Source organism: Benincasa hispida, chromosome 8 (genome assembly GCF_009727055.1).
Source record: "Benincasa hispida cultivar B227 chromosome 8, ASM972705v1, whole genome shotgun sequence".
NCBI lineage: Eukaryota > Viridiplantae > Streptophyta > Magnoliopsida > Cucurbitales > Cucurbitaceae > Benincasa > Benincasa hispida.
In genome coordinates this window covers 32,678,512-32,750,600 of record NC_052356.1, presented here as the reverse complement: position 1 = coordinate 32,750,600, position 72,089 = coordinate 32,678,512, and positions in this window count along the sequence as shown.

The window sequence follows — 72,089 nt, the reverse complement described above, 5'->3', positions numbered from 1 at the left end:
TGGTACTGTAGTACGTTTGAGAAGGTACCAAGCCAACGGGATACTGAAATACGTTGGAGAAGGTATCCTAGTAGCTCGATACTGATGTACAAGGAGAAGGTATCTAAGCAGTAGTACCTAATGTGGCCATAGATGAATAAAGTCAGAGATTGTGCAAAAGGGTTCTCTCTGGACTAGTAGTTGGTGTTGGGATTATTTTTCCAGTTATACTGTACTCTAATTTGAAAAATGATTTTACTGTTTTATGTTTAAAACAACTTTATATAATTTACGCTTGGAAAATATTTATGCTGCGAAAGTTTATATTTCAGATAAAACTATTTTTTGAAATTATGCATGAGAATTTACTATGTTTTCTCGGTCACTCACTGGACGTAAGCTCACCCCGTTTCCAAATGTTTTTGTTTTTCTCCCCCACAGGTAGCGGTCAAATCCTCTGAAGACAGCTCAGTATCTGCTCTGCCACTAAAGGACCAAAAGATGTAACCGTTTGCTAGGTGGTTATTGTTAATATTGTACACATGTTACTATTGTTCATATAGGGACTAGGGTTTGTGGGTTTTGGGACTTGTAAATCTAATGTTGTAAATACTCTAAATATATTAAGTTTCTAAGTTAATAAATTGTGGGCCTAAAGACGTCCCGTTGCATATGAATTATAATTGGTATCAGAGTTATTCTGCAAGAGTTATTAGGCAATAAGTGTCAGCCCAAAGATTGGTAACTGTTGCAGTCACGCCTTTCTCTAGGTTAAGAAGGTGGTCTGGGGCGGGGTGTGACAGATGATCAATGCCCGCAAGTAGCTATACGATCGTCTATCCAGCGCCGTATGCTCAAGCTTATCTCGCTCTCTCCACTCTCGCTCATATGAACTCAACGCATGAGCAACTTGGGAAATATCTCTTGTCAATGCCTTGACCAATCATGTGTCCAACCATACAAATGCATGGTTGCCTTTCTCTTCAGCCTCATCTTATATGTTAATGTTTCCTAACATCCAAAGCATGGTTCCTTTTGGCTTCACACTTAGCCAAATTTTTTACTAGTTAAGGCTTAAATCCAAACTTTTTAAGGGAAACTTATTCAAACACTTAGAATTGATTTCATACTTATTTAAATTCTCTTAATTATTAGCTTAAGTAGGGAAATCAAAATTCAGGTTTCATATATATGGTCATTCATATGTTATTTCCTATTGTGTTCTTTATATGCAATTAAAGGCACAATACACGTGGAGAAACCAAAAAACTTTAAAATAATAGTCACACATTCTCTTTGAAGAATTAAACAAAAAAAAATTCCCATGTAGAGGAAAAGGTTCTTGGCCCCAATGTCCGAGTCTTCCCTTTGTCTCAGCAAAGTGCACCCTATTGCTTCTTTGCAAACCTCCATGGCCTGGGTTTAGACGTAAAAGTTCTTCAGAAATGTATAATTTCATTTGATTTTTATTTGGACATTTTTGGGTTTTGTGATTATGCACTTTAGGGTTTAATAGATGTGGGGGGAACTTGAACTAGTTGAATATTTTAATTAGAATTTAGTTCAAGTTTGTATATTTAGTAGTGTTTGCTTCTTTAGTACAAATAATTGAGTGAGGCAACATTACTCTTTCTTTTTCTTTGTAAAGAAAAAGTATAACTTATTAACTATGGCAGGATATATTGTGGAAGAAGTCAGGTTAATATGTCAACTTTTGTTATGTGTTTGACTTCTTCTCGAACACTTTCCTTACTTGAGATGTTTATTGATTGATGCTATAAGTACTGAACTATGTTGGTTTGACTATTTGTTGTTATTTTGGGGGAAAATAATAACTACGTTTATGATATGCAACAAATATTACGTTGAAAAGCATGGTGATGATTGTTTAAAATCTCATACATGCTTGGTGCTAAAGTTGTACCACAGACTTTATGCTACAGTAAAAAAAAAAAAAGGAAAACAAAATGGAATTAAGGCAAAGATGTTGCCAAGGGTAACATATTTGTGAATTGTAAGGTAAAGAAGGAACGTAGTAGAGAGAATTATTGATGTTATCAAGTTAATATGAGAACAATTGCATAAAGAAAATTAATCACGGAAGGACAGTTAGCAATATGATTATTGCTAATGCTATCAATTTATACAAAAGAATAAAAAACTACATTGATCACGATGTTCCACATATTTTGACATGGTCATGGAGGTAATGTTGTTTTATCGAGGTTGTTCTCTACCTTTAACTGCTCAAAATCAACCTAAATCTTTCATCGACAGATAATTACTCTTTCTTTGTTTAGCTTTTCCTTCTTTAGTTTCTTAGATTCAAGGCATTTGAAAATGTCAATATTGACTTTATCTTTTTTTGATATATTTTCATGTTTGTAGGAAACTCCCTAAAGGTTTAGCTGAGAAAGTTGTATTTGTTTTCTCTAATTTTAAGCATGAAAGTATGTCTTTATGGTTTGTGGATATTATTATTGGGAATGTCCTAAAACTCACACAAATCCACTGAAGTTATAGTCAGAGTGGAAGATTTTGGGAATGTCCTAAAACTCGTAGTTCGTAATCATGGAAACATATTCTATTTATTAATAAAAGTATCATTGAAATTGCATTATGTTATAAAATCCAATAAATGAATCCATGACTATAATATGAATACTTTAACTTTATGTAGAGACATAAAAGAGAATCATGTTATAGTATATAGCTAAAAGAGTCTATAAGTATATGGATGAGATTGGGTACCTCATCCTGGGGACACTATAATATGTGACATACTTTGTATACTAATAAAAACGATGTGATCCCGAAATCATTCAATGTGAGACATGCAAGTGGGGGTATCCTATGCAAAAGATGTTTGCATAAGACCGGACCACAAAATAGTCACTTTTTTTAATAACGACCATTTACTGTTAAAACTGACTGTTCTAATTCGATGACCTAGGGTAACTCAATCTAAATCCTAAGCTAACTATGAACTATTATTTATTTGGGATTATCTTTTAATCTGCATAGATGAGAATAGTTCAATAGTACTGCTCAACAAGTCCCCTATTTTGGGGATAAGACAGGATAGATAGCTAGGGACATAGTCCTGCAATATGGAATTCACTCCTACCTATTTTAGGGTTAGCAGATAGGTTGTTCTCTTAAGTACTAATTCTTGGTCTTGAACAAAAGGGTCCCGCCCTCTCATGGACAAGAGGGACATGGTTTATTAGTTGGATTATAAACTAATTGTTCAATAGACGATCAGTGGAAGCTTAAGGAGCAAGATATATTTACAAGGGTAAAACGATAATTTTGACCTAGCTGTAAATAGGAGCGACCTGTGAAGAATCAACTTAATGATTATGGTTAAATCAAGTGGACAGAAATATATCTACAGTGAGAAGAGTGCAACTATCGAGCTATAGTGGTGTGTCTCAGTAATTAACGAATATTGGTTAATTCAGATTAAAGAGTTTAACTAATTAATCTCAAATCGTTGGAGCTCATGATCTATAGGTCTATAAGGTCCCTCTACTAGCTCGTAAAAGATTAAACCTTGGATAGAATATTGAGCGAACTTGAATCATTCAAATTTGAAATTAGTGTTTGAAATTTGAAATGTTCAAATTTCAATTTAGGATTTAGATAATTATATTCGATATACTTAATGTTTAATTTTGTTGAAAATTAAAAATAATTGGAGAGTTCAAAATATTTAAATAATGGTTTAAATGTTAACTACATGAATAAGGATTCATGTATGAATTATGTGTTTTATTAATTTAATATTTGATATTAAATTATTATTTATTTAATTAAATTATTTAAATCAATCATTTTTTAATTTATAAATTTCAATTTTAGAATTTAAATTTACTTTTATTTAAATTTGATTTTATTACAAAATTAAATTAAATTAAATGATAGAAATTAAGAATGTATAAATTGGGTTTATCCCAAATTTCAAATGGTTTAGTGGATTAATCCATAAAATTACACCTAGCCCCAAAATGGAATTTGAAGTGCCAAATTACCGAGAGACTTAGTGCTTACATGAAGGAACTGAATAAAAACTTCAATTTTCTAAAACTCTGATACCAAATACAAATTATATGCAACGGGACGGCTGTAGGCCCACAATTTATTAACTTAGAAACTTAATATGTTTAGAGTATTTACAACATTAGATTTACAAGTCCCAAAACCCACAAACCCTAGTCCCTATATGAACAATAGTAACATGTGTACAATATTAACAGTAACCACCTAGCAAACGGTTGCAAGTCTTTTNTATTTAGCATCTGTAGTAGTTTCCCAAGATAAGAAACTAAAACCTGAGGATGTACCTGTAGTACAAGAATTCTTAGATGTATTTCCTGAAGATTTACTAGGTTTACCGCCTGATAGGGAAGTGGAATTTACTATTGAGTTAATTCCTGGTACTACACCTATATCCCAAGCACCATATAGGATGGCCCCAACGGAGTTGAAAGATTTAAAAGTTCAATTACAGGAACTTGTGGATAAGGGGTACATTCGACCCAATGTATCACCTTGGGGAGCGCCATTCTTGTTTGTTAGGAAGAAAGAGAGTACTCTTAGATTATGCATAGACTATAGACAGTTGAATAAAGTGACCATTAAGAATAAGTATCCATTGCCTCGTATAGATGATCTCTTCGATCAGTTAAAGGGAGCAACGGTGTTCTCTAAGATAGATTTGAGGTCAGGCTATTACCAGTTGAAGGTGAAAGACACAAATGTTCCTAAAATTGCATTCAGAATTAGATATGGACATTTTGAGTTCCTAGTAATGCCATTTGGACTGATAAACGCTCCTGCGGTATTTATGGACTTGATGAATAGGATATTCCATTCTTATCTGCATCAGTTTGTGATAGTATTCATAGATGGCATACTAGTGTATTCTAGTAGTGCAGAAAAACATAAAGAACATCTAAGGATGGTATTACAAACTTTAAGAGAAAAGAAGTATATGCCAAATTTAGTAAGTGTGATTTTTGGTTAAATCAAGTCATATTTCTTGGGCATATAGTTTCAGCTGACGGAGTTAGTGTTGATTCCCAAAAGATAGAAGCAATAGTTAATTGGGAACGACCCCTGAATGTAACCGAAGTACGTAGTTTTCTGGGTTTAGCAGGTTATTATAGAAGATTCATGGAGGGTTTCTTTAAGATAGCCCTTCCATTAACAAACCTGACCAGAAAAGATACGAAGTTTGAATGGTCGCCAGAATGCGAGCATAGTTTTCAAGTGCTGAAACAAAGGTTAGTATCAGCACCAGTATTAACTCTACCTACACCAGAAGATGGCTTGAATTGATTAAATATTATGACTGTACAATTGACTATCACCCAGTTAAAGCAAATGTGGTAGCTGATGCTTTAAGTCGAAAAACTAGATCAGCTGGAGCTAGTATTAATTCAGTGAAGGGTAGATTGATCCAGAGTTGTATAATGCTAGGGCAACATTATCAATCGGTTGAAAAGGAGGATTATTAGCCTTATTTCAAGTGCGTCCTACTCTTGTAGAAAATATTCTACGTGAGAAATTAAAGGATTCTGATCTGAAGAAGTTAGCTGAAGAAGTGGATAAAGGATTGAGGACGGACTATCAACTAAGAGCAGACAAAAGACTACTAAAGGAGGGTAGGATTTGCGTACTTAAGGTCTTAGATTTTAGACAAGCTATACTAGAGGAAGCACATAGTTCGGCATATGCTATGCACCCAGGCAGTACGAAGATGTACAGAACATTAAAGAAATCATACTGATAGCTGGGTATGAAAAAAGCAATAGCGGAGTATGTTGACAAGTGTTTAATATGTCAACAAGTTAAACCAGAGAGACAGAAACCAGCAGGATTACTTAATCCACTCCCAGTACCAGAATGGAAGTGGGAACATATTACGATGGATTTCTTGTATGGATTACCTAAGACACCAGCAAGCTATGATGGTATATGGGTAATTGTGGAAAGATTGACAAAAACAGCTAAGTTTTTACCTATTAAAGCCACTTATACTCAGGACCAACTAGCTAAGCTATATGTTGATCGAGTCGTAAGTCAGTTTGGAGCTCCAGTTTCAATTGTATCAGATCGAGACTCCAGATTTACATCAAAGTTTTGGCCTAGTTTGCAGAAAGCTATGGGGACCAAGTTATATTTCAGTACTGCTTTTCATCCACAGACGGATGGTCAGTCTAAGCGGACAATCCAGACATTGGAAGACATGATGAGGGCATGCGTGTTGCAATTCAAAGGCAGTTGGGATACGCATCTGTCGTTAATTGAATTTGCGTATAACAACAGCTACCATTCGAGTATCGGAATGGCACCATATGAAGCCCTATACNATCGAGCTACTAGGATACCTTCTCCAATGTACTTCAGTATCCCGTTGGCTTGGTACCTTCTCAAACGTACTTCAGTACCAATAGATACCTTCTCCTTGTACTTCAGTATCTAGTTGGGTGGATGCCTTCTCCTTGTACTTCGGCATCGCATTTTACTAAAACTATTTATAAACAACTTTTCTATTTAAAGCATGTACAGTATAACACATATACAACATGGCTTTAAAGATGGTAACGCATGCTGGATAAAATCAATACATATACATATGTAAATAGTTTTTCAACAATATGCATGCGTTCAAATCACAATTCAAACTTGCTTGGAAACCACTTTAGAAAACTAGTAGGCATGAGAATTATTTTCGCAAACATGCTTTCTGTAAATGTTGTAATAAAAAATGTTTAACAACGTTTTAGTTCGAAAACATTTTAGCCACTCACCTCGAACTCTTAGGAACTTTTCACTCTAGTAGCTCCTCGGGTCCCTTTTTCATCCCTAGAATCCAGATTCAACTTACAACTTAGATTACTCATAGTTCTAGACCTTATTTGGAAATACTTCCTTCTACAAACTTATTCTAAAATGTCTTAGGAATCTTACCCTAAACTTTCCGCTCATAATTTCTCGTGGGTTGGCCGGAATCTCAAAATCTTCAAGACTGGCTCAAACTGATCTGACAGTCTGACCCTTCTGCATTCTTCTCAACCTCCAGCCCAGTTCCTTTGAGATTTTTCCTCCAGCTGCCCTACTCTGAAACTTAGACTTCTAGAGCTTTCAGATGGCTTTGGAATCACTCCAAACGCACGAGTAGATTGGAAGATCTTCTCGTCCAAAGTTGACACACTCCTTTAAACCCTCACTACCCTCTACTTTCTCTACGAAATTTATGATTTTTGTGCGATTTGAAAATGAAATCCCAACTCCCTATTTATAGGTGTTCAAATTGCTCGTGGGATTGACAACACCTACTTGGCTGCATGACCAAATGTTTAATCCTCCCTTTATCAACGTAAGCTTACTTCACCTTAGTTCAATGTGTTCTTCCCAAATACATCCAACACAATTTCTTAGGGTTTAAGAATTTCTTTTAATCGGACACCTAGATTTTAATTGAGGTTTGCCCTTACGTCTTCAAGCTTTGTTTGTATTCAAATTAAGGATTTTACATGCATAATCCACCCCAACGCGTCGAAAAACATCGCCCAGAAGCTTGCTCGGCCGTTTAATGCATAGGCGAGGCGTGGGCGTAACGTTCGAATCGAACAAAGCAAGGCTAACACATAGGTGCTCTCGCTCTTTCTACTCTCGGCAGTGTTGCTCTCTCCCACTTTCTTGCAAGTCTCGCTCTCTTCACTCTCGCTCTCTCCAGCAATCTCGCTGGTCTTGCTCTCTCCAATCTCGCTCTCTTCAGCTTTAACTTTTCTCTCTACTCTCGCTCTCTCCAGCTTTCTCGCTGGTCTCGCTCTCTCCCATCTTCTATCCAATCTCGCTCTCTCCCATTTCCTCTCCAATCTCGTCGGTCTCGGTCTCAATGATCTCGCTCTCAACGATCTCGATGATTCTCACTCTCAACGATCTCGTTCTTAGCTACTGCGAATTGTTTGTCTCCGTGCAACTTCTACACGTTTGCTCACCACTTTGTGATACTTTTACACGGATTTTCCAAATTTTTCCAAAGTAATTTCTCATATTTTTTGCATTTCACATAAATTCCATATTTTTCTCAGTCTTTCAGCCATAACGCACTTCATCTAATTTCTCCATACTTAGCCGAATTTTTCCCCAAATTTTCCAAACTTAATTTCCATATTATTCCATACTAGCTCAACCTACTTATTATTTTCCCCCAACTTTCCCAACTCAATTCCATATTTTTCTTTTCAAATTCCCATTCTTTCTTCACTATTTCATACTAACTTTCTCATCAACCTACTCAACTTATTTATACAAATTTAAATACGGACACACAATTAAGTGAAAAATTAAGACAATTTAAATAAGAAAACACACTTAAGTGTAAATTGGGATTCGGGGTTCACATGAATAAGGTGACCATTAAGAATAAGTACCCCCTTCCTAGAATCGATGACCTATTTGACCAGCTACAAGGTGCTACCGTATTCTCCAAGATTGAACTACGGTCAAGTTATCATCAGCTAAGGATCAGGGACAGTGATATTCCGAAAACTACTTTCCGATCCAGGTATGGGCATTACGAGTTCATTGTAATGTCTTTTGGTCTGATCAATGCTCTGGCGGTATTCATGGACTTGATGAACTTGGTGTTCAAGGACTTTTTAAACGCCTTTATAATAATTTTTATTGATAACATTTTGGTATACTCGAAGACAGAGGCAGAGCATGAGGAACATCTTAGGAAGGTCCTAGGAACACTGTGGGAAAACAAGCTGTATGCAAAGTTTTCTAAATGCGAGTTTTGGCTATGGAAGGTGTCCTTCCTTGGGCACATGGTGTCGAAGGACGGGGTTTCAGTGGATCCAGCTAAGATTGAAGCCGTTACCAATTGGCCCCGCCCTATGATGGTCAGTGAGGTGCGTAGATTCTTGGGTTTGGCCGGTTACTATCGTAGGTTTGTAGAGAATTTTTCCAGTACGGCCATGCCGTTAACCCAACTGACCAGGAAGGGAGCTTCGTTTGTTTGGAGCAAAGCATGTGAGGACAGTTTTCAGGACCTCAAACAGAGGTTGGTTTTAGCTCTGGTCCTCACCGTACCAGACGACTCCGGGAACTTCGTGATTTACAGTGATGCTTCCAAGAAGGGTTTGGGTTGTGTGCTCATGCAACATGGTAGGGTGGTCGCCTATGCCTCCCGCCAGTTGAAGAACCATGAGCGCAACTATCCTACCTACGACTTGGAATTGGTAGCGGTAGTATTTGCCCTTAAGATCTAGAGGCATTACTTGTATGGGGAAAAGATCCAAGTGTTCACCGACCACAAGAGTCTGAAATACTTTTTCACTCAGAAGGAATTAAACACGAGGCAGCGCATATGGCTTGAGTTAATAAAGGATTATGACTGTGAGATCCTCTACCACCCAGGTAAGGCGAATGTGGTAGCCAATGCCCTCAGTCGAAAGGTAGTTCATTCGGCCGCTTTGATCACTAAGCAGGATCAACTGTGTAGAGACCTGGAACGAGTAGAGATCACGGTGGCAGTGGAAGTCACCTCGCAGCTAGCCCAATTGACAATGCAACCAACCTTAAAGCAACGGATTATTGATGCTCAGCAGGGTGATCCTGACTTGCTTCAAAAGTGTTGTCAGGTAGGGTCAGGTCAAACAAGTGAATTTTCTATGTCAGTAGACAAGGGTCTTATGTATCAGGGATGGTTATGCGTCCCAGCAATTGATGGCTTGAAAGGGGAACTGTTGGCTGAAGCTCATAACTCTCCATTCTCGATGCACCTAGGTAGTATCAAAATGTACCAAGATGTGAAGTAGTATTACTGATGGCCCAATATGAAAAAGGAGATAGTTGAATATGTCAGTAGATGTTTAGTCTGTCAGTAGGTGAAGGCCCTGAGACAGAAGGTAGCACGCTTGGTATAACCTTTTGATGTGCCAGAGTGGAAATGGGAAAGTGTGGCTATGGATTTTATTATGGGGTTGCCCAGGACAGCGAAGGGTTTCTTGGTGATTTGGGTTGTGATAGATAGAATCACCAAGATGGCACATTTTATTCCAGGAAAGCCCACATACACGGTGAATAAGTGGGCTCAGTTGTACATGAAGAAGATAGTAAGGTTGCATGGTGTGCCAGTGTCAATTGTGTTCAACAGGGACCCTCGTTTCACCTCCAGTTTTTGGAAGAGCCTCAAGGCGGCTTTAGGGTCGTGGTTGAACTTCAGTACAACGTTTCACCCCTAAACTGATGGGTAAACAGAACGTTTAAATCAGACACTGGAGGACATGTTGCGCTCTTGTGCATTGGAATTCTCAGGGAGTTGGGACTCCCACTTGCATTTGGTGGAGTTTGCTTACAATAATAGCTATCAGGCTACCATTGGTATGTCGCCGTTTGAAGCTCTTTATGGCAGAGGTTGCAGGTCTCCCATTTGCTGGAGTGAGGTTGGGGAGAGAAAACTGGTGGGGGCTGAGTTAGTGGAGTTGATGAATGAAGCCATGCAGAAAATCAGGGCCAGAATGCTAACAGCACAAAGTAGACAGAAAAGTTATGCGAATGTCAAGCAGAAAGATTTAGAGTTCAAAGCAGGTGACAAGGTGTTCCTAAAAGTGGCGCCGTTGAAGGAAGTCCTGAGGTTCGGGAAAAAGGGTAAGCTAAGTCCACATTTCATAGGGCCATTCGAGATTTTGGAGCGGGTCGATTCTGTGGCTTACCGTTTGGCCTTGCCACCATCCCTCTCTATGGTCTATAATGTATTTCATGTCTCCATGTTGAGGAAGTATTTGACGAACCCATCGTATATGGTGGACTTTAAGTCTTTGCAACTGAATGAGAACTTGAGTTACAAGGAAAAGCTCGTGCAAGTTGTGGCCAGGGAGGTGAAATTTTTGCGCAAAAAGGAAGTGTCACTACTGAAGGTCTTGTGGCAGAACCATCAGTTTGAGGAAGCTACTTGGGAGCGAGAGGACGAGATGAGGGCACTACACCCAAAGCTCTTCCAGGATTAGAACTTTTGAGGACGAAAGTTTATTAAAAGGGGGAGGGGGGGGGGAAGAGTGTAACGTCCCAAAGATATTCAGTTTGAAAAAAAAATGAAAAAAAAGGGGAAATATTGGTTATTTTTAGAAGAAGTGTAGGGTTTTAAGTGGTCTAGGGGTGCGTGCTGAAGGATAAATTTTTTTTTCCTTTCTCCTTCTCCTTCTTCTTCTTCTTCCTCCAGCACCCGCCCCCCCTTTATTTCCCTTCAGTCACCGTGCACCAGCCCTCACCATTCGGCTCCTCTTCCGTTCGCCGTCGCTCGACCCATCGTAGGCCATCAGGCCGTTCTGTGCAAGGCTCGACCACGCTGCACGGATCTCTGTTTGCATCGTTTGCTCGTTCTGCGTGGGGCTCAGTCGCGCGTCCCAGCCTCAATCTGTTCCACGCCAGCCATCGTCGGTCGGCCCTCCGTGCGCCGTCGTCCGTGGGTTCCAGCCGCGTCGGAGTTTTATTTTGTTTCCAGTGCCGTTCTCGTCCGCCGTTCGTCTTCAGCAGTATTAGCGGTCAGTTCGTGACAGTCCGACCGAGCGTTCTGTAGGGGGTGAGTTGTTTTCTTTGTCTTGTTGGCAGCTCACTACCTTTTTGGGGTTCTTAGGCCTAATTTGTTATTGGTTTCAGGAAAACGTGTGTCAGTGAAGGGACTTCTCAAACGGAGTAAGATCTTGTTTTGGACAGTGAGTTATCCTGAGGTAAGGGGTTTACTGCTGATTGCCCTAGGATGTTGTTAGGCCTGCTGTAAATATTTTATTTCATATATGAAACTGTGATGAAATCTGCTATGAGTGTTGTGCTGAATTCGATAAGTTGGTTTTGAATTATTCCGGCTGTGATGAATTTGGATGCAAGGATTAAAGGTTACTGTGATAAGGTTGAAGCATGGATATAATGTGTTAAGGTCTGACGCTGGGTACTGATGTATGAGCTATATAATGTGTTAAGGCCTGACGTTGAGTTGATGTATGAGTTATGAGTGGACTGAAACAGTTGATGGAAATATAGGGAACGGTGTTAAAGTTTAATGTTGAGTCATGGCCTTGATTGCATGTTTATGTTTAAATACATACTGATGTTTGTAAGCTTATGTCCGTATGAGATTTTAGTGACTGTTAGTATACCATTGAGCCATGCACATCGCATGTGTGAGCCTTCGGCCCACACCCTATGTTTATGTATGGTATCCTTTTTGGGATCACCCCTTGTAATTATGCTGTGACCTTTGAGTCACTACTTATGAAAGTGTGCCTTCGGTATCGCCCCTTATGCCTATGCCTATGCCTATGTTTATGATGTCGTTGTGCATTTTTGGTCCAATGGATGGACTAATAGTTCACTGAGTGGAGCCAGTAGTAGGCCACTTACTGAGTATATTTTTATACTCACCCTTTTCTCTCCCTATTTTTCAGGTAAGAGTAATGATAGACTGGCGCATGACAAGAGAGATCCGTAACCTGGTCATTAGGACGTTTCACTGCTTCTACATATAGCACTATGTTCTGAATTCTGGTTTAGGACTTAGGCGTCTTTCGCTATTATGCAAAAATATATCAATTTTATTATTTGACTACCTAATTTCAAACATTTGTTTTACTAGAAATTAGGGGTGCCCCAACTGGTAAATTATTTTATTTTATCTTGCTTTAGTTATTTATTTTTATTTACTTAGAAGTAATAGCTTAGATTAAAGTACGATTAAAGGGAGGGAATCAAAGTCAATCACAATTTTTTATTGAATGAAAAGAGCCAATGAAAGATCTCGACTTTTCCACTATCACCCCCAAAAAACCAAACTCTGCCTTACGTAAAGTTGCCAGAGTACGCTTCAATCAAATCAAAAAGCTTATTGATTGATTCAGGGCGCCACCCTCCTTCTTAGAACCCATTGAGGGGGGCCTCGGCCCAGGATTTTCCCATCCTTGCTCATTTGAGCATTATTAAATAAAATTTTTGGCTCTTTAATTTGATGATTTAAAAGACATTGTACTATGCATGCATGAAGTAGCGTCCTAGAATACTATAGGAAACTAGGGTCGTTACATGTATTTTCCATTCAATTAAGCATGCCTTTATATAGGCTTACAAATATAACCATAGGAATACCAATGGTTTAAAGCTATAAATGTCATCAAATGCTCATAACTCACATAACTCCTACAACTCAAAAATCACTATTGGTTACAAAAAACTAAAAGTCACAAAACCCAAAAGTCACACTAAATGCCACAAGTAAAGTTAAATGACAAACTTTTCAACACTACATACTAATTAAACTTGTCAAAGGCCATGCAACTATACAAATGATTAAATCTCCAAGAGTCCACAACACATTTAAGGATACATTTACAAGGAGGAAAAAAGAAGCAAAATATAACCGTAGCAATAACCACAAGAATTCAAGTAGTTTGAAAGTGATACCTACCCCACTCCCTACTCTCCCCCCAATAACTTTATTACAATCACGACCTTTTAAATCAAACAAGTCACAATAAGAAATAAAGGTCAACTGAACATTAATGTAACGAACGAGAAGGGAATGTCAAATTTACACCAACAAAGCAATTATTTCACTAAGCCGCGAAGCAACACAAATTTAGCAAACTATGAGACAATTACACCATATTGAGACATTGGAAGGCATATTATCATAACAAAAACCAAAGCAAAAATCAAATACAGAACACTCTACAGTTAAATAGTCAATCCAATGAAGATTTTGCATCTAACTCATATACAAACTTAACTCTTAGCAAAAAGGCTGGACTCTACTCTGGCTTGGAAATGACCCACAAACAACTGCTCACTTACATATATGGAACAAAACAGTAAACAATCAAAAGATGAGAAAGAAAGGAAGAGAAAAGATGAGTCTAGAATTAAATGAAACAAGGAATTAAAAGAAAAGAAAGATTATCCTCCTCCATATTCTTAGACCATGAACTAATGCACTCTGAGAATCGGGACCCCATGAAGAAAATTAAAGATTAGAAAGTTATTTGCTCTAGTAAGCTTCATTCTGACAACCAAAACCAAAAACTTATTATGTATCTAAAAATTTAAATTGATTTAACATTACCTCTGAAAATTGGAACCAACGTCGCAACCCACCTTTGAAAATTGAAGACGCAAACCTCCTTTAAAAATCGAAACCTACTTGAATCTTACAAATTTAAGTAAATAAACTAAAATCAATAACTTTTATGGTTGGTTAGTTTTCATACATGACATACAATTTAGTTTCACAAAATTAATTACAATGGCGTAATTGATAGAGTAAAAATGCATAAAACGGAAACTAACCAAATTATTAAGCCCTCTAATTACACTTAATTTGAGTCAAAAGCATGCTTGAAACAAGTTTTAACAGACGGAAGGTTTTAATGTGTATACCTTTGTAGATTTCCATTTGCTCCTTGCTTAATTCATGAAATTGGAGCTTCAAAACTTTACTAGACCATTAAGAGGATCTTCTCGACCATTCTCAGCCTTGGTTTGAGTGGTGGAAACTCATAATTGAGATGGATTAAGGTGGAATTGGAGAGGTTTGAGAGCAACTCAAGAAATTGCAGAATTTTCCCAAAGTTCTGAATGCATTATCCCGCAAGAGTTTTTAGGCAGTAAATGTCAGCCTAAGGGTTAATAACTGCTGCAGTCATGCCCTTCTCTAGGCTAAGAGGGTGATCTGAGGCGGGGTGTGACAATTCAACTCCCTGTAATCTATGCATAAGCGTAATGACCCATCCTTTTTCTTCACAAATAATACTGGTGCACCCCAAGGGGAAACACTGGGTCGTATAAATCCTTTATCAAGCAGTTCCTATAATTGAACTTTTAATTCTTTCAATTCTGCTGGAGCCATTCTGTATAGAGCTTTGGATATGGGAATAGTTTCTGGCTCCAGTTCAATTGTAAAATCAATCTCCCTTGGTGGAGGCAGTACTAGGAGTTCTTCCGGGAATACATCAGGATAATCTCTCACAATTGGTTCAGAGGTTAGAGCAACCTCGGTTTCCCTTGTGTCAACTATGCTAGCCAATATTCTGTAGACACCTTGGTTAAACAACCTCTTGGCCTTAACTGCTGAAATCACCTTAGGCAACACTACTGTCCCGACCCCTTTGAACTTAAAGTTGGCTTTTCTAGGAGGATTAAAATTCACCTCCTTACGAGAACAATCTATACTAGCATGGTTGGCAGCCAACCAATCCATGCCCAGAATTACATCGAAATCGCGCATGTCTAATACTATCAGAGTCACATCGAGGGTGCGGTTTGCTATTTCTAACTGACATGCTTTTATCTTTTCACTGGCTATCATAATTTCTCCCGACGGTGTAGACACTGACAAAACATAGCCTAAAGGCTCCAAAACTAATATGGCATGCTTCACAAACAATGACGAAATGAAAGAGTGGGACGAGCCCGAATCAAACAATGTTAAGGCATAGTGCCCCAAGATTGGGAGTATACCTGTCACCACTATTCCCGAGTGCTCAGCCTCCCGACGACTTGTGGCATAGATCCGACCCTGTTGCTGGTGTCGACTTGAACTACCCTGATACGAACTCGGGGGCTGACCCCCCGTACTTCCAGAACCACTATTAGGGCATTGGTCTACCGTATGCCATACCTGTTTACATCTGAAACATATCTCGATGTCTATCAGACAGCGTCCCCAATGACGCTTTCCACAAAACTTGCACACCGTCCTTTCCTTCCAAACTCCTCCTGAAGTCGTAGCTTGTCGTTGAGCATTCCCTACTGGCCTGCTTGTACTCGGGACCTTCTGCGGAGGTCCCGAAGCTTTTTGCTCAACTTTCCTCTTCTGGCCGGGGGCCAGTTCCTCCGTCAAGGACTTCAGGAACTCTATCCCTGAAGGACAACCCACGCGTGCTGCCGCTCGTAAGGCTGCAGTGTAGGTAGAAGGCTCCAGGGCTTGCACGATGCCTCGCACCCCGTCTCGGAGTCCTTGTACAAACCTCTCAACCTTCTTTGCTTCGGTAGACACTAGGTCAAGGGCAAAACAGGACAATTTATCAAACTCTTCTTCATACTCTTCCACTGTCATGGTTCCCTGCTTCAAGTTCATGAACTTAGCCTGCTGTTGTACCTCACATGAGTAGATAAGTACTTCTCATAAAACCACTCCTTGAACTGGTCCCACGTGGCTTGGCCTCCACCGGCTTTTATCATTCTCTCAGCCGAACGCCACTAGCGCTTGGCATTGTTGATGAGAACGAAAGCGACACACTGCAACTTCTACTCCTCTAGACACCTCATGTACTGGAAGATCCCCTCAACAGTGGATAACCACAATTCTGCATTTGTGGGGTCTTTTAAGGATCTGTTAAACGTCAGGGGATCGTATTTCTTAAAATCTCGCAGGTATCTAGCTTCCAATGAAGGCCTACCATGGTCCGACTCGTGGCCTTATCCTGATTTCTGAACTGGTGGTAACGGGGCCGACGAGGATGACGCCTGCTATGATTGTACATGTTGGGCGATCTGCTCGGCCACCATACCCCTTAGCTATCCCACCACGGCCTGCATGATGACGTTCCCAATAGCTGCAGCCATAGTCGTATATTCCACTGGGATTTCTGAGGATGACGGTTCTGGTGGGGGTACAGTCGAAGTTTGAGGCCGCTTCTTGGTTCTTAACCCCCCTACCAGGTTGACCCAAAGTGGTCGCGAGGTGGCGGGTCCCGCACCTCTCGGCTCTGCACCTCGGGTTCTTGCAAGTCAGGGTCTTGCTCCCCAACTACTTTCTTGCCTCGACCGCCCCTTCCTCTAGTGCGTGGTGCCATACCTGGTGACCACACGCAACACTTTAATACACACTAGCAGGGTAAACCATCCAATGACAGCACACAAGTAGGATTCCAGGTATATATAATTCCCTAAAGGTTTTAAAACGACATACCTGGCGATGACGAAAGATCCATTTGTGGCCATAAGGAACAGATTAGACTCACGACGTAAGTCAGTCTACAAAACCTAAAACTTATGCTATGATACCAACTGTAACGACCCTAGTTTCCTACAGTATTCTAGGATGCTACTTCATGCATGCATAGTACAATATCTTTTAAATCATCAAATTAAAGAGCCAAAAATTTTATTTAATAATGCTGAAACGAGCAAGGATGGGAAAACATAAGTAAATAAAAATAAATAACTAAAGCAAGATAAAATAAAATAATTTAACAGTTGAGGTACCCCTAATTTCTACTAAAACAAATGTTTGAAATTAGGTAGTCAAATAATAAAATTGATATATTTTTGCATAATAGCGAAAGACGCCTAAGTCCTAAACCAGAATTTAGAACTTAGTGCTATATGCGGAAGCAGTGAAACGTCCTAATGACTAGGTCACGGATCTCTCTTGTCATGCGCCAGTCTGTCATTACTCTTACCTGAAAAATAGGGAGAGAAAAGGGTGAGTATAAAAATATACTCAATAAGTGGCCCATTACTGGCCCCACTCAGTGAACTATTAGTCCATCCATTGGACCAAAAGTGCACAACGACATCATAAACATAGGCATAGGCATAGGCATAAGGGGCGAACCCGAAGGCACGCTTTCATAAGTAGTGACTCAAAGGTCACAACATAATTACAAGGGGTGATCCCAAAAAGAACACCGTACTTAAACATAGGGTGTGGGCCGAAGGCTCACACATGCGATGTGCATGGCTCAATGGTATACTAACAGTCACTAAATCTCATACGGACATAAGCTTACAAACATCAATACGTATTTAAACATAAACATGCAATCAAGGCCATGACTTAACATTAAACTTTAACACCGTTCCCCATATTTCCATCAACTATTTCAGTCCACTCATAACTCATACATCAACTCAATGTTAGGCCTTAACACATTATATAGCTCATACATCAGTACCCAACGTCAGACCTTACCACATTATATCCATGCTTCAACCTTATCACAGTAACCTTTAATCCTTGCATCCAAATTCATCACAGTAGGAATAATTCAAAACCAACTTATCGAATTCAACACAATACCCATAGCAGATTTCATCACAGTTTCATATATGAAATAAAATATTTCACAGTAGGCCTAACAACATCCTAGGGCAATCAATAGTAAATCCCTTACCTCAGGATAACTCACTGTTCAAAACAAGATCTTACTCCGCTTGAGAAGTCCCTTCACTGACACACATTTTCCTGAAACCAATAACAAATTAGGCCCAAGAACCCCAAAAAGGCAGTGAGCTACCAACAAGACAAAGAAAATAACTCACCCCCAACAGAACGCTCGGCCGGACTGTCGTGAATTGACTGCTAACAGTGCTGAGGACAAACGGCGGATGAGAACGGCACTGAAAACAAAAGAAAACTCTGACGCGGCTGGAACCCACGGTCGATGGCACACGGAGGGACGACCGGCGATGGTTGGCATGGATCGGATCGTGGCTGGGACGCGCGGCTGGAGCGACCACGACTGGGCCCCTCGCAGAACAGGCAAACGGCGCGAACAGAGACCCGTACGGCGTAGCTGGGACTAACGCAGAACGGCCTGATGGCTTGGGATGGGTCGAGTGGCGGCGGACGAAAGAGGAGGCGAATGGTGAGGGCTGGCACACGGTGACTGAAGAAAAGAGAAAAAAATAAAAGGAGATAGGTTTACTTCAACTACCAATGCTTACCAAGATCAACTATGACAATTGGAGCATCAAGATAAAAGCGTTACTAGGAGCACAAGACGTGTGGGAGATCATGGAGAAAGGTTTCCAAGAAGCAGAAGCTGGAAACGATCCAGCGCAAAGATATGCGTTAAAGGAGACAAAAAAGAAGGACAAGAAGGCCCTTTATATCTTGTATCAATCGGTGGACGAAGATACGTTTGAGACCATTGCCAATTCGAAGACGTCAAAAGCGGCATGGGACAAGCTCCAATCGACTCATAGAGTAGCTGATCGCGTGAAAAAGGTACGGATGCAAACCTTACATGGTGAATTTGAATCTTTATAAATGAAGGAGAAGGAGGTGATAGCAGAATATCACACAAAAGTAATGGCTGTCGTCAACCAATTGAGACGAAATGATGAAGAAATCACCGATGTTTGTGTCATAGAGAAGGTTCTACGAAGCCTAAATATAAAGTTTGAGATTATTGCCACGACGATCGAGGAGACACGGGATCTCGAGAACATGACAATTGAACAATTTATAGGCTCGTTACAAGGCTATGAGGAGAAAAAGAAAAGGAGGATGGAGCAAACAGAGACCGTTGAACAACTTCTCCAACTCAAAATCAAGGAGGAGAATAGTCATGGACGTGGAAGAGGTCATGGTGTTCGAGGCCATGGTGGAAGAGGTGAAGCCAACACCGATGTTTCTGAAAACTCGTCTGAATCCTCAATAGGAAGAGGAAGTCGAGGTCGTGGAAGATATGATGGAAGGTCCGGGAGAGATAAATCTCAGGTAAAATGTTATAATTGTAACAAATATGGACATTATGCGAATGAGTGTTACTCATCTCAAACAGAGTCGATTGATCGAAAGCATCAGGACCGATCAACCGCTAGCACATCAAAAGCCCATCAAGGGCAATCCAATTATGCAGAGGAGAATGGAACCTTATTTATGGTTTCAAAGGGAGAAGAAGAGAGTCAAGATAGTATGTGGTATCTTGACATAGGAGCCTCGAATCACATGTGTGGAAAACGTGAGATGTTTGTGGAGTTGAACGAGATGGAGAAAAGTAATATTGCCTTTGGAGACAATTCTTTGGCCGCCATCAAAGGAATAGGTAAAATTCTCATTCGGTTAAAAAATGGAGAAAATCAATATATCATAAATGTTTATTACATTCCCAATGCAAAAAATAATATATTGAGTGTAGGACAATTGTTAGAGCAAGGTTTTGAAGTTCAAATGAAAAACAATTGTTTGTATTTGAGGGATAATCATGAGAGACTTATTGCTAAATGCTCCATGCCCAACAACCGAATGTTTCCTTTGAATATATGTAATGATGTTCCAAAATGCTGGAAGACGTGTTATGAAGATCTCTCTTAGCTATGGCATCTACGGTTCGAGCACCTTAATTTTGGAAGTCTAGAAGATTTTTCGAAGAAGAATATGGTGCGAGGTTTACCACACATTCACAAGCCAAACCAAGTGTGTGAAGGGTGTTTGCTTGGCAAACATCATCAAAGTAGTTTTCCGAAGGAGTCTATGACAAGAGCAAAGAAGCCTTTAGAACTCATCCATGATGATGTGTGTGGAATGATCAAACTAGAGTCTCATGGTAAAAGTAAATATTTCCTTCTCTTTATTGATGATTTTTCTAGAAAAACATGGGTATACTTTTTGAAGGAAAAATCAGAAGTATTTGAAATCTTCAAGAGATTTAAGGCACGTGTGGAGAATGAAAGCAACCTTACAATTAAGGCCATGAGAACTGATCGAGGTGGTGAATTCACATCAAATGAGTTCAAAAAATTTTGTGATGAAAAAGGCAACCGACGTCTGTTAACAGTCCCAAGGACACCGCAACAAAATGGCGTGGTGGAGAGGAAGAATCAGACAATCTTGAACATGGCACGAAGCATGCTAAAGAAAAAGAAGATGTCGAGGGAATTTTGGGCGGAGGCCCTAGCTTGTGCGCTTTATTTGACAAATCGAGCACCAACCAAAAGTGTGCTTGACAAGACGCCTCAAGAAGCATGGAACGGAAGAAAGCCCGGGATTGATCACTTCAAGGTGTTTGGGAGTATTGCATATTCTCATGTGTCGGAAGAAAAAAGGACCAAGCTCGATGATTGAAGCGAGAAACTCATCTTCATCGGCTATGATGCAAGTTCAAAGGGTTATCATCTTTACAATCCTTTGAATAGAAAGGTAATGATTAGTCGTGATGTTGTTTTTTATGAGGAAGCCTCTTGGGATTGGAATATACAAGAGGAGGAGTATGATTTCCTTCCATATTTTGAAGAAGATGATGAAAATGAGCGGACCAGGGATGAAATGGGTGAAGGTTTACCCATTCCGGTGCCACCTCATTCTACCAATCGATCATCATCTGAAGGTTCATCCAACGATTCGGAGAACGAAATTGGCCCAAGAGGAACTCGAAGTCTACGGGGAACTTAATGAGGTAAATGAAAATCAAAATGACATAATTCTCTATTGTCTTTATGAGATTGTGAGCCTATTAGTTTCCAAGAAGCTATTGCAAGCAAGAAATGGAAGGATGCAATGGATGAAGAAATTCGAGCGATAGAGAAAAATGACACCTGGGAGTTCACCAAGCTTCCAAAAGGGCACAAACCGATCAGAGTGAAGTGGGTATACAAGATAAAGAGAAAAGTCAATGGCGATGTTGAGAGGCACAAGGCAAGACTAGTGGTGAAAGGGTATAGCCAACGACATGGCATCGACTATGATGAGGTATTTGCCCTTGTTGTTCGCCTTGAAACTATTCGTTTGATTATTACTTTGGCAGCCCATAATCATTGGAAGATACATCAAATGGATGTCAAATCGACATTCTTAAACGAAATTCTTGAGGAAGAGGTTTATGTGAACAACCATTGGGTTATAAAGTCAAGGGTGAAGAAGATAAAGTGCTTCGATTGAAGAAGTCACTTTATGGTTTAAAGCAAGCACCAAAAGCATGGAATTCGAAGATTGACAAGTACTTTCAAGAGAAGAAGTATATGAAGTGTCCTTATGAGCTTGCCCTCTACATCAAAATGCAAGGTGAAATCATACTAATCATTTGTTTATATGTTGATGATTTAGTATTTACCAGAAACAATCCTAGCATGTTTGATGAGTTCAAAAGAGAGATGGCAAGGGAGTTTGAAATGAGGGACATTGGTCTCATGAGTTACTATCTTGGGATCAAGGTCAAACAAGGTGAAGATGGGATTTTTATATCCCAAGAGGGCTATGCTAAAGAAGTGCTCAAGAAGTTCAATATGAATTATGCTAATCCAGTTGGAATACCGATGGAATGTGGAGTCAAAATCACCAAGCAAGATGGAGGAGAGAAGGTAAATTCTACATATTTCAAAAGCTTGGTTGGAAGTTTGAGATAGTTGACATGTACAAGACCGGATATTCTTTATTTGGTTGGAATTATTAGTCGATTTATGGAGGAACCGATAGAAACACATTGCAAAATGGCAAAAAGGATACTTCGCTATATCAAAGGGACGATTGGGTATGGTCTTTCCTATGTCTCTTTTAGTAATTTTGATATTGTTGGTTATTGTGATAGTGATTGGAGTAGTGATTTGGATGATTGAAAGAGCACTACGGGATATGTGTTTTTTTATTGGTGAAACGACGTTCACATGGATGTCAAAAAAGCAACCCGTAGTCACATTATCAACATGCGAGGTAGAGTACGTCGCAACAACTTCATGTGTATGTCATGCAATTTAGCTAAGAAACTTAATGAAGGAGTTGAAGTTTCAAATGGAAGGTCCAATGGAGATTTTTGTTGACAACAAATCAGCCATTGCCTTAGCCAAAAATCCGGTATTTCATGGGAGGAGCAAGCACATTGATACCCGATTTCACTACATTCGGGATTGCATTACGAAGAAAGAAGTGGAACTCAAATATATCAAGTCACAAGACCAAGCGGCGGACATTTTCACAAAGCCCCTCAAGTTGGAGACTTTTATCAAAATGAGGAGTTTACTTGGTGTAACAAATCAAGTTTGGGGGGGGGGGTTGAAAAGTTTGTCATTATTAAACTTTATTTGTGGCATTTAATGTGACTTTTAGTTTTTTGTAAACAATAGTGATTTTTGAGTTATAGGAGTTATGTGAGTTATGAGCATTTGATGACATTTATAGCTTTAAACCATTGGCATTCCTATGGTTATATTTGTAAGCCTATATAAAGGCATGCTTAGTTGAATGGAAAATATATATATCTCTCATTTTTCATATTTGTCCTCCACGTTTTTTTTTCTAACATGTAGATCAATCTATTGATTATTTTACTTCTTTATTTCTTTACTTCAATAATTTTAGTTGATATTTTTTTGCAGGTTAATGGACTATTAATACATGCAATATCTTAACTATAAACACAACGACTGGGACCTTCAGAAGCAAAGGGTTGCTCATCCATCTTCATCAGCATTAGAGCTATCTACCAGAGATGCTGATGATAATACACCATTCCCAAAAAAGGAGCTCTTGTCTACTACTTCTAGTTTTGATAAGTAGTGTAGGTACATTTGAGTTGCTATACTCTTACATAAAAAATTCACTTTCAGTTGTTCTGTTATATTCATTTCTGCTACTCCATTTTTAAAAAAGAAATCACATCATTGTGTTGATATGATGTGTTTTATTGCAAAAATTATTAACTTTTATGCATGGAACTGGTTAGTATAACTGGATATGTTGAATTGCAATCCTAGATAGATAACCAAAGCCCCAAATCGATTGACCCAAAACATTCCAATTATTCCCATGTTGTGGAAGGTTTTATTGGATCCCAAACATCGAATGGGTATGCAGATGGCAAGGGAGCTGTGAGATGGGTCGAGGATTTCAGGGGCTGTTTTTAATCTCACCACCTCGATTATTTGTTGTGCCCTTAAGAATAAAAACAAGCCCAAAACTAATTTTGGATCTTTGAAATAGATTAAATGACAAGTGTTAAGGTGAGTGGTCCTCCTTCCTCTACGTTGCTGAGATTAAAACATCACATTCAGAGGTACAAAGTTTCTCCTTTAATCACACATCATTTAATGTGAACAAGAAAAGAAAGCTTGATATTTTCTCTCTAATGGCTACTCTCTGATAAAGGAAGAAGAACCAACATGCAAGAAGGGAAAAGAAGAAGATGAACACCAAGATGTATGTGGTTCGATCCACCAGAAGGGGACTAATTTCTTGAAGAACAGTTTAAAGACGAGTACAACTCTCTATTTTCCTTACACACTTTCATATATGATTAAATCTCCTTTTATACTAGGTAGATTTAGTTACAAGTTAGAGTGTTTGTTACATATTTTACCATTGTATTCATATTTTACCATTGTTACAAATAGGTTCTTTGTGAATATGGGATGTAAATGACTTCAAAAGTAAAAAAAAAAAAAAAAAGGTTTCATTAATCTATAACTTTGTTGCAGTTAAATAACTGGCATGAAAATAACATACAATCTTATATACCTTATCCTTTTGTTGCTTGTTCTCTTTCAGGTAATCAATTCCCTCTTTAGACTAACATTTATTTATCTTGCAAACTTGCAGACCTTTTTTATTGTTATGTTTTTGTTTAGTTAAGTAGTGGTTTTCCTTCTCTTTTTTGCATATTTGAAGTGTTGGGAATAGCCTAAATTTGCAGTTCATAAATGTTGTTAACATATTTTATATTTCAATAAAAATGTTGTTGAGTTTTTATTCAATAAATTATTATTGATATTATATCCTTCTATGAAAATCCAATAAATGAATCTATGGCTATAACATGAATACTTTAACTTTATGTGGTGACATAAAAATTTATCCATGTTTTAGTATGTAGCCTAAATGAATATACAGATGAGATTGGGTACCTCATCCTATTGACACTATTGGATGCGACCCATTTTGTATATTGATATGAATGATGTGATCTAAAACTCATTCATGTAGGATATGTGAGTGGGGGCATACTATGCAATGAGTTTGCATAAGACCGGACCTCGAAATAGTCACTTTTCTTTATAACAACCGTTTACAGTTAAAACTGACTATCTCAAACTGAAAGACCTAAGGTAACTCGCTAACTATGAACTCCTATTTATTTGGATTATCCTTTGATTTGCATAGGTGAGAGTAGTCCAACAACACTGTTCAATAAGCCTCTCATTTTCGGAATAAGACTAGATAGATAGCTGGGGACATAGCCTTGCAATATGAAATTCACTCATACCCGATTTAGGGTTAGCAAATGGGTAGTTCTCTTAAGCGCTAATGTCTTGTCTTGAATAACCGGGCCCCACCCTCTCTTTGATTTATAAGTTGGACTATAAACCAATTGTTCAATGGAGGATCAGTGGGAACTTGAGGAGCAAGATGTATTTACAGGGGTAAAACGGTCATCTTTGACCCAGCCGTAAATACGAACGACCTATGAAGGATTGACTTACCGATTATAGTTAAAATGGATAGAAATATATCTATAGTGAGGAGAGTGTGACTATCAAGCTATAGTGGAATGTCTTGGTAGTTAACGAATAGTAATTAATTTCGTTTAAAGAGTTTAAACTAATTAATTACAAGTCGTTAGAGGTCATGATTTGTAGGTATATAAGGTTCATCTACTAGCTTGTAATTTGGATTAGTAAATTGAGTAATCTTGATAAGATTTGAAACTAGGGTTTAGAATTTGAAATGTTCAAAATCATTTAGGGTTTCTATTTATTGTATTCAATACAATTAAAAGTTTAATTTTATCGAAATTAAACGAAATTGGAGAAACGATTAATGTTTAAATATAATTTAAATATTAATTAAATAATTTCATTTTGATGGAATTGGTTTTATTAATTTAATATTAGATATTAAATTATTTTTAATTAAAAGGTTTAATTAGTTAGTTTTATTTACAAATTAGTTAATTGTATTAATTTTATAAAACTAATTAAATACGTTTAATTTACAAAATTGATTTTAGATATCATTTTTTTTGGAAAATATTTTTGAAAATTGATTTTCAAAGTTGAGATTTCCAAAATGTTGGAAATCTCTATTAAGTCTTCAACTACCTTATTCATTTCTCCATTTTCTCAATCAAGTAGGAGCTGCCCTTCATGCAAACCATGTATTTGCGGTGAAAGCTCTATAAATTTAAGTGCTGAAATGAATTATGATTCATGCTTATTAAGAACTTCAATAGAAACTCTGCAGAATCACCGATCTCTCTTCATATCTTATATACTTTCAGCTCAATTTAGTATTTCCATTACACAATCCTTGCAAGAGAATAGTAGAGAAGATTTTGGTGGTTGTCTACTTGAAGGTTGAAGCTCTTTCACGTGGATTTCAGCTGGATTTGGAGAGGATACTTCAAAGATATTGTGTTCAATAAACTATCTTCTGTAAAGGTTACTTTGAAGCATGTTTAAACTTAAATTAAGTATGATTAGAGTGCTTATTGATTTCGTTTTTCCTTCGCTGCATGTTAATATACTCTAACATGAAGTAGATTTGCCAACCTTTTTTTTTAGACAATAACACCCAATTATGTCTTTTTTTCCTGTTAGAATCTTTATAGAGTCAAAACGATGCTTTAGCCCTTTTTCAATTGTTTTGAGAGTCAAAGTGTTAGAAACTCTTAGGAACTTTTTACGTGGTCTTGATAGTCTAAAAGATACATACATTCCCTTTGTATGTATAAAATAAAAGATATGTGAATTTGTTGAGTTTGTGACATTTCTACTTGGTTGTTGGCAACTTCAAACCATGCATTTGCTTTTGATTATATGTGCTTTTGTATTTGTTACTATGTGCAACCATTTTTAGAGTGAATGGATATAATTCTTTGGATATTGTTTGTTATTTTTCTCCCTTAAAATGCTTGAATGTGCCTTGCAATGTCTTATTTCAACTTCGTGTTTCAGTCTCCATGTTTAGATAATGAAAAGTAAAATCTTAGCTTTGTGACTCTGTTGTAATTTACATTCTCTCTTTTGGTTTCATTTTTCCATTTTTTCTTACTAAAAGGTTTCTCACCTTTAAAATGAAATTGGTACTTTAATTTAAAATGAAATTAGTAGTTTAATTTGGTCTTAAGTCAAAGTTGAGTGTGACCATGTGTGATAATCTTTGTTTATCATCTTCTAATGTGATTTTTGTTGAAAGAGTCATTGAATATTTGGGTTGTAGGCAGTGAGAGATTTCTTGTTGGGATAGTGGAGGAGAGGAATATTTGAAGGGCAAGAAAAAGAGTAAATGTTAGTTTATAAGTGGTTATGGTACCTTGTGAAACCCGGATCTCAATTTCCCTACTTAAGCAGGTAATTAAGGGAATTAACTATGTGTAAGCTAAATTCTATGTAAAGAGAGAGGAAAATTTCTAAGTGTTAAATAGATTTTTCTTGAGTAGTTTGGAGATAAGCCTTAACTAGTAGAATTTTGGCTAAGTGTGAGGTCAAAAGAAGCCATGCGTTGGGTGTTAGGAAGCATTAACGCATGAGACGAGCCTGAGTAATAGAGGCTTAAAAGAGATTAAGCATTTAAGCCAAAGGCAACCATGCGTTTGTGAGGTAGGACGCATGTTGGTCGAAGCATTGGCAAGAGGCATTGCCAAGAGTTGCTCATGCGTTGAGGCTGCGTGAGCGAGAGTGGAGAGAGCGAGAGAAGCTTGGGCACAAGGCACTGGACAGATGATTGTATAGCTTTGGGTGGCCCTAAATGATATGAAGTGATACGCTACACGATGAAGCTAACGATGGGCGATGTCACTACACAATCAGTGCAAGCGCTAGACGATAAGCGTGGAGACTAAACGATAGCGCTATACGATAGTGTTAAGCATTGAGCGGGCGCTAGATGATAAGTTGAGTGCTAGACGATGCGCGGATGCTAAGCGATAGACTACACGATGGCACTATACGATGAGCATGAGCACTACACAATAGGTAGAATGCTAAGCGATGGGCATTGCGCAATAGACGCAAGCGTTGGGCGATGATGCTATGCGATGAGCGGATGCGTTAGATGATAAGGCGTTAGCACTGCACGATGGAGCTAAACGATAGGCACAACAGCTATACAATAGGCTATGCACGAGATCATTGAGAGCGAGATATTACTAAACGATTGAGCTACACGATGGGGCGTTAGTGCTATGTGATGGACACAAGCACTAGATGCTTATAGGGAGAGACAGTGAGAGGGTTGAATGTTAAGTGACAGTGAGAGATCCATTAGATGATGGAGCTAAGCGATGATGTACAGAAGCTACACAATGGACTAAACGATGAAGCGGTGCAGAGGCTTGTGTTACGAAAGGCTGATGAGTTCATCCAGATAAATGGCTATACCGAAAGGTGGCATAGTAAGAGTTGGACAAATAAAGTTTCATGCAAAGGAAATCTTATGCATGAGGAAGACAACTTAAGCAGGTGAGTGGCATAAGAGTAGGTGTAAACCCCGAACTTAGGTTCCTTAGATAAGCATGTTTAGCCAAAGGGATATTATTACATATTTATTAAGTAGAAATTCATGTTTTTTTTTAGGGATTATGAAGGGAAGGAAAATATATTTAATGAAGAAACTCAATCATTAGTCTGGCTGGAGGCACTAAGTGAGGAGTGATGTGGCAATCTACTCCTTGAATTCAAGAAGGGGCAGAAAGATTAAAAGGAGAAGTGAAACTTCGAAAGCATGGTTTCGGCAATTGACAAGAGAAGATCTAACGAATTCAGTGCCATTTGAAAGCTGGGAGAATCTAGTTTTCAAAGTTGTCTTGCTGAAAAAAAATTGCAAAAGGAGAAGAACAAAAGTGAAGAATTTGCAGAAAAGGCAGAACCACAGATTAATCAGGGCCCGAGGTGAAGTTTGGAAGTTCCAAGCCAAACTATAAGAAATTCTGGGCTGAAATTTTAAGGTAAGGAAGTTAACTCAAATCTAAACAAGTTTGTAGAAGGAAGTTTCTTGAAAAGAGCTCTGAATTTTGAGTTATGAATTTTTTGAAGTTATGAATTTTTTGAAGTTATGAATTTTTTGAAGTTATAATAGGGGATTAGTGCATAAGCAGACAGCTACTTGTGAATAGCAAGTAAGCAGTTCATCGTGGAGAATTATAGCGAGATTTGGGCATAAGGAACTCACTTATAAAGGAAATCTCGCTAATTTTGTAAGGAGGATCTCGCTCTAAGAGGAAATCTCGCTAGGAATTGAGGTGAGTATCGCTAAGAATTTCACAGGAAAAACTTGATCTCGCTATAGAGGATCTCGCTGGTATCGCTCTAGACGATCTCGGTAGCATCGCTCAGGGGGATCTCACTAGCATCGCTCAGGGGGATCTCGCTAATAAAGCTGTTTGTATTGATGGAAGTTCCTTTAATAAATGAATTATTTGAGGTATTTTATTAGGAATTCTAAGTAGTTTAATCGGGAATTATATCTTTTCAGGCCAAGAAGAGCTAGGGGAAGCGTATAAACCAATAAGAGCGTGACGAACTGTGAATGACTATGTAAACTTAAGATTTCTAATACTCATGCACATATGATCAAGTAAAGCACACTGACATTAATGATGTATTTATACTTCCTCAAGCAACAAATGGTTGGAGAATAACTTAATGCATGTTTCCCAGCTTGTATGTGTGTAGCACAGGCCAAGGTATGCTATGTAACCATTACAAAAGCTATGTTCTGATTTTGATATATACTTCCTAGAGGAAGGTTATGAGAGAATGGGTTCTTGTGTAAATGAGTGACAATGGAACAGCTCTTGTGTAAATACTAGGCAATGGAACTTAAGTTGATGTTACAAAATACACATTTGATACCGAAGGACGTTGAGAAGGTATCTAACCAATTAGGTACCGAAGGACATTTGAGAACGTACCTGGCCAATTTGATACCGATGGACATTTGAGAAGGTATCTGGCCAATTTGATATTGAAGGACATATGAGAAGGTATCATAGTAGCTCGATACTGAAGGACAAATTCGAGAAATTATCTGAGCGAAAGTACCTAAAATATGATGGTACTTAGTGTGGCCACGTGCACATAGGCAGTTTTGGATGAGAGACCGAAGTATGGGTCTCTTGGTCGGTATAAACATTTGGGAGCTAGAGCGTTTAGGCTCGTTCTCAACTAGGAATAACAATATTTAATGATGTCTGAGAATGGTTTACAGCTACATGTAGAGACATTTGCTTGAGTTTACTCATTGGTATATTTACATGTTTATAGTGATGCTATGCTTGTTACTTTACGTTTCTATAGTCACTCACTGAGCTTTTAGCTCACAGAATTTTTGTGTTTTCCCTTTTTAGGTAGCAGTCAGTTTCCTCAAGGTTGATCCTGCTGTTGCTTGCCACCGAAAGACTCGGCTTATCAAAAGAATTAGGTCGATGATTTGTTTATGTACACATGTTTTGTGAGAGACTAAGGCTTCTGTAGGAATGTTTGGGCTACCTGTGAATATTTTTTTGTTATCCTATAAAAGTAATGTCTTGGCTATATGCATGTATTTATGTAACCTTTGTAGAACCTTAAGAGAGGTTAGCTGTTTGCGTATATTACTAGTCAGATGAATAAGTTAGTATTTAAATTAGAAGGCTTGGGTGGTGAGTACTAGCAGTAGGGCTAGTAACTACCACGGTCATATTCTCTTCCAGAATAAAAAGGTAATCTGGGAAGGGTTTGTGACAATAGGTAAATGGCAAAGAAGTATGTGATGGAAAAACATGGTGCAAACACTTCAAGAGTAGGAGGTGTCTTGTGTTGAGACTTAGTAAAGATGAGAAGGATCATTTCTTTTAGCCTATAAATACCACCACAAGACATCTCTTCAATTTATAAGCCAAATCCTCCTCAAAGAGCATAAGGAAGAGTGTTAGAAAGTTGATTTGAAGGAGACCATGCATTGATCATGAAGGGAATGCGTCGGTCATGAAGTTCCAAGAGAAGGAGATGCTTTCGGATAGTGAAGTCTAGAAGTAGCATCAACTTGGGTCGAGAAGTTCTCCCAGAATATTTGCATGGTTGTTCACCAGCTAAGTTAAGCAACTGAGAAAAAAGAATTATCTTTGTATATTTGGAAATGGTCTAAAACCTATTTTGGTCCTGTTCTTTAGGCTTTCGTCCACATTAGTCATTGATGGTACATTAGGTACCACTATTGCTTGGTTGCCTAATAAAGTCACAATATGCAAACAATTTTTTTCCTAACTTGGTTGAAGTATTTTATTTGAATAATACTATTAATATGGTTTATTAGTTAATGTATTATATGAGATAAAAATGATGATGTTTTTGTTTTTATTTGGTGAATGAAATGGCAGCACATGCAACAGCTACACATAATGGGAAATATAATTGTATTGGATGTTTTCCAAAATAGGAAAACTAGAATATACTTTTGATGGTGGTAACTTTTAATCATATGAATGTTCTTTTTGGATTGTGTGTACTCCATTTTTATGGGATTGCATGAATTTGGAGTTCACTCATATATGTATTTCGAGAACAAAAATGTTGGTTCAATTATTATATGATAGAATTTTGAAGATTCTATGTACATTTAAGTGAAAAATAACTTTTGATCATATATGGGAAAAAAGCTACAAATGTGAACAAAAAAAAATAATAGTTAAGATATAAAAGTATAAAGTATAACACTTTTGGCAATGCTATAAAATATAAAAATTATGCAATTGAGAGTGGAATTTTATATCACTTTCCGTAACGTTGAAAAACGCTATAAGTTTTTTGACTTTCAATAACATGGACTATGATAGCGTGGAGAAAAATGTTATAAAAGGATTACAATAGTGTTTTTTTACATGCAAGAAATCCTATAAAAATGTTTCAATAGTTATTTTCTCATGCTATTAAAAAAAAGATAATATGGTTATCTTAACATTTCTTTTCGTGCTATTAAAAATGCTAAGTTTTGACTTTTTTTTTTTTTTTTCATGTTATTAAAAATGCTATGAAAGAGAAACATAGCGGCTTTGGCTTACGCTATAAAATGTTTCCATAACATGATAATTCTGTAATAAAGAATGGAATTTTTATAGCACATGTAATTGCAGGCAACAAATGCTATTAAAAGTCTTAGACTTTCCATAGCATCGCCTATGACAACATCTCCAAAAACATTATTAAAAGTCTAGGATAGCGTTTTTGGCTTGCTATTATGTGTGATATTTTTTGTAGTGTGCTACATTTTTTTAAATTTATTTTTGGCCTCATTATTATTTGTACAACTAGCCCTAACAAAAAATAAAAGTTAATTTTGAGGAAAATGAAGGAATTTGTCCCACATTAGAAGATTTTGCATTGTCAAAGAGGTATATAATAAAGGAATGTAAAAGGGACTTCCAAATTGTGGTTGAGTTGAAGGTAGAAAATTTCCTAACATGTGTTGCCGCTATCATACATCCAATCAAACGAGCTTGGTTTACCGTGCTTGGTGTAAAAAGAAATAACATTTTTATTGTATTCATCTTTTTTACTGCGCATTTAACTTTTTTACTACCTTACCTTTCTCTTTATTTTAATTTAAGGATTTACTATTATATTACCGTTATTAGAATCAATTTAACTTTTTTTTTTCATTGGTGGGAGATTGTTTGGAAGGACTTTGGGCCAATGCTCATAACAAAAAAAAATAAAAGTTAATTTTGAGAGAAAGGAAGAAGTTTATCCAACATTGGAAGACTTCGTAATGTCAAAGAAGTATATATATAAATACATGGAAGGGAGCTTCTGAATTTTGGTTATGGTTGTCGCTAGGGTTTTGCGATGTGGAGTGGCCGACCTAGTTTCTAAGAGGGCAAAAATGGAGTCACCACCAATCTTGATTTAGAGGACGTATGCTAAAATGGTTTGCAAACAATTTAGTCGCTAGGCATTTTTTTCATTGGTTGGAGTATGCTAAAATGGTTTGCAAACAAAAATAAATGGTTCAGGAGTCTTTGGGAAGGTATTAACATCCCACAATACTCCTTCAAAGAATGAACTTTATTTTGGCCATCCAAAGTAAATTCATCACCTCAAGAATGTTAGATAATCAACCTCTTCAAACACTAATTTTCATCTTAGAAAAGTTTTTTGTAAAAAAATACATTCATGAAAGAACTTTTACCAAAACCCTTGTTTATTTTTCTTATTTTAAAGAAAATATTATTTATGGAATAAATTTTTATTTAATTTATATATTTTAAAGCAAAAGTATGAAAAGAATTTTACTATTTTTTTATTGTGAGAAAAATAAATCTTGTGAAATAAGTTTTATGTTTAAGTTATTTTATTGGATTGATTTTAGAGAAATTAAAAATTTACTTTTAAAGAAAAATGCCTCTTATAAAAATATATTTTTTAAATGCATATTTTTCAATAAACAAATTTTCGTTATTAAAGAAATCAAAGAATATGTGAAAGGATAAGAAACTTTATACGAAGAAAATACTATTTACAAGAAAACATATTGAAATCAAATCTTAGTCTCTTCAGAATTTGGATTTATACCTCAAGAATCTCAAGTAACGACCTTCCGAAAGTTTAAGTTAAATTGTCGGAGAAAACTTTTTTAAAATGCTAGAACAAGGTGTTTATCAACACAAAAGGAAATGCATGGACAATTATCAATGAAAAAAAAAAACAAAAACTTCACAAAAACAACATTTAAGAACATTATTTAACAAAATTTCATGGCACAAATGTTTCAAATAAATATAATGATGATAGATACAATTGTCATAAAATAATCATGCTTGTACAAAATTGAATTTTTTATAATAACATAATGAGTGAATGGAAAAGAAATATATCAATATACATATATAAGACAATGTCATGATTTTTCCTCTTTTTCACAAACAAGGCAAACTCAACTTTTTTTTTTAAATAATAATAATAAAATTGATATGAAACTTGAATATCATGAGAAAAAAAAGTGAATTTAAAAAGAATGAAAATGAAAAAAAAATGGAAAAAATTAATGAACTTTAGAGAATATGGAAAACAAAATTTATAGAAAACCCGAACCCTTTTAAATTAGAAAAAATTAAAAAAATTAAATTAAAAGGAATAAATAATAAAATTGATGGAAGATTGTGTGATTGATTTGAAAAATTATGATGTGATTGATTTGTAAGATTTTATTAATTCAATTAAAACAATTTTGATTTAAATTTTCCATAAAGAAAGATTTGAATATTCAAAAGTTTATCCTTCATCTAAAATAAATAAATTTTTATTTTAATTAATAAAAAGGAAAAAAAATATTTCAATATTAATTACTCAAAATTTTATTATTTTATCTAAAAAACTAGAAAGTTCTAAATTATGACAATGTCACAAAAATTAACAAAAATAAGAATGATGAAATAATATTCCAGAAAAATTTAGGGGTGTACAGTGGTGAAAAAAGGAACTTTTCCACACGTACATGTCGTCGTTGTTGTTCGGTCAGATGGGTTTGGGTAACCATACACATGCATACTACCTTTCTCTTTATTTTTACTAAATGGTTGACTATTTATTACTGGTTTCAAAATTGATTTAGCAAAACACTTTTTTTCATCTGTGGGAGATTGTTGGGAATGACTTTGGGTCAATGCCAATAACAAAATATAAAACTTAATTTTGAGCAAAAGAAATTTGTTTGTCCTAAGTTGGAAGAGGCATGGAAGGAAGCTTCCAAATAGTGGTTCTAATGAAATGATGAACTTTCTCCAGACACACATAACGTTTTTCTAATTCTTGGGTGGATCATTGCCAACAATAAAAAATAAAAGTTGATTTTGAGGGAAATGAAGGATTGTCCTACATTGGAAGATTTTACAATATCAAAGGGGTATATATATAAAGACATGTAAAGAAGCTTCCAAATTGTGGTTGTGGTGAAAGTAGTTGTCCATATTATCGAACAAGTTCGGGTTACTATGCTTGGACATATAAAAAAATAAATTTTTTATTGCATTTAAATTTTTTACCACATTTCGATTTATTTTTATCAACGGATTTACCATTTATTACCAATCGATTTAGGAAAACATTTCTTTTTCATTCATGGGAGATTTTTTGGAATGACTTTGGACTAATGCCATCACAAAATATAAAGGTTAATATTGGGGGAAAGGAAGGAGCTTGTCCTACATTAGAAGATTTTTCATTGTCAAAGAAATATATATATAAAGGCACGGCTTCCGAATTGTTGTTGTGGTCAAAGTAGGAACTCTCCCCACACATGCGCATTGTCGTCATCATCGTCTAGTCAAATGAGTTTTGATAACCATGCTTGCACGTATTACCTTTCTCTTTATTTTTATTAAAAGGTTTAAGACGTTCATTACCATTTTCAAAATTGATTTAGCAAAATGTTTTTTCCTTTATGGGAGATTGTTGGGAATAACTTTAGGTCAATGCCAATAATAATAAATAAAAGTTAATTTTGAGAGTAAGGAAGGAGTTTGTCCCACATTAAAAAAATTTTGCATTGTAAAAGGGGTATATATATAATTGCATGTAAGGGAGCTTCCAAATTATGGTTGTAGTGCAAGTGGAAACTTTCCCAACATGTGTCGCTACTATCGTCTATGCAATTGGACAAGTTTAGGTAATACTGCAGTTAAATTTTTTATTACATTTCTTTTTATTTTTACTAAGAATTTACTATTTATTGTTTTTTTCAAAATTGATTTAAACATTTTTTTTTAGTTCATGGAAGATTGTTGTGAATGGTTTTGGACCAATGCCATTAACAAAAAAATAAAAATTAATTTAGGCGAAAGAAAGGAGTTTGTCCTACATTGGAAGATTTTGTATTGTAAAAGGGGTATATATATAAAGCCATGGAATGGAGCTTCCAAATTGTGGTTGTAGTGAAAGTAAGAACATTCTCTACATGTGTGCATTGATGTTGTTGTTGCGTGATTGGACGAGTTTGGGTAACCATGCTCTCGCATGTTCTATATTTCTCTTTATTTTTATTAATGGGTTAACTATTTATTACTATTTTCAAAATTTATTTACCAAAACTTTTTCTTTTTTGTGGGAGATTTTTTGAAATAACATTGGGTCAATGCCAATAAAAAAATAATAGAAGTTAATTTTGAGGCAAAACAAGGAGTTTGTTCTACATTGGAAGATTTTGCATTGTCAAAGGGGTATATATATAAAGATATGTAAGGGAGCCTCCAAATTGTGAATTTGGTAAAATTTGAAACTTTTCCAACATGCCACCGTCTCCGTCCATCAAATCGGACAAGTTTAAGTGATCGTGCTCGGACGTAAAAAGAAATAATTTTTTTTTATTGTGATTATCTTTTTTACTGCATCTAACTTTTTTACTACCTTTCTTTTTAGGTTTTTTTTTAAAGGATTTACTATTTATTACCATTTTCAAAATTTATTTAGCAAAAAAAATTTTCATTCGTGGGAGATTATTGAAAATGAGTTTGGGCTAATGCCCATAACAAAAAAGAAAAGTTAGTTTTTGGGGAAAGAAAGAAATTTGTCCCACATTGGAAGATTTTGCATTGTCAAAGGGATATGTATATGTCACTTACACTACCCCAAACATCTGACTGCATTTTCCAACTGAAATGGAATTGTACATCCAAAATACTGCCCTAAGAAGATATGATCCCAAGCGGATACTTGACATGTGTACCCCCTCTTCCGGAGTTTTGAAGAGACATATGCAGAAACCTTAAACCTTTCTTCTTCTTTTTTTTTCAATCTACTATTTTTGAGCAATTTTTTGTTTAGTTACATTATGTTATTTGACGAGTGCACGTTAGAGATTGGTTGACTTTTTGAGATTCCGAGATCATGCTATTTTTGATTTTAAGGCAACGGGTTCCACCATGACACAATAATCTGTATTTGGCTCATTAAATTCTACTTCTCTATTTGGAATGAGAATATCTCTTAATTTAGATCATTCATTGGTAATCTCAAAATAGATAATCAAAATATAATATCTCTCAAAATTTCTCCCCAAAAAACTATTCAATGAAGAATAAAGCACGATAACAACCCAATTAAATTAAGAAACAAATAAATGCATGGCTTAAATGGTCCCTAAATGCAATTGCCCTTTTTTTTCGTAAATTTTTGTACCATTACCAGCTTTTGACGTCTTGATCTCTGAAAAAACAATGCCAATACATCTACTACTGGAATGGACTTGAACCAATTTTCTTATGTACAAAATAAACATAAGAATCTCCAGTTGGTTGAGTAGTGAATATAGTCTTCTTGCCAAAAACTAATGGTTAATCAAACTCTTCGAATTGAAGTCATCAATAGTGAAAATAGGGGGATTTGCACTTGGTGGAGGACGAAGTAGATCTTGAGCTACTTCCGAACTGAGTCTTAACTCCAAAGTATCTTCACTATGGATGTGCAAACTCTTGTTTTTAGACCCAATGTTCCGAGCCCTTTTTCTTCTCCATTGTTAACATTGGTTGTGATGAGATTCAAATCTCGAGCGGAAGCATGTGAACGCCTTGCATCCCGCAAATCGATTTTTACATAAATAAAATTAGTGTACTAAAATAGAATATGTGTAGAATAAAGATGTGAAATAACATGCTTTAGAGAAAGGAAAGAACAATTATTACCTTTATAGATTCTGAAGCTCCTAGAACAATCCTCTCGATATTCCAACGAACGACTCCTCCAACGATCTTGAGCACGAATGTCTCCTCGAACAATCTTGAACACGACCACGATAATAACATTGTTCTTCTCAAGGATTTCAATAGAAGGGTAGGTGGTATCCAATGATTGGAAAAGGGTGAAGAGGAAAAACCTTTGGGAGAGTAGAGAGGATTTCTTTTTGTGGCTTAGGGAAAAATTTGCACAATCAATACTTTTTTCAAAAGGGTCATAAAGAAGAATTTATATAGAGAATGGTCAACCCCCTTCTCCAAGTTTTTTTTTTTTTTTTTTTTAAATTTTCTCTTGTATATAATTAATTAAATATCACATCTATAATCAATTACATATTAATCATATTAATATACAATTTCCTCAAATGATTTGAACAATTCAAATCGTTCCTCATTAATATATTTTAGTGAGCTAACTTGGTGGACTTGTAGATCAGAAGCTCCAATGATATGAGATTAATTGTCTAAACTCATTAACGAAGTTAATCAATATTCGTTAATTGTGGGTACACTCCATTAAAAACCCACAGCTGCACTCTTCTCACTATAGATATATTTTTATGTTAATGGATATAGACCAATGACAAGTTAGTCCTTCATGAGTGTTTGTAACTCCAACTGGGTCAAATTAACGTTTTACCCTTGGGTTACCTCTGACTCCTTAAGTACCAGTGCTCTTCTAATGAACAACTTGTTTATGGTCCAACCAATAAATAGAAACCCCCTCTCGGGACAATGAGACGGTAGGTCTCTTTATTCAAGTCCCAGAGACACCACTTAAGGGAACACTTATCTACTTACCCTAAAGACGAGAAGGAGTGAATTCCATCTTGTATTATTATGTTCTCAGCTCCCCGCTCGCTCTTGTCCTGAAAATGGTAAGCTTGTTGAGTCAGGAATTGGACACTTTCACCCATACAAATCAAAGGACAATCCCTTGTGAACAGGAGTTTATAATATAGTTAGGATTAAGACTAAGTTGCTAGCTCATCCTAGTAAAATAGAAACCTAACTAGTCATTGCATAGGATACCCCCACTAGCATGTCACCTACATGAATGTGTCAGATCATTACATTTGTATCAAATACAAAGTGGGTCATATCCATAGTGTTATCAGCATAAGTTACTCAGCCTTATCCCTATACTATAGACCCTTTATGTTTTATCTTGAACATTGATCCCTGTATGCCTCCATGTACAGTTCAAAACTCATAAGGTAACCTTGTGATAGAGTTAACATTCAACATACGGAAGTTCTTAGGGTCCTAAGAACTGTAATTACATCAATTTTAGTAGATTAGTATGCATGTTCATGATAATAACAGAAATAGAGTTTCAAGAATACAAACTTTGATGATTTCACTTAATTATTCCAAATCTCCATGAATTTCTTCTTCAATCTTCGAAGTAGACTACCACAAAATTCCTCTCTACTAATCTCAGGCCTTAGATTGAGTGGTGGAACTCAAATTGAGAGAGAATTTTGAGTTGAAGTTGGAGAGTTTATAGATGAAAAAATTGACAGAATGTTATCTCTAAAAAATTCGATGTTGCATGAACTCTTTTTCTGAAATTTGATCTCATATATATTGAATTTATTCATGCAATTAGATTTAATGAGAAATTAACATTCAATTTCCCATTAAATCGCTTGCTCAGGTGTTGAGTAAATGGATTAAATGGGATGATCCCACTGTCTACTTTCCAAATTTCATAATTTTTTAATTTTAACTAAATTAAAATAAGTTAATTGGAAATTTAATCCATTTCTATTGTATTTTTAATTTAATTTGATCAAATCACATTAAATCGAGAGAAAATTGATTTTTTTTTTCTGAAAAAAATGAAAAAAAAAATCAATTTCAATAATTAAACAATTTAATTAAGTAATTAATTTAATATCAAATATTAAATTTAAATGCCTAATTTAAACATGAATCATTATTCATGTAATTAATATTTAAATATTTTCAGCTCTCCAAAACCGTTTAATCTGTTAAATAAAAGTTTAATTATATCACATATAATAATCCAAACTCGAAATTGAATTTGAACATTTCAAATTCTATAAACACGTTATTCTAAGGTTTAATCCTTTTACGAGCTAGTGGAGGGACCTAATGGACCTACAGATCATGAGTTCCAACGATCTTAGATTAATTGGTTAAACCCTTTAAATCAAATTAATCAATATTCATCAACTACCGAGACACACCACTATAGCTTTGTAGTTGCAGTCTACTCACTGTAGATATATTTCTCTTGATTTAACCATAATCAGTAAGTCGATCCTTCATAGGTTGTTCATATTTACAGCTAGGTCAAAATTACTGTTTTATCCCAATAATACATTTTGCTTCTTAAGTCTCCATTGACCTTATAATGAACAATTGGTTTATGGTCTTACTAATAAACCGGGTCCCTCTCATCCATAGAGAGGGCGGGGCCCCTTTGTTTATGACCAGAAATCAATACTTAAGCGAACAACCTATCTGCTAACCCCAAAACAGGTAGAAGCGAATTCCGTCTTGCAGGTCTATGCCCTAACTATCTATCCAGTTTTACCCCTAAAATGGGAGGCTTATTGAGTGGCGATATTGAACCACTCTCACCTATGCAGATTAAAGGATAATCTCAAATAAAAAGAAGTTCATAGTTAGCTCAAAATTGAAATCGAGTTACCTTAGGTCATCGAATCGAAATAGTCAGTTTTAACAGTAAATGGTTGTTAACAGTAAACATCTTTTGCATAGGATTCCCCCACTCTTTTGCATAGATCGAGTTACCTTAGGATCACTTTGTTTGTATCAATATACAAAGTGGACCGCATCCATAGTATCCCCAAAATAAGGTACCCAACCCTATCCATTTAGTTATAAACCGTTTTGGCTATATACTCAAACTCGATCCTCTTTTATGTCTCTACATAAAGTTTAAGTATTCATGTTATAACAAACATTTACATGTTATAACTTGATCGTCCAACATCCATTACGATTGAAAACAAACATTTACAGTAAAACATACAGATTATACAACTTAACATAAATTACAACATGCATTTGAACAATAAAAAGGGTTTAAAGATTATACCTTTGAAGAACTTTTCTTCACGTAAATCCCTTGAGCTGTCACGAACACTTCGAACAATCACGAACTCCTCGAATAGCAACAAGAACTTGAATAAAAGGATGAAGGACACTACCACTTGGTTTCCTTAGTATTCTCAGGGTGAGAAACCAGGAGTGGTGGGCTCTGGCTATTTTGAGGAGGGAGTTTTTCAATTTAGAGGAGGAAGACGATTGAGGAAGGAACTCTCTATCGCATAAGAAATGCTTTTGTCGTGTAGAATGTCACAAGTCGAATATCTCTTAGCAAGGAAAAATAAAATCTTATTTTATTTATTCCATTTTGCCATAGAGAATTGCTTAACCACCCACTAAGGTGGTTATAGAGAAAAAGGTTTTAATTATCCAAATAATTAATAATATAAATAAATATGATAACCAACTTATCATATTTTATTTATAACCTATAGTTTTAACATTGCATCATATACAATATAAACTATAGTTATTTTTCTCTATTTTATGGCATTTAATATGAATCATATTTGTATTAAATGAACATCTATAAATCTTATTCATAGAAAATATATTTGAATCATATTCAAATATTTATTCCTCCAATTAAATAATAATGTATCAAATACATGACATCAATTATATCATATATAATTGAATCAATTTAATTATATCTCTCTTATTAATTTGAACAAGTCAAATTAACCCAAAAACTGACTCTCAACTAAATCTTTTTGAGCTACCAAGGGGATCTTATGGACATGTAGCTTGAAGCGCCAATGGTACATAAATAATTAATTAAACTTTTTAATTACATTATCAACCATCCTAAATTGTTGGGCACTCCACTAAAGATTGACATCTTCACTCTTCACACTACAGATATATTTTTGTGTCCATTGGATTAAACCAATAAACAGTACGATGACCCTTCACAAATTGCTCGTAATTACAGTTGGGCCAATTACCGTTTTGCCCCTATAGTTACATCTAACTCCTTAAGTACCACTGATTCCTCTAATGAACAATAGATCATAGTCCTACTATGACTAAACCCCTTTTTGGCCAAGAGAGGGTATGGTGCCACATGGTTCAAAACCCGGAGTCAGCCTTTAAGGGAGCAATTTATCTACTTACCCCTGCTTCGGGGAAGGAGTGAATTCTATCTTGCTGTCAGCTGATTCCCAGCTCCCCATCGACCGAATCCCCAAAATGTAGGTTGTTGAGTCAGCGATCTGGCCACTTTCACCCATACAAATCAATTACCGCCCTCATAGACATGAGTTCACAACACACGCAGGAAAGGTCATATTACCTATGGTCATCCTAGTGAAATGAAAGTCTCTATTATGAACAGCGTTATATAATGATACTAAGATTCATGGTTCGGTCTTATACAAACTTCTTTGTATAGATATCCCCACTCTCATGTCTAATACACGAATGATCAAGATCAGATCATTTGTAGCATTTATAACATTTGTAACATTTTAAACGTCTGGTCTACTCGTAGTGTCACCAGGATAAGGTACCTAGCCTTATCCATATACTACAGACCATTTAGGTTATCACTTAAACATGATCCACCTGTATGTCTCCACATACGTGTTTAAGTTACAACAATAACCTTGGATGTTAGTTTATTGGTTTGTGGTTAATGAAATTAAAATATCACATATTTCATAGGCACGTTGAATAAAATATCAAATATTATTAATCACATACAAGTTTGTTCATACAATGTTTACAAACTATAGGACCACATGTATTCACATGTATTCTCCCACTTTCCCTAGATTTATGAAGCTTATAATCCTAGTTCGACTAGGTGACCCTCGAATACTTTAGTCGTGAGGGCCTTTGTAAATGGACCAGCTAAATTGTCTTTTGAGGCTATCTACGTGACGATCACGTCTCCTCAGTGTACTATCTCCTAGATGAGATCGTACTTATGTTCGATGTGCTTTTCTCCTTTATGGCTTCTTCGTTCTTTTGAGTAGGCAACTGTTCCACTGTTATCACAATAGAGGGTGATTGACAGATGCATATTTGGAACTACTTTCAAATCGGTCAATAACTTTCTAAGCTATATTCCTTCTTTGGCTGCTTCACATGTAGCTATATATTTTGCTTTCATAGTGGAGTTAGTAATACAACTCTGATTTATACTCCTCCAAACTATAGCTCTTCCATTCAGAGTGAATACTGATCTCGAAGTTGATTTCCTAGAATCCACGTTGGTCTGAAAATTAGAAGCAGTTTATCCAGTAAGAATCAAATCCTTAGAGCCATACATAAGCATATAGTCCCTCGTTCTTCAAAGATACTTGAGAGAAGGTGGAGGTTGGAGGCTAGAATATTGTGTAATAAAATTCTCTTTCCCTAAATGGGCTATAAGGATATATTTATATGGAGAACATTTAATCTATTCTCTAAGTATTTCCCTTTGTACTCTTAGTGCTAATTAATTAAATAATCCTTATTTAATTAATTGGCACATTAACTAAATGACCATATATTAAATATTATTTAATATATGTACATTTAATTAATTATCATAAATATCATATATTTATACTAACCTTCAATCTCCAGAATTTCTTAGTAAATTAATTAACCATTAATTAATTAATTAACTAAATCATATTTAATTGGAGTTAATTAATATATAAATATCACGTATTTGTATGTATACATCTCTTTATGAATCTAATTCATATATAACTAATATTTGAAACTTATTCAAATATATCTCTCTTACATAATTTGGATTATAGATCATATCTATAATTAACCATTATATATTAATCTCATAAATATAAAATTCTCTTATTTGATTTGAATGATTTAAATCATTCCTCATTACTATTCTTTAGTAAGGGGAACTTATGAACCTATAGATTAGAAGCTCCAATGATGTGAGATTATTTGATTAAACTCCTTTAATTTAATTAATCAATATTCATTAACTACTGATCACTCCACTAAAGACTAATAGTTGCACTCTTGACACTGTACATATATTTATGTGTCCATGGATATAACCAATCAATAGAGTGATGACCCTTCACAAATGCTCATAACTACAGTTGGGTTAAAATATCATTTTACCCCTGTAGTTACATCTAACTTCTTAAGTACCACTGATTCCTCTAGTGAACAAATAGTTTATAGTCCAACTATAAACTAACACCTCTGAGGACAGTGAGAGGTCGAGCTTCATTGTTCAAGACCCGAAACCAGCTATTAAGGGAGCAATTTATCTACTTTCCCAATGAATAGGAAGGAGTGAATTCCATCTTGTGTAGCTATGTTCCCAACTCCCTAATCAAAAAATCCCTAAAATGGTAGGCTTGTTAAGTCGGCTATCATGGCTACTCTCACCCATTAAAATCAAAGGATTGCCATCATAAATAGAAGTTCACAACTCACTCAGGATTAAGGTCAAGTCTCCTATGGTCATCCTAGTGAAATATTAGTATCTTCAAGTATCTGTGTTTAAAGAGAAACTAATTATTTCGGAGTCCAGTCTATGTATAAACTCCTATATATATATACAAGATACCTTCACTCACATGTCTCTACATGAACAATATGGTTGATATTGTTTGTAACATTTATATCTTATATAACAATTACAAAGTGGGCGGTATCCACAGTGTTATCAGGATAAGGCACCCAACCTTCAACCATTTAGTGCAGACCTTTTAGGTTATTACTTGAACATGAACTGCCTGTATGTCAATCACATACTATTCAAATGACAACATATAACCTTGGATCTTAGTTATTTAATAAAAATAATGCAGTTTAAATGTCAAATAAAATATCTCTTTTTTTATTAGATATATAATTTGTGTTAACAAAAATTACAAACCACGAAATACACTAGATTTAGGACATCAATCCCGACAACATGCTCTTTAAAATACTTTTAAAAATTAAAAGCCAACCACTCATATTTAGCTCACTTTCAACCCTTTAAAGCCTCCAATACCCTTTCTCTCTCAAATGACCTTCCTTAAGCCAAGGCGCAATCCTTCACTACATAGCATGGTTGGCCGCCTGCCCTCCTTGGGTGGATGGGTGCTACACTTAGGTCGTGAAATAAGGTATGGGCACTGAATCTCAAGCACGGATAGCTAGGTGTGTGGCAACTTTCGTGCAGGCATGTGTGCTGAGGTTGGGCATCAAGCGGTCGTGTGGCAGAAACACCCCCCTCCCCCCCGCTTTATGTGTGGGCACGGGCACAACAAGGCGTGCAACCTTTTGCACGTATGCACTGGACTTAGCCCACTAATAACAGCCTCTCATCGCAAACCTTCTTCTTCTTCAACCGACAACTTCTTTTCTAACTCTTTTCCCTTTCCAACACTTATAACATTAATTCTAGCCCTAACTAAATAAAACTTCCTTCATGAAAGTTGTCGAGAAATGACTTAGGAAGCTTACTTCCAAATTTGAGCACTTTTTGAGATAAAATCGGTGTCGTTAATTCAATTTAACCCAAGATAAATGAAATTTATAATGCTCAAACAACAACTAAAACTAACACGTAGTAATAGTGGAGTAAGAGGTCGATCCACAAGGAACCTCTATTAATTGGAAAGATTTTGATTATTGAATTCCAAAATGTAACAAATGGGGGGTTTGTTTTTTTTAAAGAAATTGAGTACAATCAAAGTAAAAGCAAGTAACAAAAACTTTTCTTTTGTTTTTTTTTTTAGTAAATAATTGATAGAGAGATATTTTTGGGAAACCTTTATGAACTAGGTTAATTTTATCATTGATCTTGAACAATACATGAAAATTCAACATCCCATAATTCAGAAGGGTAAAAACCCTAAAGACATGATTAGCTAATTAACATGTACCATACAAATTAGCCCTAATTTAAGTAAAAAAAACACTTCAATTCTCAGCAAATTCATGTTCTTTTCTTAGATTGTTTTAGAAACTAGGGTTTTCATGATTACGACATTCAAGAAACACCTTAGAGTAAATTTCAAGTACGATTGTTTGAATGCTCCAAATTAAGAAGTTCAAGAATTAATTTTGGAAAGAAAGTCCTAATTAAAACAAAAAATCATAATTTTTACAACCTATCTTACTACTAAGGGATATTTAGTGAACTGAAATATACTATAAAATAATAAAAGAATATATCAGTGTTTCTAAAAAAACAGTATATATAATTATAAATATCTTTTTTCATAAATGCTATTGAAAATTACCCAAAAATTTAAGATCAAAGGTTTGCGACTAGCCGTAGTTGTCAACGATCTTTGACACTTAGCTGAATTGTCGCCATGAGGCTTTTCTCTCGTACCATGCATGTTTCAACTTCATTTCCTGTAAATAGAAGACTAGCAGATATGATCATTGGTCTGCTCCCTCCAGCATGAGTGAACCTTTTCGGAATTGGTTAGGAATAAGCACCATGAGACCAGCCTAAACCCAGTCGGGTTCTATTTCTCATGTCCCCTTCCCAACAATTGTACCTTATCTTAGGAGTTAGTCAAGCCTCTTGCAATTCCTCTTCTTAATAGACCTTTAGGAGAGTATTTTTTTGTGTAGGAGAAGATCCGGTATTTTCAGAATCCTTATGTAAGGATCGAGTTGCAGTCTTCTTCCCAAAATAAGTGTAACTGCTACAACTATTGCTCTATGTAGGAAAGTACAAGAGTGGAGTAGGATCTTAGAGTGTCTAGGGTTGGGCCAAGAGGGTTTCTGAATGCCTTCTTTTTTCTTCTCATTGGAGTTATTACACAAAGACTAGCATAAGGATGAGACTAGCTTGTAGCGTTCACCTGGACGCGACGCGAGATGATGATGGGTCAACATTCAATTACGGCAACATTCGCAACTACCAAAGTGCACTAAACCTAGTAGAGATATTTGATGGTTAAATTAACAAAACTTTTTGGGTAATTGTCAATACACTACAAGAATTTGGGTTAATCCCGATGCTGGGGGCCGTCGGCAGAAGCTAAGAACACCGTCGAGACAACCTTTTCCGACAATTTGGAAGCCCTGTCGTAGGGGAAAAGAATTATCTCGACGTATAAGGATAAGGCTTTTCCCCCGACCCTAAAGAAAGCCGTCAAGAAAAAGGCACAACCTCCGATGGTATACCGTTCGGATTGGACTATTAGCCTGACAGTCTTTGAACCGTGAGGATGAGGTAATTTATTTCAACAATGAGGGTGCCATCGGGCATTTTACTTTCACCCGATGGTGACATGAACCCTTGGGATATATCTATCACCCGACGGTCAACCGTCGGGCTATGTCCTTTACCCCGACAATCTCTAGCCACCGTTGGGATATCTTTAAATCTCGATGGTGTCTAGTCACCATCGGGAGTTCTTTGCCTGACCCCTCTACCGTCAGGAGACCAGCAGGATTTCTTTAAATAAATAAACAGATTTAAATACCTATTTAAATTTGTTAATTTATTTTCTTTTTTTAGATCTATTTTTTTTCCAAATATCATACCCGTTTGAATCTTACATATATCAATCAAACTAAAATAAGATTGTCAAAATAAAGTAAATGTCCGCAATAGATTAATAATATATAGAAAATGCATTTGAATCTACAACCTTAATCTAAGAATTTCTATAAAATCCACAATTTCTTAATCGAAAAAAAATTACATGATAACAAAGTACATATTAGGAGGTGCACAATTCCTAAATCCAAAATAACATTAACAAAAATCTAAAACCTAAATATGCTTGCCGAGAGATGTATCTTTAACAAAAATCTCTAGATACCTACAAAATACAAATTTAAATAAATTTAATGCTCAGTATACTATATACCAATCTCAACTAAACAAACCAACTTACCTCAATCATAAACAAACCACAAACCCAAGAAACCAACTAAGAACATTAATGAATTGAACTCAATCATAAACAAACCAACTTATCTAAATCATAAACAAACCAAGAAACCAACTAAGAACATTAATGAATTGAACTCAATCATAAACAAACCAACTTCCCTAAATCATAAACAGACCAAGAAACCAACTTACCTCAATCATAAACAGACCAAGAAACCAACTTACCTCAATCATAAACAAACCTAAAAATCAACTTACTTAAATCATAAAGAAACCAACTTACCTCAATCATAAACCCAACAAACCAACAAACCAACTCAATCATAAACCCAACAAACCAACTCAATCATAATTTAAACTTAAACATACTTGTACTTAAATATAGATATGTAATCAACTGAAATAAAATAACTAACTTAAACAAACTAACTTACACATCAACTGGAAACCCCCCCCCCCCCCGTCCCCCCCCCCCCCCCCAAAATATATATATATTCTCAATCGTTAATAAACAAACTAACTTACACAATCAAACAAACAAACATACACAATCAACTGAAACACCCCCCTCCCCCACCCCCCAAAAAATTTATTCTCAATCGTAATACACAAACTAACTTACACAATCAACTGAAACAAACTAAACTTACAACTCAACTGAAACACCCACCTCCCCTCACCCCCCAAAATCTATCTCAATCGTAATAAACAAATAACTTACACACTCAACTGAAACACCCCCACCCTCACCCCCCAAAATTATTCTCAATCGTAATATACAAACCAATTGAAAACACATATCTATACGTTTTATGTTGTGTGAAAACCCGGATCTTCTATTTTCCTTAACTTAAAGCAAGTGATAAAAAGGAATTAACCTAAAGTGAAAGTTAAAAATCCTAAGTTAGGGGAGGAAATTTTTCTAAGTGTTAAGTTAAGATTTTCCTTGAATAATTTAAGTTGAGCTTTAATTGGTAAAATTGCAATGAAATTTGTATAATAAATAAGTATGTTGATGAGAAAGTTAGTGTGGAATGGTGAAGAAAGAATGGGGATTTGAAAAGAAAAATATGGAATTGAGTTGGGAAAGTTGGGGAAAAATAATAAGTAGGTTGAGCTAGTGTGGAATAAATATAGAAATTAAGTACGTGGAATTAATGTGGAATAATAATAAGTGGGAGAGAGCGACACTGCCGAGAGTGGAGTGAGCGACACTGCCAAGAGCGGAAAGAGCGAGAGCACCTATGCATTAGCCTTGCTTTGTCCGATTCGAACGTCACGCCCACGCCTCGCCTATGCATTGAACGACCAAGCAAGTTTCTGGGCAATGTATTTGGACACGTTGGGGTGGATTATGCATGTAAAAACCCTAATTTGAATACAAAAAAAACTTGAAGACGTAAGAGCAAACGTCAATTAAAATCTAGGTGTCCGATTAAGAGAAATTCTTAAACCCTAAGAAATGGTGTTGGATGCGTTTGGGAAGAACACATTGAACTAAGGTGAAGTCAGCTTACGTTGATAAAGGGAGGATTAAACATTTGGCCATGCAGCCAAGTAGGTGCTGTCAATCCCACGAGCAATTTGAACGCCTATAAATAGGAAGTTGGGATTTCATTTTCAAATCACACAAAAATCATAAAGAAAGTAGAGGGCAGTGAGGGTTCAGAGGAATGTGTCAACTTTGGACGAGAAGATCTTCCAATATACTCGTGCGTTTGGAGTGATTCTAAAGCCATCTGAAAGCTCTGGAAGTCTAGTTTTCAGAGTAGGGATGTCGGAGGAAAAGGCTCAAAGGATCTGGGCTGGAGGTTGAGAAGAAGGCAGAAGGGTCAGATTGTCGGATCAGTCTGAGCCAGTCTTGAAAATTTTGAGATTCCGGCCAAACCACGAGAAATTATGAGCGAAACGTTTAGGGTAAGATTCCTAAGACATTTTAGAATAAGTTTGTAGAAGGAAGTATTTCCAAATAAGGTTTGGAACTATAAGTAATCTAAATTGTAAGTTGAATCTGGATTCTAGGGGTGAAAAAGGGACCCGAGGAGCTACTAGAGTGAAAAGTTCCTAAGAGTTCGAGGTGAGTGGCTAAAATTTTTTCGAACTAAAACATTTTTAAACTGTTTTGATTACAAACGTTTTACAGAAAGCATGTTTGCGAAAATAATTCTCATGCCTACTAGTTTTATAAAGTGGTTTCCAAGCAAGTTTGAATTGTGATTTGAACGCATGCATATTGTTGAAAAACTATTTACATATGTATATGTATTGATTTTATCCAGCATGCGTTACCATCTCTAAAGCTATGTTGTATATGTGTTATACTGTACATACTTTAAAGAGAAAAGTTGTTTATAAATAGTTTTGGTAAAATGCGATGCCGAAGTACAAGGAGAAGGCATCCACCCAACTAGATACTGAAGTACAAGGAGAAGGTATCTATTGGTACTGAAGTACGTTTGAGAAGGTACCAAGCCAACGGGATACTGAAGTACATTGGAGAAGGTATCCTAGTAGCTTGATACATGATTCTGAATTAAGAAAGAAAAGAAAAACTAATTATCTGGAAGCTGATGCATATATAATTTGTAAAATATAAATTGACCATCTTACCAATAATCGACTCTTAACAAGTTCTCATGTTTCTGTTAGTACCTCTCTCCGTGATCCATAACGAACGGAAAAAGATTCCCAAACATTTGTATCAATAGCATTGTTAAGCCTCATTGCATTGTTGCAAGTTGGTTTCTCCCATTCAAGGTCGATCTTGATAGGAATTCTCCCAAATTGTTGAACATATTTATCCAGATCAACATTTCGAGAGTATCTACGTTTGCTAAACCCACAGGCTTCACAAAAGTAATTTAATCATTGGCTTTCACGGGTAGATTACAGAGTTTGACTGTTTCATTCAAAAATTTTTAAGATGGGTGTTCAAACCTTATATGCAAAATCGATTTATAAACAAATTTGACACTATCATTTCGAACAACTATGGAAGAAGCCATTGTTCTTCCATCTGACCTCAAGCTGAAGTCTACTGAGCCTGAAGCACTACCAGTGGTTTCAGTTGGTCCAATCTTGTACAACCCATCGTTGAGTTCCCCCTTTAACACCACCTTGTCTGTGTGAATATCCTTTGCAAGACAGTAGTCAACATGAAATTCAATAAGAACTTCGTTGTCTCGAGCTAGTTTTGACACACAAGATTTTTTGCAATATCAAGGACACACAACACTTTTTTTAAGATTAAGCAGTCCATTATAATTTAAGGTACAAAAACCAACATGAGAGATAGGTAGTGTGTTACCATTACCTATGGTGACTGTTTCGTTACCTTCAAATTCATACGAATGAGTCACGCTGGGATCAAATATGATATGGTTAGAAGCACCAGTGTCAATATACCAATTTGGGTCAATCATAGAATCTGGAGCTGCCAGGAACAGATTTGTGTTCTGAGTTGCTAAAAACACTTAATTAGGAGATGAAGCGGAGAGTAAAGTACTCTGATTTTGGAAATTTTTTCTAGAGAATGATGGTCCTCGAGAGTTTGGATTAACATTTCGATTTGGAGAAAATTTCTTATTAGGAAAAAGATAACACTGCAGAGCAGAGTGACCAAACATGAAGCATACATGACAAGTGGGGCGATTATTTCCATTACTGTTCCAGCGCCCCTTCCTCTTCCACGTCCATTTCCACGCCCATTACCATTATTTTGCTGGTGAAGAGTCCTATTAGTATTTTTCAAAAAATTCTACTAATGCCTCTAGCCTCCATCATTCAATCCTTTTCTCGGGGTAAAATTTACGAATGTAGATCCTCCAAATGAACTATTTTTGTGTGAGTTTTGATTGTCAAGTCGCTTTTCATAAAGTAACAACTTAGACTATAACGCCAGCTAATTGATGTATGTTCTAGTTTGCAGCATGGCAACAATAGTGTTATATTCTTCATGGGGAACGGGACTGCCTGCTTATTCTAAATTATCTGCATGATTTTTCATAATACAGAGATAATCATTCATTTTCAAAGAACCTTTTCGAGTAGTTTGAAATACCTGTCTCAGATAATCTTCCTCAACATGAGATTGAACACCGAACAATTCTTGTATTGCATTCCTAAATCTTTTTCATTTTTATATCCCATTACTTGGGATGCAATTTTCGTAGTCATTGAATTGTAAAGCCAGCCTAGTATAAGCTAATCTGTGGCTATCAATATTTCACATTAAAGATTTGTGGCCATTTATGTGGTCACTGTAGAGTTTTCGGCACTATTAATGTTGAAGGAAATCGAACACGAGGATCTCCATGAACAGCGGAAAGATCATTCCAAATTACAATCGTATATGAATTTTACAATTAAAAAAAAGAGGAAACAAATGGTTATGCATTAAATACAAAAATTACAGCCTGTTCAACAACAGATCAAGAATAAGAGTAACACACTTTTGTCGACTCATCCCAGAGCTTTTTGATTACGAACGCTCAATCACAGCAACACCCGAACGCTCGTCCAACATGACCGCTACACTGCACGAACACCGCACACCCGATCTAAGCGATCGCCTTGGTCACGAACACCCCGAATAACACGAATGGCCTCCACAGAACCTTGACAATGTCGAGTTGAGTATGACACCACCAAGAAAGCTACCTTGGATTCTCAGTGTGAGAATCTAGAGGGTGGGCTCTGTGTGGACTTGGTTTGAGGCAAAAAACAGGAGGAAACACAATCGTGTAAATGATTGAGCAAGTAGGAGATGGACAAACCTATCATATAAGTTGTTGCCCAATCGTTTAGGAAAAACCAAGCAATCGTCTAGCAAATGTTATGCGATCGTTTAGCTCATTGCATAGCTTAGTGTCTATTGCCTACTAACACTCCACGATCATTTAACTCACTTCGAGCTGTCGCTTAGTAAATCCAATTTACTTGACAACTTCCCGTGAGATTTTTTTTTCGAGATTGGAAATCTCAAATTCAATTTTTACCAAAACTTACTAAAATTAGGAATTTTTTTTTTTTGATCTCATGGTTACCATGAAACCATCAATAACCTCCCACTCAATTGACTATTAGAGAAAAAGAGATAATTATCAAATAATTAATATTATTATAAATATAAACGATAACCAACTTATCATACTATATTTATAACCTATAGTTTTAATATTTCATCTCGTGAAACATACAAACCATAGCTCTTTTTCTATTTCATGGCACTTAATGTAAATCTCATTTATGTTAATCCCCCACTTGATGTATCTCATACACCATACCGATCATATCATATATAATTGAATTACCTCTTGTCAATTTGAACATTTCAAATCAACACCAAGAACTGATCCTCAACTGAATCCCTTGAGCTACCAAGGGGACTTTATGGACCTGTAGCTTGATGCTCCAATAGTACGTGAATAACTGACTAAACTCTTTAGTCACGGAATCCACCATCTGTTAACTGCCAGGCACTCCACTAAAGACCAACAGCTGAACTCTCCTTACCACAAATATATTATGTGTCCACCTTAAAAAATCAACAGTGCGGCAACCCTTCGTAGATCGCTCGTAAGTACAGCTCGGCCAATAATCGTTAGTTACATCTAACTCCTTAAGTACCACTGAATCCTCTAATGAATATAAGTCATAGTTCTACCATGACTGAGTCCTCTCTTCCAAAGAGAAGCTATGGCCACTATGTTCAAGCCCCGGAATCAGCCCTTAAGGGAGCAATCTCTCTACTTATCCCTACTTCGAGAAATGAGTGAATTCCATCTTGTGTATTGAGTTCCAAGCTCCTAAATCAGACAAGTCCCCAAAAAGGTAGGCATGTTGAGTTGGCAATCTGGCCACTCTCACCCATACTAATCAAAGGACCGCCCTCAAAGGCAGAAGTTCCCAAAACAGTCAAGATTGAGGTCGTGTCACCTATGGTCGTTTAGGTGAGATGTAAGTCTCTAGTATCAATGGCGTTATACAAAAAGTCTAGTCATCTCGTGGTTCGGTCTTATACAAACTCTTTGTATAGGAAACCCCTACTCACACGTCTTCAAATGAATGATCAGGATCTACCATCTGTAGTAGTTTTCAACACTTGCAAACCTCTACAAAGCGGGCCGTATCCATAGTGTCACTAGGATCAGGTATCCCACCTTAATCCTTATATTATAGACGTATTTAGGTTATCACTTAAGGCATGATCCACTTGTATATCACATATACATGCTTAAATTTACATAAGATAAGCATGGAGCTTTGTTTATTGGATATGAGTAAATGCCATAATGAAATAACAGTTATTTTATTCATAAAAATAATGTGTATCATTACAAATGATGAGACTCCAGGAGAATTAGGACACCAATCCCAACAGATGTCTTCTCCTAGCATGGAGGACGAAATTCTTGGAGTTGTTGGTTGAAAGGAAACTTCCTTCGACTTTAGGAACATTTGAGGACATGTTTTCCCCCAGTCAAGTGTCTAAACAGACGATAGCTTCTCAATATTGGAGGGCTAAATCTTTCCACAATAGAAAGTTGCTCTTATCCAGCTTGATAGAAGTGATCTGGTTCAAGATATAATTCAATAGAGAGTTGCTATGTTGGGAATTTATACTTAGATATAAATAAAATGCGGAAACTAAATTATATCTAAAATTCTCACTTAAAGCCCACAGTATTATATCTAAAAGTAATGATCATAAAATTAACAAATAATAAAGAGAAGAGAAACACACCACCACTTGAAGCCCTCAATATTCTCGGAGTGAAAATCCAAAGGGTGGTCTTTGATGGAATTGGTAGAAGGGAGGAGGAAAAGTGATTGTGTAGTACGAACAAGCATGTGGGAGAAAAAGGAAGACTATCATATAGTCGGGTGTGCTTGATCATTTAGAGCGGGGTACATGATCGTGTAGTAAATGCTAAGCGATCATCTATCAAAAGGTAAGCAATCTTTTAGTTATGCTTGGCGCGCTGAGTGATCGTTTAGATAATCACGGGCGATCGTTTAGAAATGCGGGTGTGCGATCGTTTAGCTTAGGCAGGCTCTATTGTATAGGCTTTCATCACTAAGCGATGCAAGGCTTTCACACATCGTGAACGATCTTTCGTATCTTTTGCAAAATGAAAACTATTTTCATTTTAATCTTCAATTACTAGAACTGAATTCAACTTCCCACTATCGCACGAATTCGGAGAAAACTTCTGCCAATTATCTCATAACTGCCTAATTAATTAAATAATGAATATAATCATATATATATTCTTAACATATAGTTTGATATCATATATCAACTATAGTGTTTTCTCCTCTTCTTGATATAAATCATATTTATATCCAATTTCCTCCAAAATAATGTATCTCATACATTTAGTCAGTCATATCATATATAATTACTTAGTCCAATTATATCATATATAATTGAACTCCCTCTTGTCAATTTGAATATTTCAAACTAACCCAAAAACTGATTTTCAACTTTTATCCAAGCTATAAAGGGGCCTTATGGACTTATGGCTCGATGCTCCAACGGTACGTGAATAGTTGACTAAACTCTTTAGCCACGAGATCCACCATCCATTAACTTCCAGGCATTCCACTAAAGACCGACAGCTAAACTCTTCTTAGAACAAATATATTTTTGTGTCCATCGGATATAACCAATCATGAGTATGATAACCCTTCATAGATGCTCGTAAGTACAGCTGGGCCAATTTACCGTTTTTCCCTTGTAGTTACATCTCACTCCTTAAGTATCCCTGATTCCTCAAATGAACAATACAACATAGTCCGACTATATGTGAACAATACAACTGGGTCTTGAGAAGGTGTGTGGCGCCACATCGTTCAAGCCCTAGAATCAGCCTTTAAGTGAGCTATCTATCTACTTATCCCTACTTTGGGGAAGGAATGAATTCTATCTTGTGTAGCTGAGTTCTCAGCTCTCAAATCAGACGAATCCTCAAAGTGGTAGGTTTGGATCGGTGGCTTGGCCACTTGCACCCATGCAAATCAAAGGACCGCCCTCAATGGCAGGAGTTCCCAACTCATTTAGGATTGAGGTAATGTTACTTATGGTCATTGTTGGGATCATTTAGGGACGCGTTTCTATTTTATTTTATTTATTAAGGACGGATGGGTTTGAACATGAAATCATGCGTTAGACATAACTGATGCGTTTGCTTCCATGTGTCTGAGGTTATGCGTCGGAATGATGATGCATTAATCTTAGCATGCAATGATCATGCGTTCCTATCACAAGTTTTCTTATGCTTGCGCCAAGTATAACGCAAACGCAAGCTTCTCAAGTAATCTAAGGTCGAACACGGGTACTTGTCATTTGATAATATTTGTGAGGTGATGCGTTTGAGGCAATGAATAAGAATATAAATAAAGTGAAGAAGGTTTAAATGTTTTACACACTACTCCTACACCTAACTAAACAGATTGAGCAACAGAAGACTTGTAATGAGAATAAGTAGAGACACAACAACCATTAACGCATAATAATGTTTACTATCTTAAATCGCCCTAGTAATCCCAGCTCGTTGCACTAACGCATCACACCTCTAAGTGGTCAGTCGCATGACTATATCTCTATAGTGCATGGTTACGTCGAGCATAAGATTGTGCCTATCTCTAGGAACAATACGAACCTTGCTTAGTGCATTCCATCTCTTACCTTCTTAGGCAGTTAGACGCGGCTATTTAAGTTATTGACAAGCAATGCAACATCCCATAGACAGGTGTTGCCACAACCTTTCACCAAGCAAAGAGGATTAACTCACTATACTCGAACAACACACACCTCTCGGTGGGTTGCTACATGAGTCCTATCTCTAGGCTACACAATTAAGCATGCGATTGACTTTGATAAATAAACGCTAAAGATAAACTATGATAGAGATGAAGATGATGAAAAAGATGGTAATGAAGGAGTAAGATTTACATTTATCACAAAATGTCTTAATATCTCAAGCTAAAATGTAATACAATAAAGAAATTAGAAGGGAGATGAAGGACTCTGCGTCAAGGCTGCCGGTGGTGCCATGGTTAAATGGTGGAGATGTCTCTCTCGAGCTCTATCTTCGACGAATACTCCGATCGTCACTCGGTCTGGGCTATGGAGATGAAGAATTCTCACTAGAAATCTCTTTCAAGTTCTCATATGTGATCACAAACTTTTGCCTTGAGGAAGAAGCTTGGATGTCTCAAAATGAAGGTCTCAATGGCTATTTATAGAATTAGGACGCCGACAGCTATAATGATTAAAGTATGCCTCACTGCCGCTTTTGTCGCGGTATGAACATTGTCACATCGCCTTATCTTGTTGATACTCCCAAGGTATGCGTCCGAGCTGAATTTAGCTGAAGTTATCAACGCATTTTACCCATCTTGCGATCTTCTATTATGGCTGTCAATTCTGGCCGCAATCTCTATTTGTTCATCGCGTTCTCCATGCGTTGGACGCATGCAATTACTGCAACTTCCATGCGTTGGACGCATAGGGTTTCCGTCTGCGTTCGTCTTTTACGGTCGCCTAACTTCAGCGCATGCGTTTGTCTGTGATTGTTTATTACAAATGCATGTGTTTGATTCCTACAGTAGCTACAAAAATAGACACTTTGGCACGAAATAATGCATAATATTGGGTCAGTGAGGTTTTAGGTACTTATCGACGCAAAACTCAATTTTTCACAAATTCTAAGTAATATCACTGCGTTTTCTATCTGTTACACCTCATAATTCTAAATAAAAGGCTTATAATGACTGGCATTTCTACCAGTTATCAGTCATCTTAGTAAAATGAAGTCTCTGTCATGAACGGTGTTATATAAGGAGACGTTAACACTTCGTGGTCAGGTTTTATACAAACTCTTTGTATAGGACGCCCCCGCTCATATGTCCCTGATAACGGGAAGAAATGCACGTTATTACAACGCAAAGATATAAAACAATGTGGGATTGCGACGGTAAAAATATATAAAATCGTGTCCAAAAGCATTAAATTGAGAACATTGCAATCGCATGCGCCCATCACATGAAAGCTGCTAATTTACTTATTCTGTGCAGGAAAATGCGTTAGCGCAAAGCAAATTGCGATCCAAGAAATTTGGCGCCCGAGCACATTAGAAAATTGTGACTGCAAAGCTAGCGATCGTATGCGTTTGCGAAGATCTGCTCAAGAAGGTGGCCACATAAAGACAGTGCATCAAAGTGAAAGCATAATAAATCATGATGGGACGGAAAGATGATGACGGTCGAATCCGAATTTAGTTGACAAGCCGTTAACGACATACTGTAGCAAGTACATTCAACTTTTCGGTGACCATTAATCGGTACATCAGATGGAGATTTAATGACCTCCCATCATTGCAATCATTTGAGAGAAAAGCCTCCTCACTTTGAAGCTCTATAAATACTGAAGGCCACCATTATTAAATGGGTTACAGTTTTGATAGTTCGATATATACACAATTCGCCATATAAGATAGATCATAGATTGCTGTTAGTCTGTAATTCATATACTTAGAAGGCGGAGGCGAGCAAAGAGAGAAGATGTCGAAAGATCATTCCTAGTTAGCTCGAGAGATTGTTGGGAAGTGCTGCAAACGAAGAGAGGGCCGACTCTTGCGAAAACAAGAACATTCTTTTGGGAAGAGTAGAGTAAAACACAGTGTAAAAGCCTCGGGAAGAAAGACCTTCCTACCGGGCTTCTTATCCCCATCTTCCATTATTGTTTTGTATTCTGACTTATTTATAAAATGGAATTTGCATCTCAACATCTGTTCAATCTTTTCACATTTTGCATGAGTAGCTAAATTTCTTAATGGGTTGAGAAGCACTTAGCTAGCATGACCTAAGATCTTCATTTTATGCGTCATCTTGTCTTATGTATGCGTCCTTCACCCTTTAGAGATACTTGAGAGAGTAGTCTAAAGAAAGAACCTAGACTTGAGAGAGTCAGGTTAGAATCTAGGCTTGAGAAAGTTAGATTAGAACTGCATAAGAGAGAGATAGATACTTAAAGATAAGTTTTATTTGTTATCATGCATCGCATGCACCCTAGAAATAGGATATGATAGTATGTGGTCGCCTTGTATATGTGTGTATCATTCATCATCGCATAAACAAGAATAGAGGCTTAGACATAAGTCCTATAGACATTATCGTATACATCGCATGCGTCCTAAAATTAGGAACTATGGAATTTGCATTGAGAGATGACATGTTGTTGTGTGTGTAGCATGATCGCATAACTTGAACGCAATCTTAGGTAGTGTTATCTAAATCCCTTCTCAACCCATTCCTCGCATACTCGTTGTAACTTTTGTTGTCATTAACCCTTTACTCAATTCCATTGTATAGGATTTATACTTTAAACAATACATCAACCATTTATTTGTATTTTTCACTGCAAAGGAATCAAAATTTACGAACACATAATATCTCAGTAGTCCCTGTGTTCGACCCTGGACTTACCAGGAAACCTAGTAAGATTTATACTTAGGTTTTACTAGGAAATCTTGCATGTGCAACGCATAATTCAACACCGTAATTTCATATCATTATTTCATCATATTCCCAATGCATCAAGTTTTTTGTGTCGTTATCGGGGACTACAGTAGTACATATTGTGCTAATAGTAACTTTTTGATTTTCTTTGCAGCTTTCAACCTCTGTGCACTACCTCTCCTTTGGTAAAGAAAGAAGCGGGTGTCGTATGAGTGAAGGATAAGTTCCTGAGCCCAACTACGACCCAGAGATCGAAAGAACTTTTCGAAGACAACCACCGACAATAGCAATAAAGAAATCCCAACATGGCGGAGCAACCGGAAGATAGAGCACCAAACACAAATAATATCATGGCGAACCCATTCTCCTAGCGAATGATCGCAATAGGCCAATTCGGGACTATACGTCGCCCAACTTTTATGATTTCTCACCAGGAACCATGAAGCCAACCTTGGACGGATCGAGGTTCGAGATGAAGCTGGTTATGCTGTAGATGATTCAGACTGCTGGACATTTGGCGAAAGGCGTGGCGAGGATCCGCACGCCCATCTTCGGAGTTATATTGAAATCTGCAATACTTTTGTGTTCCCAAACATCTCAGCTGAGGAGGTTCGACTAACGTTGTTCCCATTTTCACTGTGCGATCAAGCAAAGAAATGGGCCTATTCTCTCAAACCAGAGGAGATCACATCTTGGGAACAAGTAGTTGAGAAGTTCATGAAGAAGTACTTCCCTCGACAGAGAACGCAAGAAGGAGGAAGTTGATCACAAATTTTGAACAAGATATCGATGAATCACTCAGTCATGCCTGGGCAAGGTTTAAAAGACTAGTGCGAGATTATCCGCACAATGGTTTACCCGATTGTCTCCAAATGGAAATTTTTTATCATGGTTTAAACCCTGCATCTCAGACAGCTGCCAATGCGACAACAACTGGAGGTTTACTGGACAAAACATATGACGAGGCTAAAAATATACTTCATCGCATTTCGAAGAATCACGAAGACTGGTGGGAAAGCGATCAATGACTTAGAATTAAAGAAGGTGATGCAAGTATTGAGGCCATCGCATCCCTACAAAATCAAATGAATGTGATGATTGTAAACCCCGAACTCTGAGTTTTCCTAGATAAGCACGTTAGCCAAAGGAATGTTATATTAAATATTTAACCAATGAAAATCTATGTGTATTTATAGGAGTTGTGGAGAAAAGAAAGAAAAAACATATTAAATATGGAAGCTTATTTATTGGTTTGGCTGGACGCACTGAGTATGGGGTGACATGGCAGTTTAATCCTTGAACACGGGAGGTAGCAGAAAGATAAAAAGAAAGAAGAACTTCAAAAGGTTGGTTTCGTCAATTGGTAGGAGCAAATTTAGTGAAATCGATGCCATTTGAAAGCTAGGAGAATCTAGTTTTCGAGGTTGTCTTACCAGAGAAATATTACAAGAGAGAAGAATAAGAATTGAGGAAATTGCAGAGGAGGCAGAATCTCGATTTAATCAGGGCTCGAGGTGAATATTGGAAGCTTCAGGCCAAAATATAAAGAATTTTAGGCTGAAATTTCAAGGTAAGAAATTAACTCAATTCTAAACAAGTTTGTAGAAAGAATTTTCTTGAAAAAGAGTTCTGGATTTTAAGTTATGAATTTTTGAAATTAAAACAGAGAATCTATGCAGAAACAGACAGCTGCCTGGGAAGAACAAGCAAACAGCTCACTGTGGAGAGTGAGAGCGAGATAAGCATGATGAAGATCTCGCTCAAGATGATAATCTTGTTGATTTTTTGAAGAGGATCTCGCTCAAGAAGAAAATCTCGCTAGAAAACTGGGTTGAATCTCGTTGGTGAAGAAGCAAAGCTTATTAAAGAAGGTGAGTATCACTAGGACGAAAGTATTGCTAGGAAAAGCTTGATCTCGCTCATGATGAGGATCTAGCTCATGAGGATCTCGCTCGTGAGGAGGATCTCGCTCATGGCGATCTCGCTGATGAGGATGAATTCACTCATGATAATTATCTCGCTAGTGATGCTGTCTTTGTTGATGAAAGTTCCATTAGTAGATGAACTATTTGAGGTATTTTGCTAAGGCTTCTATGTAGTTTAATCGGGAATTATGTCCTTTCAGGCCAAGAAGAGCTAAGAGAGGTGTATAAACTGTTAAGAGCCCCGACGAGTTGTAAGTGACTAAATGAACTTAATGCTTTCAATATCTATGCATATAAGGCCAAGTAGGTTGCAGTGATGCTAATGATGAATTTATACTTCCTCATGCAACAAATGGTTAATGAATAGCTTAATGTATCTTTCCCGGCTTGTATATGTTTAACACAGGCCAAGGTATGTTGTGAAATCATTACAAAAGTTAAGTTTCTAATGTTGAAATATGCTTCCTAGGCTGTGATAGAATTAGTTCTTGTGTAAATGACATGCAATGAAACTTAATTTGATGCTACGAAATAACTTGATACTGAAGGACATGGAGAAGGTATCTGGGTAATAGTACCTAAGGTATTGACGATACCTAGAAAACTCCATGTGCACGTAGGTAGTTCTGAATGAGAGGTTGAAGTATGGGTCTCCTTGGCCATACACTATCAAAGGGAGGCTGTAGTATAAGTCTTTTGGCCGGTAATAGACGTTGGGAGCTAGAGCGATGTGGGCTCATTCTCAACTAAGGAATAATGATGTTTAATGATGTCTAAGAATGGTTTAAAGCTATACTTAGAGAAAGTTACTTGAGTCACTCGTCAATATATTTACATGTATATAGTGATGTAATGCATGATGTAATATGATTCTATAGTCACTCACTGGGCTACTAGCTCACAGATTTTCTGTGTTTCCCTTTTTCAGGTAGCGGTCAGATTCCTCAAGGTTGATCCTGTTGCTGCTTGCCACTGAAAGACCTGGCCTATTAAGAAGAACTTAGGTTGATGGTCTATTTATGTACACATGTTTTGAGAGGGACTAGGGCTTTGTTAGAGAAGTTTGGTCCCATCTGTGAATATTTTTCCCATAGATGTTATGTCATCGCTGTATGCATATGTTTATATAATCTTAGGTAGAACCATAAGGAGGCATGCTATATGCGTACATTATTTATGTTTTAACAGGTTGGTATTTAGATTAGAAGGCTAAGGTGGCGAGTACTAGCAGTAGGACTAGTAACTACCACGGTCATATCCTCTTCCTGATTAAGAGGGTAATCTGAGAGGGGGTGTGACAATGATGAATCTAATACAAGGAATCTCAATCAATAGCCCCGTGAGGAAAAGCGGGCATGTCTACGCAATCGATCAAACGAGCGCAAGTTGTGCCACTTGCGGAGAAGCCCATCCGATGGAAGAGTGTTCGAGGAATCAACAATCTGTTTACTTCGTAAAGAATAATCCTTTCTCCAATACTTACAACCCTGGGTGGAGAAACTACCCCAAATTTGCATGGAAAAATAAAAAACAAAATTATCTACCCATGGCACAAAAAGAAGGGCCTCCAGGATTCTTCCTGCGAACAAATGGTCAATCGCAAAATCAAGCTTGCTGCTCACAGGCACCGCAATCTTCATCTCTGGAGAGCTTACTAAAGCAGTATATTGAGAAGAATGAAACAGTACTCTAGAATTAGGCGACTTCAATCCGCAATCTCAAAATCCAGATACGACAGATTGCGGGCGAGCTCAAAAATAGACCCCAAGGGGCGTTGTCGAGTTCAACTGAGCTCCCGTGCAACTCAGGGAATACGGGAATGGAACAATATCAAGTTGTGACTTTGCGAAGCAGAAAGACAGTGGCAAAAGAGAAGAAGAAGTCGAGTAGGACTGCTCCAGTCGTAATGGAACCCCACACCCGTTGACACAAGAGGAACCAGAAGAACAGGAGACGATGGAACCAGAAGCTGCGTCCACTTCTAAGACTATGGACTAGGGAACCGTGAAAGTACAGCTGCCACCATTCCCTCAGAGACTTAAGAAGAAGAAAAATGATGAAGTGTAGTACCATCGCTTCATGGACATGCTAAAATAGTTACATATCAACATCTCTTTCACTGAAGCGATTGAACAAATGCCAAAATATGCGAAGTTTCTGAAGGACACGGTGATGAAGAAAAGAAGCACAGGTAAGTTCGCAATGGTGGCATTAACACAAAGGTCAAAAACCATTATTCCACCGAAAATGCACGACCTCAGAATTTTCACAATACCCTGCTCAATTAGAGGGATATATATAGGTCAAGCACTTTGCGATCTCAGAGCCAGTATCAACATAATGCCCCTTTCAATTTTTAAACAGTTGAATGTGGGGTAGCTGGCGCCCAGACGGTGACTCTCTAGTTACCTGACAGGTCCCTAGTTCATCAAGAAGGGAAGGTGAAGGATGTCATGGTCTCAATTGACAAATTTATCTTACCAGCAGACTTCATCATCCTCGATTATGAAGCGGTCAAGGATGTACCCATCATCATGGGACGACCATTTTTATCCACTGGTCGCGCTCAGATTGATGTGTACAAGGGAGAGATCGCGCTGAGTGTGAATGGAAATAAGCTTAGGTTCGACATTGTTAAAACCATGAAGTATCCGGAAGAAAAAGACCTAACAAATTCTGACAATGAACCTAGTTGTTATGAAGAAGAAAAGTCTGAAGACGAAAATGAAAGAGAGGATGCAACCACATCCGTAGTAACCTACAATGCGATTGCGGAAACAACAACAAAAGAAGAAAAACTGGCATTGAATGAAGAGAGAAAAGCACAAAAACCATCCTTGGAACAACCACCCACTGTGGGATTGAAAACCTTGCCAAACCACCCGAAGTATGCTTTTCTGGGACAAAATGAAAATCTACCAGTAATAATTTCCTCCGCACTTCAAAAAGAACAAAAGTATGCGCTGCTGAGCATCCTGATAAAGTACATAAAAGTAATAGGATGGATGCTAGCAGACATTAGAGGAATCAGCCCCGCATATTGCATGCACAGGATACGTCTTGAGGAAAATAAAAAAGGGTCGATCGAACATCAACGCAGACTAAACCCTGCAATGAAGGAAGTTGTGAAAAAGGAGATAATCAAATGGTTAGACATATACATTATTTATCCAATCGCCGACAGCACGTGGGTCAACCTCTTGCAATATGTGCCAAAGAAAGGAGGGATGACGGTAGTCCCAAATGCAAATAATGAATTAATATCAATGAGGACCGTCACTGGCTGGCGGATCTGCATGGACTACTGCAAACTGAATGCAGCGATGAAGAAGGATCATTTCCCTTGCCTTTTATTGACCAGACGCTAGATCGCCTAGCAGGAAATGATTACTTCTGCTTTTTGGACGGATATACGGGCTACAACCAAATCATGATTGCTCTTGAAGACCAAGAGAAAACCACATTCACCTGCCCCTACAGAACGTTTTCTTTTTTATGCATGTCGTTCAGATTATGCAATGCACCGAGCACATTCCAGAGGTGTATGATGGCTATCTTCTCTGAGTATCTTGAAGACTCGGTGGAAATTTTATGGATGACTTCTCGATGTACGGGCAAACATATGAAGTCTGTCTAAACAATTTGGAGAAGATACTGAGAAGATGTGAAGAGATGAACCTTGTGCTGAACTGAGAGAAGTGCCACTTCATGGTGAAGGAAGGTATTATACTCGGGCACAAAGTCTCCAAGGATGGGCTGGAGGTGGATAAGGCGAAGACTGAGGCCATTGAAAAGCTCCCACCTCCAGCAAATGTGAAGTCTGTCAGGAGCTTCTTGGGTCACGCAGGATTTTGTCGACGTTTTGTGAAGAACTTTTCGAAGATTGCTCGATCATTGAGTGCGTTGTTGGAGGCTGATAGAACGTTTGACTTTCATGAACAATGCCTCAACGCATTCAAGATACTGAAGAACGCATTAATAACCGCACCTATGTTAATCACACTGGACTGGACGAAGCCATTTGAGTTGATATGCACCGCAAGCGGTTATGCAATGGGGGCGGTGCTAGCGCAAAAAAAGAAAACAATGCTACACCCCATTGCATATGCGAGTAGAACCTTGAACCCTTCCCAAACAAATTACACTACTAAAGAAAAATAACTTCTTGCAGTGATCTTTGCGCTAGAGAAATTTAGAGCCTACTTGTTGGGATCCAAAGTGATCGTTCACACTGACCACTCGACAATCAAATATTTAATGACAAAGAAAGATGCAAAGCCGAGGTTGATTCGATGGGTTCTCCTCCTTCAAGAATTCAACATGGAAATCATTAATCGCAAAGGGACAGAGAACCAAGTTGCGGACCATCTATCAAGATTAGAAAATCCAGAAGTCGACTACAACCAGTCGGAGGTGAACGCAACCTTCCTAGATGAGCAACTGTTTAAAATTAAAGAGTTACCATGGTATGCAGATGTGGTCAACTATCTGGTTTGTCAACAATTTCCTGAGAACTACACGGCCCACCAAAAGAGGTGGCTTAGACACAAATGTAAATCCTATTATTGGGACGAGCCAAATCTTTACAAAAGGGGGTCAGATGCAAGATTTTGCGTCTATGCATACCAAAAGCTGCTCACTAGTGTATACTATCCCAATGCCATGATTCATCGTATGGTGGAAATTTCGGAGGCCAACACACAGCAGCAAAGGTGTTACAAAGTGGATATTTTTGGCCAACTTTATTTAAGGACGCAAGAGATATTCAATGAAATGCGACGAGTGCCAACGCACGGGAAACATTTCATGGAAGAATGCGATGCCCATGAATATCATCTTAGAATTGGAGCTATTTGAAGTTTGGGGCATAGACTTCATGGGCACATTTCCACCATCAAATGGTCACAAATACATTCTATTGGCCGTCGATTATGTTTCCAAATGGGTAGAAGCGTTATCGTGCGTCGCAAGCGATGCGGCGGTAGTCTCCAAGTTCTTGCGAAAAAATATCTTCACTCATTTTGGCACCCCACGTGCCATAATAAGCGATGAAGGCTCCCACTTTGTTAATAACATCATCAACAAATTGCTGCTCAAATATAATATCCACCATAAGGTCGCCCCCGCGCATACCATCCACAGAAAAACGACCAAGCTGAAGTGTCCAATAGGGAAATCAAGTTGATCTTAGAGAAGGTGGTGAAGCCTTCTTGCAAAGATTGGGCAATGAAGCTGGAAGATGCCTTGTGGGCATACAGGACCGCCTATAAAACACCTATAGGCATGTCCCCGTATGCGCTAGTGTTTGAAAGGCATGCCACTTACCATTGAGTTAGAGCATAAAGCAATGTAGGCAGTGAAAAAGCTCAATTTTGATTTGAAGACCGTAGGGGAGGCAAGGAAACTTCAGTTGGTTGAGCTTGAAAAATGGAGAACTCAAGCATATGAGAATGCCAAGATCTACAAGGAGCGCGTAAAACGTTGGCATGACAAACAACTATGCAAGAAGAATCTCCAAGTTAGACAGAAGGTCTTGTTATACAACTCTCGGCTATGACTTTTCCCACTTAAAATCACGATGGTCCGGTCCATTTATAATCAAAGAGGTATTCCCGCATGGAGCGGTTGAGTTATCCAATGAGGACGGGACCAACACATTCAAAGTCAATGGACAAAGAGTCAAGATATATCACGGAGAAGACTTACATCGCGAGAAAACCTTTGTGGACCTGAGGAATTCCGACTAAAGAAGAAGTGGGCAGTCCCTGCGCAATCATACGATTCAAATTCATCAGGGACACAATCTTTTTGAAGTATCCTTTTCAATCTTCATTTGATGAACTCACTCTACCTCTTTATATCCTTTATCCTTTTTATATCCTTTTTACACCATCATCTAAAAAAAAAAAAAAAAAAAACTCCATCTTTTATATTTTTTACCCTCTCGATGTTTTAGCAACAATCGTAGTAAACGATTGCGATGGAGCTATGCGATAACCGAAAAACGCGACTAGTTCGTTTAGCCATCACAATCAAAGAAACCGGCTCGCCGCAAAGAAGGATGCGATCACAGATGATGCGGGCAACAAAACAAATTTGGGAGTTATATCTTTCTTTGACTTTATTTATTCCAAATTTTGGATCCTTGCATCTCATTTTTAACTTTGATAATTTTATCATCGCATCCTCTTTAGTTGGCGCAACCATGAAATGTTGATTACTTTATTTAGTCACCGCATTTTTCTATACCAATTATGATTTCAATGATGAAACGCATGTCACTATTTCTCATTGCATGTACTAGAATCAACTTAATTTTAGGACAGTCAATTCACGAAATATTTCTAGAAGTTAGTGGTTCACCAGCTTTCTTTCAAACTGACTTTTACGAAACCTCCTAAGAGCATCGCATGAATTCTTTCAGTCTATTTGTAACACCCCGAATTTTCACTTTTTATGCAATTTCAATAATTTTTATTAATTGAGGGCATATTTTTTGGAATTTTTGGCTTAAGTGTAATTGTGTGAATTTAATGGATTTGACGTTGAAATTATTCAATTTGAAAATTAATGGTAGGAATTAATTTCATTTTGGGAAGGAAAGGAATTTAATAAAATAAAGTGGAATAAGGAAAAAAGATAAATATAGTTTATTTTATTTCCCTTTTAGTATTATTATTTTTTTTATAAAAATCAAATAATCCCTTTTCTCCCTCACGCGACCGCGCAAACCCCCCCTCTTGATTTTTTTGATCCTCTTGCCAGCCGCCGACCTTCGTCCACCACCTCGCTCAGCCGCTCTACCATCGATTCGAGTCGACCTCAGCCACCTGCCGTCGGTCTAAACTCTCCAGTCGAGGGCCTGGTTGCAAACCAGCTGACCAGTGCCGCTTCTCTACTTCAATCGACCAGATCTGCATTGGATTCCTCCTGTCGTCGCCATCATTACTTGTGCCATCATCAGATTTATCAATTTGGGTAAGATTTCTGCTGTTTGGGGTTGTTTTTAGTTAATTCTTGACTGCCCATTTACTTTGGCACCAATTGATTGAGGCTTTTATGTTTCAATTTTGGATTCATGTTCTTAAAGGTATTAAGGTGCTGTTAGGTGAAGTTGGAATTGTTTTAGCAGTTTTGGTGCGCCTCATATCACACCTTGGGTGAGATTACCTGGATTTTTTTTGCAATACTTGGAGTATGTGTGATTAGGCCTTGGTTTTATTTATTTTAAAGCTTGGTGGCATTCTTATGTCAGGGTCTTACTTGGAGTTGCTGGTTTCGTTGGTTGTTTGTTATTATCTGCAGATTTTCGATTTAGGGTGGATTCAAAGCCTTCCAAGAGTTGTAAGAGGGTTAATTAGTTGGATTAATTTGTGACCAAATTGAAGGTAAGTAATCTTACTACTAGAACCACTTTTGTGCTGGGTGATAAATTTAAGTTTTATTTTGAGGATTTTAAGACTGTTTACAAGGATAATTTTGATTATTATGAGATTGAATGGACTGTTTAGAAAAGATATATGAGCATATGATAATATGTCTGAAGCATGTTAATGTATGAACATGATTTAGAATTTTATAAGACATATTAAAAGTACTATTGAGCATGACCCTAAATTATGATTTAAGCGACACTACTACTGGAATGTCTTAAAACTAGGTAAAAGTTGGGGCATTTGTTGATGTACATATTTATGTGATTTATTATGAAAGTGTGTAGGCTATATGTTGTATTATGAAATTTCGAATGTTTGATTGTTTACATGAGTTAGTGCATGAAAGTGATGTATTAGAGTCGATCCATTAAAACTAGATTAAACACGTACGTTGAGGTTAATTATCACGACCTTGATGAGGAGATTTTAGAGGACTCATGATTATGTGAATGTTGTATGTGATATAAAGTTAGATGCAATTTCTTTTCCTTTACAAACTATGTGACTGCATGAAAGTGATGCATGTCCAAGGGTGCTAGTACATGAAAGAGATGTAATAGGGCTGGTGTGTATGAAAGTTATACATACCTAGAGGGTACTGGGGTGTATGTAAGAGGTGCACGCTCAGTGGGTTATGTGTATACGAAAGAGGTATATACATAACCATGTGTACGAAAGAGGTATGCATCCTTACATTTATAGAGATGATCTAGGGTGTACGATAGAGGTACACACTCAGTGAGTTATGTGTACACGAAAGAGTGTATACATAACTAGGTGTACGAAAGAGGTACACACTCAGTGGGTTATGTGTATACGAAAGAGGTGTATACTTAACCAGGTGTATGAAAGAGGTACTCATTCAGTGGGTTATGTGTATACGAAAGAGGTGTATACGTAACCATGTGTATGAAAGAGGTACACATTAAGTGGGTTATGTGTATACGAAAGAGGTGTATCCATAACCATGCGTATGTAAGAGATTATGTTTCCTTTGAGAATCACCAAAGATTGTGGGTCCTACGGGACTTACTAAAGGTAGTGGACATACTTAATTACAGTAGGATAGAAATAAGTTTTTCATGTATGTATGTGTCCCAAGAGGACTATAGTAGTTTATATGTTCCACTAGAGGTAGGCATCTAGAGGACATATATGCCTAGCCTGACCCCAATAGTAAGGTTACTTACTGAGTATTTTTTTATACTCACCCTTTTTCATGATTATGTTTCAGGTAAGAGTAAGGACGCATTGGCGAGTGACAAGCGAAATCCATGATCGAGCCACTGAGACCAGTTTTATGCTTCTGCTCATGAAACTTAGATTTCCTTTCATGTTTTGCTAAATTTTTAGTTTTGATGTTTGAAACCTATTATTAAGATTTTTTTTTTTACTTATTTATTAACATTTATAATTTATGGGTACCCTATTGTTATTTTAAAATTCGCATTTAATAAAAGACTTTGAACTTACCTTATTTATTTAGCAGTTATTTCACCATAAAAGAGTGTCGTTTTAAGTTCCATGCATGCATGTATTTAGTAACGGCCTAAATTAAGTCCTAAGGGATCAGGTCGTTACACTAACAACAATAAGGACATTGCTGCGTTTAAATTTGGGGGTGTCGGTATTTATTTTCAACCTTGCTACCTTAAAAAAAAATAATAATAACAATAACGTTGAGATTGGATCCTACTCGTAGTTGGATGTCCGCATGACACCTGTAGGGGCAAGCCAAAATGAAGGTAGGAATCGTGATCAATGCATAATAAAATGATCGCAACTCCACTGCTAAATGGGCATGAGTTTAGACTGAGAAAGAGCGTCGTGCTCGTAGTTGGATGCTCGCATGACACCCGTGGAAGCAAGCCAAAACGAAGGTTAGGCACTTGGATTAGCACAAAGTCATAAAAAGAATATCTAAACTACGCAAGGATAAAAATCATTTGGAAACACCCCGGTTGGAAAAAGTTCTTGAAATAAATCATGTGATGCCTTGTAAACAAGTAAAGTCTTTTTGAAGGTTAAACTTGCGGTCCCTAAATTTGAGAAATATTTTAAGAAGAGACCTGGATAGAAATTAAGAAGATTTTGGTTCATAAAATTTCAATAAGGCACCTCAAGAAATCTAGGTAAGGAAAAGGCGACTGACTCTCTAGAGAAAATCTTTAGTTTATGCTTAAAGACAAACATTGTTTTAAATTTGGCAGTGTGATAATGGGCAGAAATGCATGTTATTACAATGCAAAGATATAAAAAAATGTGGGATTGCGACAGTAAAAACATGTAAAATCGTGTCCAAAAGCATTAAGTTGAGAACATTGTGATCGCATGCGCCCATCGCATTAAAGCAGCTAATTTACTTATTATGTGTAGGAGAATGCATTGGCGCAAAGAAAATTGCGATCCGAGGAATTCGACGCCCGAGCGCATTAGAAGATTGCGACTGTAAAGCTATGTGATCGTATGCGTTCGCGAAGATCTGCTCAAGAAGGTGGCCGCATAAAGACGGCGCATCAAGGTGAAAGCATAATAAATCATGGTGGGACAGAAAGCTGACGACAGTCGAATCCGAATTTACTTGACAAGCCATTAACGGCACACTGTAGCAAGTACATTCAATTTTTCGGTGACCATTAATCGATGCATCAGACAGAGATTTAATGACCTTGAAGCTTTATAAATACCGAAGGCCACCACTGTTAAACGGGTTCCAGTTTTGATAGTTCGATATATACACAGTTTTCCATTTAAGATAGATCATAGATAGCCGTTAGTCTGTAATTCATATACTTAGAAGGCGGAGGCAAGCGAAGAGAGAAGACACCGAAAGATCATTCCTAGTTAGCTTGAGAGACTGCCGGGAAGTTCTGTAAACGGAGAGAGGGCCGACTCTTGCGAAAGAAAGAACATTCTTTTGGGAAGAGTAGAGTAAAACATAGTGTAAAAGCCTCGGGAAGTAAGACATTACTACCAGGCTTCTTATCCCTATCTTCCATTGTTGTTTTGTTTTCTGACTTATTTATAAAATGGAATTTGCATCTCAACATCTGTCCAATCTCTTCACATTTCGTATGAGTAGCTAAATTTCTGAATGGGTTGGGAAGCATTTAGCTAGCATGGCCTAAGATCTTCATTTTATGCGATCATCTTGTCTTATGTATGCATCATTCACCTTTTAGAGATACTTGAGAGAGTAGTCTAAAGAAAGAACCTAGACTTGAGAGAGTCAGGTTTGCTTGAAAAAGTCATATTAGAACCGTATAAGTGAGAGATAAGTTATGTTTGCTATCATGCATCGCATGCACCATAGAAATAGGATATGATAGCATGCGGTTTCCTTGTGTATGTGTGTATCATTCATCATTGCATAAACAAGAATAGCGGCTTAGACATAAGTCCTATAGACATTATTGTATACATCGTATGCATCCTAAAATTAGGAACTATGACATTTTCATTGAGAGATGACATGTTGTTGTGTGTGTGTAGCATAATCGCATAATTTGAATGCAATCTTAGGCAGTGTTAGCTAAATCCATTCTCAACCCATTCCCCGTATACTCATTGTAACTTTTGCTGTCATTAACCCTTTACTCAATTCCGCCACATAGGATTTATACTTTAAACAATACATCAACCACTTATTTGTATTTGTCAACGTAAAGGAATCAAAATTTACCAACACATAATATCTCAGTAGTCCCTGTGTTCGACCCTGGACTTACCAGGAAACCTAGTAAGATTTATACTTGGGTTTTACTAGAAAAACTTGCATGTGTAACGCATAATTCACCACCGCAATTTCATATCATTATTTCATCACATTCATAACGCATCAGTCCCCTACACAAATGAT